The 72,089-nt window shown below is 38.8% G+C and overlaps 1 protein-coding gene across 2 annotated transcripts; it reads right to left on the reverse strand.

Annotated features, from left to right (window-relative positions):
* Positions 1-23,873: 23,873 nt before the first annotated feature.
* On the reverse strand, positions 23,874-45,620 carry SLC5A7 (solute carrier family 5 member 7). 2 transcript variants are annotated; one of them, XM_057422356.1, is made up of 9 exons: positions 45,184-45,620; positions 44,008-44,230; positions 39,398-39,511; positions 36,554-36,709; positions 32,682-32,830; positions 28,935-29,078; positions 26,890-27,043; positions 25,780-25,997; positions 23,874-25,024 (listed from the first exon to the last, which is right to left on the reverse strand). In XM_057422356.1, the coding sequence occupies exons 2-9, from the start codon at positions 44,183-44,185 to the stop codon at positions 24,401-24,403; spliced, it is 1,737 nt and encodes a 578-aa protein (XP_057278339.1). In that variant the 5' UTR covers positions 44,186-44,230; positions 45,184-45,620; the 3' UTR covers positions 23,874-24,400. The 2 variants fall into 2 exon arrangements, with proteins under 2 accessions (XP_057278339.1, XP_057278340.1); XM_057422357.1 differs by lacking the exon at positions 45,184-45,620 and adding an exon at positions 45,068-45,173.
* Between the last annotated feature and the right edge of the window lie 26,469 nt (positions 45,621-72,089).

The following is a 72,089-nucleotide window of genomic DNA, read 5'->3' on the forward strand; positions in this document are numbered from 1 at the left end:
CTATGAACAGAATGTGAAGAAATTCCATATTTCTATAACTAGTGATAATATTAATGTCAGCAGTGACATTTTGGAGCTAAATACAGAGAGTATTTTAAAGGAGATGAAATTTTTAGCTGGGGACAAGAAGTATTGAATTTGAGGGAAAGCCAGAGAGTTAAATATTGGTAACTTGGAAAATAATGCTGGGACCTGGAGAAATATGATGATTGTCTGCAAACATTTGAATGTATCAGGATTAAGGATTAGTATTATTTTTAATGCATTATATAATTGTATATATAATAATAAGTTAATATATATTATTTCTATATATTTTATGTTATATATTATACTTATATAATATAAAATATAGATATTTATAAATATATATAATTAATAATAAGTTTAATCTTCAGATAAGCTTACATGACAGACAAATTACTAGTAGGAAATGGGGTAAATCATTAAATATGAAAAATACCCTTTTAAGATGAATGCAAGAAATCTTTAGACGTCTTTATTTTCAAGCAACATTCCCAGCTGGATATCTCAGATATGTTTCATACTAAGGAGGAAGAATAGCCTTATGAATATTTGTGAGTCACATATTTGTTTATGAAATAATTTCACTATTATGACTGCATAGCAACCTGAATGATTAACTTGAGAAATATATGATTCTCGACATTATGTTGTCATATGTTGATGTCACATATTGGATTAGACTATTTATTACAAGGCAATGTTCTACATAGTTATCAATAAAAGAGGGTGTAAACCTTTGTGTGAAACAAATGGAAACCAGATTGCAAAAGCTAAAGGTAAAATGCTTTTATGCATTTTTTTCCTTGTGAGTTGTAACTGTTTTGTAAAGTAATTTGGGAGCTTTGTGTTACAGCATGATAAATGGCATTATTGCATTGGCTGGATGGATACTATCAAATTAGTGTATCTAATATCTTCTGCTCAATCTGGCAGAGCTATGGGATGCATGCAAACCCCATTTCAGTAAAGGTGGCTCATATGATAGGCCTTTGGAAAAGCATTTAATTTTTAAGCACTGACAAGTTAATCCTAGTATTCTGAGAAGCACACATGCTAAGAGGAACTGTGAAATAACTCCTTGTTTTGAAGTGAAGGATACAAGCAGGCTACTTAATGATTCAGGGTTTTAGAAGGGGGATAACAAGATGACATGAAAGCCTGATAGTTGGCACCTTGTTATATTAAGGAGTCTGGAAAAGAATTATTAACATATGGCTTTTATAAACTATCCGCTTTTCCTTTCATTCCTTCATACTCTTATACGTATTCAAGAGTGGACCCAGCAAAAGGAAATCAGTCCAAGGAGCAACAAATCAAAGATTACTTTGACTCTTGCTGTGCCCTATTTAATACATTTAAAAGCAGCATCTGAAGCACTGCTGTACCTGCTTAGATCTGTATTCCTTTTGCTCAGCCATGTGTGTCCATGGCAATGGCACTGCCCATTAGTTCTGTAAATGAATTTAGTGTGATGAACTGCAGATAGCACATGTCAGGGTGGTAGTAACCATAATCCATTAAACCAAGTGCACTTGTTCCAGTGTAAGTATTCCCACTGGCTTGTCGCAGTTGAATCATTCTATACTCTTAAATATGTTTGCTATACTTTAAACACTCAGTTTTACCATAGTGTTCTCTTTGTAAACATTGATTTTTCACTTTAGCTTTTCCATTCTCTAGGGGTTTTACTCTAAGCTGATGATTCTGAGGAGGTTGCACTGCATCCATGTGATGAATAATGTCCAACAGAATGAACCAGAAAGAGAATAACATCTGGAGTTCCAGCCTTTAGGAGATGAGCTTTTGTGAGTTCAGATCAACACTCATAAGAACAGCCTCACCCTCAACTGGATTTGAAAGAAACCCAAGGGACTAGATATAAGGAAGAAATTTTTGACTATGAAGGTGTTGAAACACTGGAACAGATTGCTCAGAAAGGTGGTGGATGCCACATCCCTGGAAACATTCAAGATCAGGTTGGATAGGGCTCTGAGCAACCTGACCTAATCGAACATGTGACTGCTTATTGTGTGTGGGGTTGGACTAGATGACCTTTAAAGGTGCCTTCTAACCCAAGCTATTCTATCATTTTGTATTTCTATGACCTGACTGGTATGGCTACATCTCACACCTCAGTATTGCAGAGAGACACTTGGAGATGTTGTGAAATTTATTTTTTCCAACTAGTCATATTGTCCTTGCCTTCTTCCTATCCACAGTCTTCCTTCTTGGGTAACAGCCCTTGCTTTAGCTCTGGGGATAACAGAAGGAGATTAAATTTAGAGGTAGCTGAAAGCAACCTTGCCCCAGCAAAAGATTTCATTAGCTTAGGCAGTGAACTGTGCAGCTACATCTAGATTGCTTCTGTTACTGTACCCATTTTTTTAGGCTATCTGAACTATTTCTACATAACATTGCATTGTGCAAAATAGGCTTATTTAAAGCAACAGGTGTTGGTGAAGCTTCGTTAGAGCTCTGAATGCATGAAGATGATCTCATTTTCCCAACAATACAGTACAAATGAAGAGCTATTGCCAGACCTATGTCTCGACTTCCCCTTGGGAGTGAAGCCAATGGGTTGGAAGGCAGATGAATACAAAAATTTTGCTGAAGAATATAATACTGTTTGAGACAGACTAAGACGTTCTAATGGTCTCTTAACTTGTGACTACCTGACAAACAGAAATCCAACCATTGAAATGCAAGTAAAAGAGAGAGCAACAATTCTATACCTCATTTTTCTCAGGTATCTCATCAAGGGGTGCCTTTCTCAGAGCTAATTCTATTAGTCCCTGGGAGCTGAGGCAAAACATGTTCCTGCTCTAATGACACTGCTGTTCTTTGGAAACCTGTTGTGGTCAGTGCAACATCCATCACTTTTTCTGGTTGTCTAGGATGAATTATTGGGATGCTTCTCTTCTCTGGAGATTCTGCATGATCTCACACTCACCCTAAGACACCCAGGGCAGCATTTAGATCATAACAGTACAGAAGTTATGTTGGTGTCTCTCACTTTGAAAAAGCTCTGGCTCACCCCTCTTTCCCCTTCACAGTGGAAAAAAACCAGTTTTTCTAAGCTGCTCTCTTCATGCATGCAGAGCCTCTCTGGAGCTCTGTACCACAGAGACCCAAACGTTGGATCCCTCTCTTCCCCTCAGCTGTCTTATCTTCTGCAGGACAGGTAATATGGACAACAGACTCATGTCTTTTGAAGAGCACTATATAATTCTAAAACAGACTTGGGCCTATTTAATTGCAAAAATTATACATAAGCACTCAGAGAGAAATTTGTCAGCTTCTGCTGACAGGCCCTGTACTGTGACTAAATACTGTCCATTGTTCGGTTTGACATGCCTAACAGAAACCAGAGCAGCCCCTCAGTATCACTAGGCTCAAGCCACACCTGCAAATTTGCAGGAAAATACTTGCAAGTGGGCAGAGTTCCAGATATCTAGAAGGATATTTAATCCAGAAGCGAGGTTTTATATACTTCCATGTGAAATGCACAGATAAACTGTTAAACCAACTAGTGAACACTCAGTAGAATGCATTAGATCTTTTTTTACTTTTTTTTTTGGTAGAAAACAGATTTTGTATTGGTAACTCTGGATTCCAGCTGCTGGGCAGCTGTGTCCCACTATTCTGGAGAACAACATGCCAGTGCTCTGCTGCTTACTACACCGCCTGATTAGTTGGAAAACTATGGGGTAGTCTGTTATGAAGTGAAACTCATGACTATGATGGTCAAGGAGCCATGTCTGGCAGGGGGACAAGCCAGACAAATGCAATTAATGCTCATTTATTCTTTAGTTTGCTGAGAGAGGTATTGCTAAGACCTGAAAGACTAAGACTTACTGGAGATACTTGGCACTTTCTGTAAGATAGTTCAGTAAAGAGAAACAATTTAAAGAAGACGGAAGGCCTGGCACACCACCAGCTGGCTCTCCAAATCCTTTGGGCAGCTGTCAAATGGCCACAGGTTCTTACAGAAACCAAATTCCCCCGCCTTTAAAGGACATATTGTTTAAGGATGTGCTGTTTGGGTCAAAGCCAACAAGCAGATCCTTTTTCTCACCACAACTGAGTGGTAACTATGCACTCAAATACCTCTCAGGGTTCTGGGTCCTCAGCTGTCTGAAATGGGACTAGGAAAAGAGTATGTCATGGGAACCACCTATTGAGCAATTTGCCTCTCTGTCTGTAGAAACAGTGCATGGTGGAGTGGAAGAAGGCTGTGTGCCTGCCTTGCTCATAGATATGCAGCAGTTGATAAGGGCAAAAGCAGCAGCGCACAGATGTTTGAAAGCATTCCCAAGCCCATCAGGTGAAACACAGCCAAAGGGAGCAGAAGATTAAATAATAAGTATAATATGCTTTAATGGCTTATTCAACTAGTATTTCTACATAGGAAAACATAAAACAAAACCATAAATTCAAGATACAACCTTTTATGGTGAATACTATTTACAGGGGGGGGAAAATGAATAAGAGGGATGAACACAGTGAAATAATGCTATCCAGATGCTGTCTCCCTAGGCACAGCAATGAGCTCAGTGCTGGATTTTTGTTGAAAATACACATACATACTTTCATCCCAAGGGAACCTCTAACCCAATGAAAATACAGATTATTGCTTCTCTCCCAATTTCTAGTGCTTTGAGCAGTAAAGATTGCTAATAAAGCCTTTGGCTCTTTCAGTCTGACCTTGGCATTGAGAGCCAGTAAAATTTTAGGTGCTAGCTTTTGCATTTTTATTTCAAGCAGGCAAGTCATCAACTTTACTGTCTCCCATACAGTTTACGGCTGAAGTAGTTTTTGCTGTCAGGGAAAGAAAACATCCAGACCACGCAGCATAAGATCAGAACTCCTTTACTTAATTGAGTAGCACAGAGAAGAACTGAAGTGATTCACTGCAACAGAACACTGTAAATGTATCAGGATGTAATTTCCCATCTCCCCAGATCAGAGAGGTATCTAAAGTGTTACAGATCCAGTTTATCTCTGCTGTCCCTTGTTCTAGCTCTTGCATTAGACAAGCAGACAGCACCTAACTCTTCACTTGGACATAATCACAAATTAATACAAAGTCTTACTTCTGGTTTGATCTTCCAGCACCTGGGAATGTGAAAGCTCGCTATACAGTAGCGACCTGTGGGACTCCTTATTCAAAGCCAGCTTTAGTAAACTCCATCATTTATGTTTTAGGTCTGCTGCTCAGACCTCCTCTTTCTGTGGTATTGCTCAAAGCTGCTCAGCATTCTTCTGCAACATGAAGATACCCCAAGAACCTGGCCTCCGTGCCTAAAATGACATCTCTCCAAAAGAAGAGCATGATGGGAAAGGGTAAATCCATAGTTTTATTCCTGTTTCCATGGTGACCACTAGTAGTGGTTGAGGTACTGCTTGCTCCACCTGATGAGATTTTACTCTTCCTGGTGACTTCACTAGTAGAGAACAAACAGGAACATATTAAGCCACCCTGAGCAGACCCATTTGAGTTTTAGGGGTATCTCATTTGAGTTTTTTATTCTTTTTTTCCTTTCCTTTCCTTTCCTTTCCTTTCCTTTCCTTTCCTTTCCTTTCCTTTCCTTTCCTTTCCTTTCCTTTCCTTTCCTTTCCTTTCCTTTCCTTTCCTTTCCTTTCCTTTCCTTTCCTTTCCTTTCCTTTCCTTTCCTTTCCTTTCCTTTCCTTTCCTTTCCTTTCCTTTCCTTTCCTTTCCTTTCCTTCCCTTTCCTTTCCTTCCCTTTCCTTTCCTTCCCTTTCCTTTCCTTTTTTCTTTTCCTTTTCTTCCCATCAGTGTTTCTTAAGGTTTAGGGTCTTTTTTCCAGGCTAAAATATATATAGATACATATATATACATGTACAAACATATGCACATACACACACACATGCAGAGCACTTAAAGGCAGATGCGTTTCTGGCAGCAGTGAGCAGCAGACCAATGAATATTGATATGAAAGAGGCAAAGAGATCCTTTCCGTGTTGGAATCTGTCTACACCACAATTAGGGGTGTAGGGACTTTCTGAAGTGGAGGCTACATTCAGATTTCGTTTTTCTTATTTTCCCTTCATGTCCTCCTTAGGAATAGTGAATTTCCACCTTACCATCAGACTGATCAGGCAACGTTTAAGCTATACACACTGATGACTTACTCTGGTAAGTAACACTGTCATTCATCTGCTTCAGTGTTTGCCCCAGGTCCATTTTAGAAACTAATTTGAGATATGCTGTCTTCAACAGTTAATTAAATCTGAGAGGCCATGCAATTTGCCCAGCAATATTTTAGGAAGGTCTGTTAGCACTGGTCGTTGAGGGAATAGGCATCTTTATAGTACATAAAGCAGAGATGAAGTCAGAAGTAATCCAAGGTCCCTGGTGTGCTACAACACAGTTTATTGGATCAGCAAACAGATATCAATAACTCATTCTGCAAAAGATAGCTGGGTAATGATCACATTTTTTTCAAAATTGAGAGGGGGATGTGTACCTTTGCCTGAGTAACAGAACTGTTTTCTCTGTACCAGAAACACAAAACAGGGGGGGAAGCAAGGCAACTGTAAGGTTCATTTCATGGACTCACTTTGAGAAACTGGGTTTTCTCTCCCACTACAGTCCTGCTGATTTCTTTATTTCAATGGTCATTGTCATATCCTTCCAAAGAAATGCAGAAGATGAGAGAGGGAAAATAATGCTTTCTTTTCAGAGTTACCTGCTGCTTATGCTTCTTGCACAACTTCCTACTGAAATTAGATGAAACTCGCAGATTGATGGAGACTGTCAGTAGCAGCAGAGGTCTCTGTGCTGGGAGGATGTGCTTTTTTGACAGCTGTGATTCCCCCTTCTTCGCAACCAGGACTTCTGTCTTTAAAGGGTCACTTTGCCAAATTGTTGAGAAAGATCTTCAGATGTAACCTTGTCCAGAACTTTCAAAACTGGTAAAAGAGTGGGTTTCTCTTCTTGTGTGTGGACAATCTTCATTATAACAATGAGCTGATGCATGAGATACTTTCAAATCAAACACCTTTAGTAAAAGAAATCTAAGCTAATTTTGAACTCTCAGACACACTTTTTCCCTAACACTTGTGAGACATGGATGTCATTTGTACATGCCATACTTGGGGAAAAAGTCTTCACTAGCACTCTTCCACTATGATTTTAGAAAAATGATTTAAAAAAAAACCTTGAATAAAAATTGCCACTTTAAATCGGATACTCACTGGTAAACAAATTAAATAAATCAAAATAAATGCAAAAATGAAATGAAACCTTTCTGTTTGGTAGGAATAAAAAATACCCTACAAATATTTTTGCACATACGAACAGGGAAAGTGTTGTATTTGATTGATACAAAAGAAAACACATCACCAGTTTGCAGCATGCAGAAAGCTGAACCATTATAGCTGAACCACTTGAGAGAATCTCACATATTCAGCATAGTGGCTCAGCAAGATATGTTGCTAGTCCTACCTTGAAAGACAGCTCTATGAAGCCAAGAGTTGCTTAATCTCCTTTCTCAGAAGTCCATCACATTACAAGGTTTCAAGAAGGTCTTTCATGCTGTTCTTCAGCCAGCATCAGTGTACTTGGCATCTATATAGTGGGATTTTTGTCTCTGGGCATAGACAAGAGAGAAGGAGAACATAAGCTCCCCTGTAGCTTTCTAGACCTAATTTGTGAAAATATGAAGATGTAAGAAAGTACATTTTCAAATCAAATATCCAGGTTTGACACTTGGCTATTCCTGTGTCCCAGCCCTGATAACACAGCAGGAATATTAATGTTTCCTTAGACTATGAATTGCTGTGCCTGATTTTAGAGACCTGGACTTGGATGCTTTCTCTGGGGACGCTATCTATGTATTTGCACCTTATGTGCTGTGAAATATATTATTTAAGCAGTTTATGTAGGAAGTGCTATTATTAAGGAATATAGTCTTTCATCAGAATTTTAATATTCAACAAAATAGATAACATGTACGCATCCTTGTTAGTCCTATTCCACCACCAGGAAAGCAAAACAGATATTCATATTTAGGAAAAAGCTGACCCTGAATATTCACTTGAATGTCCAAGTATGAACACTGATAGCTCTGTATCCACAGTGCTCTTCTGTATTTCCCTTTTATCTTTATTGATATTGGTGTTAAATGGGTGGTTTGGGGATACTGATACTACAGAACTGATTCATTACAGTGACTTCGTACCTCAGGCAGCAGCAGCTTGAATTTAAGGCTGCTCTCCCTTCCTCCGAAGCAAAATGCATACGTGAAATCAGATCAATGTCCACCTCTCCCATTTACGATAATTCATTTAGTTACATTAATAAGAGCTATCTATTTGATTTGTCAAATTGCATTACAGAGACTGCAGGAGCTGACAGGAATTATCTTGTCTCCTGCCCTAGTGCCTGGCTGCCAAATCAGGGGAGTGGAGGTTAACATCAGTTTTGCCATGGCTCATTTACTCCTGCTGTGCTGGTTTATTCCATTTAGCTCTAAGTAGGATGAAGGGGGATAAACTGCATCCAATTTGCTCTGTACTTGGTATAGTCTTCAGCCCTGTAATGACTTAAGAGCTACAGGTACAAGCAGCAGAGCCACAGTGAGCTCCTTCAGGTCACGAACTCAGTCCGAATAACTACTTCTAAGTTGTATGCTGGACTTCTGCCTAGTTTATGTGAAAACAGCTCTCACGGTTGTTAGTCAGTGATAGGTCTCCAGCTGGAGCACATGATTGAAATGGTCATAAAATGAGTTTGAAAGCTAAAAAAGTAGGAAACACTGGTGTGAAAAAAATAAGAATACATCTACATGCAATGTTGCTGGCAATTTAAGAAGTCACAGAGAAATCAGCTGGAGGAACAGAGACAGCAGCACTACTGTAAAACAACACTTTTGTTCTCTTGGTACTTTTTCTCTCTGACATGCATGTTTGTGCCCACAGTGGTATTCACGTGCCCGTTTGGTAGATTGCCCACTCCCATGTTTTGTTTTGGGTTTTTATCTCTCTTTTTTTTTTTTTATTAATCTGACTTGGTTCTCTTTGTAGACAGAGCAAACTTAGAAATTATGCCATACAAGCCACAGCAGTATTGTGAAAATTACAGTATGTTTTAGCTCTCTGCAAGACACTTGACCATACCTGTGGACTGTAGCCTAGGCATTTCTACAGTGTCACTGCATCACCTAGCATAAAACTGGGGAGCCAGGGACTATCTGCTTGCTTCTATGTGCCTGCAGTGCCTGTGAGATGCTGACTGTATGGAGATCTAGCAAGGGGATGAGACACCTGCTTTTTTGGCTGATGGCAGACCCCAAGGAAGGTAGGTATCAAGCAGCGAGGCTGAGCAATGGTGAGATGCCGAGCTGAGGCTTTACTGTGATAAAAGACCAGCAGACAGCAGGACAATGCATACCATGAAATAAAAGGAAAAGGATTCTGATCTCTGAATACTGAGCTGTGGGTCTGTTCTCTATCTATAGATAAGGGATGCTGAAGAAAAAAAAGAGCCAGGCATATACTTAGGCTACAGTTTCATAGACATATTCTGTTCAGTTCATGTTTCCTTAAGGCATAGCAGCTTGGGCAAACACAACCCCCCTTTCTTGCCCTGGCCTAAAGGCTACAGCTGGGATTTTGCATTGAAGCCCCACAACCATTACTTGTTTTCTGTAGGAGGCAGTCTTCCCTTTCCGAAGGCCAGTTAATAGATAAAAAAAGATTCCTTCCCCCACATCTCAATTTAAAAATTACTGATGTTTAATGCACCACCCTGAACATCTAATGGAGCAAGTGAATCATCAAGTCTCTGGACTGCTGAGTAGAAACGAAAAAGAAAACAAAACCAACTCACATCATACAGGCTAAACTGACCCTTGGAGGAACTACTGTCCATATTGAAAGACATTTAGCAGGATGCTCACAGAACAAGCTTTTAAACATATCTCATTTGTGAGGATAACTGGATTTGTAAAGAACTTGAAATATTCCAGATTAACAGTTTTTGTCACAAACATATACTGAGTTGATTAACAGAGAGGCACACATGCAGATTTTTAGCATTATGTGTTCAAGGGTTTATAAATACTTCCCAGAAGCCAATTAAAAAACATAAATCTGTGTTTAATATGTTTTTTTTTTCCACAGAAAGAATTAAGGTCCAAGATGATAATATTGTGCATTTATAGAGTTTGAGAGGTAACAAAAAGTCAGTGGTTTAGTGGATGTTGTATTTCTGACCAGGCATGATTAAATTTTACAAACCAAACACTACTCACTTCCTTAGCTGCTGCAGAAACATCCAAGGTTTCTAAAAGTCATATTTGCAGCTGAAGACTAAGTGGGATAAACAACTGCAAAAGAAGCAGAAAACCTACTTTGTTTGAAGAGTTTGCATTCTCAACTTTTACAGGAATGACTAGAAAACAAAATGTTGCTTTAGGTTAATATAACCCCTGCCTTGCTCAGTCTTGCCTTGGTGCATTTTGCATTGTGTGATATCAAACATATGATGAGCTTAGCTGGATGCTAAGCCTGAACAGAAACATAACCGGGTGATTCCTCTGCCATTCACGTTGTCTGTCCCCAGGCAGGTATTCCGGTTTTAGAAGAGATGAGCTCATTAAGATTTCTGCTTCTTAAAAGCCCCTCAGGGAGACATTTGTCTGTTTCCCCTTCTGTATTTAAAGTCTGTAGCTGCAAAAATGCGTTGCGATGTCCCCATTCAGCTATCAGCATAGTATCAATATCTTGGATATATAACACACATATCTCCCCATGGGTCGTTAATGTTGGTTAATGAATCATCTTTGGAAAACAAACAAATAATTACAGATCTTCTAACAATAAAACCACTTATGGTTGCATGGCAGTTTATTTGCTTTAACAAAATTGCTCTTTTAGTTGTTTATTGGTAAAATTTGTTTGCAAGCCAAGGTCTTGCTGAGTCTACTGCTTGCATGTGCAGATCACCCATGAACAGCAGTTGTAAGGAGTGTTGGAGAGTGGTTTAGAAAAATGGATCCATGAGAATAAAATAACCAAAATCAGAAACCATCCTGGAAAATGCCTTCAACACAAGCATTTGGCAATAAACTTTGCAGGAGAAAAAAAAAAAAAAAAGCTTTAGGTCTCAATAGAAGCTCTGGACACAATTCTGCTATCGTTTTAAAATAGTGCACAAAACATATAAATGCCAAGCATATTTGTCTCATGGTATTGCACTTTGATAATTAAACTACTTGATTAGTGCAGTCTCCTGTGTCAAGATGATATTTTCAGGTGGAGAATATATATTTTCCTAAGAAATGTAAACAGAAAACTAACTTGAGAAAAACCCCAACTTTATACAAGAAGCATTCCAATCTCCCTATTATTAATAGCACAGTATATGTTCAGGACTTTCAGTATTAAGGAATTTGAAAGCAGAAAAAAGGGATGTGAAAGCATCCTACCATGGACTTGGAACAGAACAGCTATTTAAAATGAGCAATAAATCCAGGCTTGTAGAGAGCAAGATGCAGATACACGAACCTGCAAGAAAGAAGGTTGTAAGTGTGTAACTTTCCCCTGGCTGTGAGTGAAGCACTTAGCTAGCATTAAAATGGCCATCTCAAAGTTTTAGGCATTTTACCTTTGCTCTCTACAGTACTGGCCCGTGGGAAGGTACCTCTAGTAATATCCATTGATGGGGAAACATAAGATGCAGTATTTACATGAACAGAAGACAAAGGCCTCAAGTATGTGTGACAAATAATAACTTTTTTATGCAACATGACAACCCACATCTAAAACTCAATTCCTGATGCCACAGGTTCTCAGTACTATGATTTGCAGTTCTGGAAGTGCCCTTCAGAGCATCTCCTTCGTCAATCTTTCTAACAGTTTGCTTTTGCAGCTCTGCCTAAGGTGAGCTGATGAATTCATTTCATCCCATTTTGCATGATAAATAGGTTTTTTGAAACAAAGCTGTACTGTTCATATTGCACTCTCTCCAATTTCAGCGACTCAGAAGCCTTTTTTCAGATCTGTGAAGAATCTCTGTAAGAGCTGTCTAAATGGCAGAGTATATAAAGTAGGATGGACCTATAAATTGCTTTATTTCTTCTGTGTAGTGATGTCAGGCATTGTCTCAACAACTTGCAGGGTCTTGCTAGTGCCTTAAGAAAATCAGATTTTAAATATCCGTCCAACTTGAGCTAACAATCCATTTGTGTTGCCTGCTGAGAAATAGACTTGCTTGTGTGTAAGTGGTGTAGCAGGCCGCTGACTGTTTCCCATTGGACTCTGGGTGCTTCATTCTGCTGCTTACCCCTGTTTTCCAGCTCAGGGGGCTGAGTACCTGTAGAACCACTTGTCTGACTATTAAAGACTGAGGCATTGAAGAAGGCATTGAGTACCTCATCCTTTTACTCATCCTTTGTCACTATGTTTCCCCCACATCCAGTAAAGGATGGAGATTCTCCTTAGCCTTCCTTTTGTTGATAATGTATTTAGAGAAACATTTTTGATTGTCTTTTATGACAGCAACCTGATTAAGCTCTAGTTGGGTTTTGTCCCTTCTAATTTTCTGCCTGCATAACCTCATGACATCCTCGTAGTCCTCCTGAGTGGCCTGCCCCTTCTTATGAAGGTCATAAACTTTCCTTCTTCCCTGAGTTCCAGCCAAAGCTCTCTGTTCAGCCAGGCCAGTCTTCCCCACCGGCTCATCTTTCTGCACATGGGGACAGTGACAGCCTGCTGCTGTGCCTTTGAGATTTCCTTCTTGGAGAATGTCCAGCCATCCTGGACTCCTTTGCCCTTCAGGACTGCTTCTCAAGGGACATTGCCAATCAGTCTCCTAAACAGGCCAATGTCTGCCTTCTGAAGTTTTGCTGACTCTCTCCTTTCTTCAGTGTCAATTTCAAGTGCCCCTGATTTGCTCAGAATTATTTTGGAATTGTTTTACAGAAACAAAATTAACTTAGACCTGCCTGAGATGTTAGGGTTTGTCAGAGCTCATTAATATTAATATGGTCAGGCAAAAGCACTACAGAAACTAAACTAACCCTCCTCAAATGCTTTTATGAACTGTGGGTGGTGGCAGTGTGTAATTTGCCAATCAGTTCATGTAATTGCCAACTGGGACCAATCTGCATCAGGATGTTTTATTTATTGGAAGCAAGACCTTCAGCATCTAATATTTTTCATTTTCCCCTGCACTGACCTTGCATTGCAGATTTTGACTGCGACAAGTTCAGAATTGATGTTGGTGATTTGCACTTCATTCTCCCTCTTGATTTCACTTTGATATCTATACAAAATGATTGACTTACTTGCAAAGCATTTCTTCTTCAGTTGGGTCTTGGAGAGTGAAGACAAATAATCACTCTCTGGTATGTTTTGAACTAAGTTTTTGTTGTAACAGCTTTTCTCTGAAGAGAATATCTGTGTATCATCCATATTATTTTGGAGGAAAAGAATTGCAGTAATGTAACAAAATATTTTAATTGTGTGTATATTTACACACAATATGCTTACTATGGAATTCCTGATAGTTGTTGGGAAGGTATTGCTGATATTTCACTTACACTTATTGCTCTTTGGATAATTTAAAAAATTCTGCAAGACATGGAACTACGGCATGAGAAGTCTATGAATTTGTGAAGTTCTTGAAGTTTATGAATTTTTGTTCTGTTATTATGAGCCAATATATTTCAAATATTCTATGTTTCAAGTCTTTTAAAAATACCTTAAAATATATGTGGGTTCACAATGTTCTAATTAAGTTCTTTATCTATGTATCTACAAGCTTATGTGTAAGTATGCCATTTACCACTGCATTGTTCTCAGAACTGTTTCAGTGTTCTAGACAGCCATCCATGTGCAAAACTCAAGCCAAGGTCTACAAAGAGAAGACGTTCAGTCTTAGCCAGTTGGGTAACTAATCTGGGAACCATGTGAAAAATGCTATTGTATTTGGGGGTTGAGTTTTGTTTTGTTTTCCTGTTTGGTTAATTACATGCATATGAAAAACCCTATTAACATTAAAGTTATGCACTACAAAAGGCAAGGAAAGGTTGTTTTCTAACACTGGATTAGTATTAACTTATGGTACTGGCAGCATATGTTTGACAGGCTGACTAGGACTTGTGTTGTTACTTCAAGGTTTCTTTAATAATTGGTTTCAAAGAGACATCTCAGTATTTGCAATTCTTTATTTTGAAAGTGCCAGCAATGGAACTCAAATATCTACCAGATCAGGTGTACACAGTAAACCCCTGAGTCTCAGATAATGAAAACACAGATAAATTATAAAAGCAATAGCACAGACCTTAAAAACAACCTGGAGAAACTAACAACTACAAAGTTCATTACCTGCTAATCCCACAGGTTTCACATTTCATTAAAGAAGGGATCATTTCAGGAATTGAGCCAGAGCACTGAATTTGTAAGCTTCTAAGATGTTTCTAATTTCCCTGTCAAACACAGGAATGCTGGAAAAAGGAAGCTCATGTGAAATGAAATGCCTCTCTAAGCAATAATATTATCATAACAAATTAACAATTGCCAATTTAGTGGCCAACATGGTGCGAAATACAGCGTTTGGAAGAAAGTGTCTTTGCACAGCAACATGACAGCTTTATGAATCCTCTACTACAGGAAATACTTCTGCACGTTGAATTGTAAACACCACATTGCATTCACAAGCTTATATAAAACCTGCCAGACATTACTCAGAACAAGCAAGAGCCAAAGAACAGCCAGCTTTCAAATTAATATTGCTATTAGTATTGTAATAGGGAAATGGCGGTCAAAGCAGAAGGTTACGGATATATCTATTACTTCTATTATTATTTATATTACAGCAGTATGTAGGTATTCCATACAAATTTAGATATCCTTAGGCACATTGCAGACACACAGGAAGAGATGTTGTCTTAGAGAGCTTAGATCAAAACAAGATAGATAAGATGAAGAAAAGCAAAGAGAGATGCATTGACATACTTATGGCCAGGCAACAAGTGGGTGATTGGAGGACAAAGGAGGTCTATTCCACTTGCTTTCCACCACCTTCACTTGCTCCTGCTCTGGCTGCTTGCCCAGCTGTCCTGAACCAGAACAATATTATCAAAGCTCCATTTTGTATAAGTGCCCAAGGTAGTCTAAGACACCCAATAGACAATTTTTGACTGATCTGCCACCTGTCCTGTCCCCTGGTGCAGGAAACAATGATATCCCTTTCCTTGTTCCGCTGTTCTTGTTAGGTCTATAAGACAGGGTAATTAAGAGGCCTAAGTTGGCATTTATTATTGTATTTTTAAAAGCAGAAATATAAGCTGAACCTCAGAAGTTGTGTGCTTAGCTTGCCTGTAAGAATGCTTGCCATTGTCTTGCTGTTTTATCCCTTATACCTTTGCATATGTTCTCTTTGTTGGGTGCATGTGAATAACTCTCCAGAACAGGGTCTATGTGTCCCTACATATTTGTGCTAGCTCTTCAGCACAATGAAACTGCAGCCATTTGGCCTTTGCAATAACTGTAAAAAACAACACAAAATCATAAGGAGAAATTATATAAGGACAATGAGACAAAAACATTAGAACAATTGCCTGGGGCCAGTCTTAGCTATAGCAGAACAAATAAATACACATGATACAAACCTTTTCATTATGACCTGTCCTTAGTGACAGCTTAGGAGGCCAAATATGGACAGAAAAGGTGTGAAGACTTGAAAGAAGTTGTATGCTTTCAAGGCCTGCAGCAGCCTGCTATAATGCATCTTCTTATGCAATCCACATGATACCACCAATGTGAGCGCTCTTCCTTGTCACAGAACCTCTGTTTCAGCTGCATATATATAACCTGGTGGACCTGTATTTAGAAAAGCAACTTCTTGATGCCTTAATGACTGTAAATTACAAGTACTCTGCTACCTATCTAGAAGTTTAGTACTCATCCATACAAAATATTTATATGTAAGCCACTGCTGGCTACTGCATAGGTGAGATAGGATGCAGGCCAAACAAATGTAATGTATCCATTCCCATCTTTATTTGTAGGAAGTGCCTTGATTTAGAAATGAAAGTTAGCTCATTATTAATGGTTATCATTACCCTTGCTCAAGGTCTCCACATATACATATAGTTCAGTAAGGCACAATACTTTTTGTTTGGTCTTGGTATAGGCATTCATTACCCTACAATGTTCTGCGTGACTGAAAACCATCCCAGACCATGCATTTCAAATGGGTTGGTAAATTAAATGTTTTGCACTGATAGTATCTGTCACAATGGCTTATTGTGTGATTAACAAGAATCTATTATTAATGTGACTTTTATTTTTGAATATTCAATTACAGTTTGTATCTCTTTAACTGCATACCCAGTATTTGTTTCCAGGACTACTCTGGCATACAGTGACAGCAGACAGGACCATTAGCTTTCATTACTAAACTGAGTAATGGAAACATTCAGTATTGTCCCGGTATTGCTATTCAGTGTCATATTGCCAAATGCCTGTTTTTTCCTGACACTTTTGCTCATAACTGCAGATAGTGTAATTGCTATGAGACCTCTGCATATTTTTGTGTGCTTATTTATAAATGAAAATGCTGTGACATAAATCTGTTTATTAACAGTTTCTCTAGTCTCATTAGAAACCTTTTCAGTATTCCTTAGGTTGGAAAACAACATAAATCTGCAGGAGATTTTGAGAGGGAAATGGGTGAGAGATGCAACTGTAAATGCTTTGCGAGGTTAAGGAGAACGGAATGACATAAGAAATCCCTCAGACAAAGCCTTTCTTTCTGAACATAGGAGCTACGAGACTTCTCTCATTTTTGGTTTTGCCTTGCTAATGGTGCATGTATTTTTCTCACAGTGTATCTGAATAGAAACAGCTTATGAATGAAAATTAGTTATAAAAAGGCAGTGCAAATATCCCAAGTTTTGAGGCAAGCATTCATGCAAGATGAGTTAAACATACATTGTAGTCAGTTCATTGGGCATAGGGCTGAATTGTTTGCATAGCCCAGATTCTCTCAAGTTTTTATTTCTGCTTTGAAATAGCTTAGGCAGATTTAGTATTCAAGGAACTAATGTTCAACTCTTTTTAAAAATGAGGTCTCCTTAAAATGGTAGCATTGAAATCCTGTGAGAGGTCCTGTTCAGGAATGAGTGCTCCAATTTTCCTTTTAGGAAAATAAGCTCCTTATGAAAACATATCTTATTTATTTTCTTATTCAACTATTATGCTGCTAAAAAGACATTTCCATTATGTTATAAGCAATTTTGATCAAGTGAAATCCTTGAGGACATCAGAGGGAAAAATAATTGATTTTTGACTGATGGAAAATATAAAGTTATTTTTCAAACTGAAAACTGGGTAACTGTTGGACAATATGGACTTGCTTACTACGTGGAGAGCTGCTATAGTGAGTCCATAAATATCAGACACTGTGCAAATATCATACTAATTTATGCAGTAGAGGAATACCAATCAGCCTTTGGCAGTAACCACTACAAAATCTCTGGGTGATTAGATTTTTAACTCGTAGGGTTCAAATTTTTCTTCCTTTCCCTCCTGAGGAAAGTGTTTCTACAACTTTTGTCTCTACATGGACAGCTGATGCTGCTCGACAGTGTGTTTCACATGTGTGATACCAGGAAGGTATCATCATGGTCTCATGGCTACAATTCAGAGGCTCTATAAGACGGCTTTCCAGATATTTGCATTTTTATTGGCAGTCGTCTGACAATACTTGGAGAGAAAAAAATGTCTCCTATCTGAATTAGGACCCACAGTTATTTTTCTGTCTTGTTGCCAAGCCAGAACCTGATGTTCTCTGTAGCTTTATGCAGGTGGAATAATTCATTTTAATAGCCTACCATAAAACTTTAGGAATAGAAGCTGTCCTTTGTAGGTTGGCTGTCTTATCTAGTTACTGAAATTTATCACTAATCTGCAATTAGTATGTGGTTTTGAGAAAATAATTAAAGTGTACATTTAACAATATCCCACAGAACTGATAATTCATATAAAAACCATCATCTCATTACTTTCCTGATGGGCACAAAACAAGAATGAAGCAAAACTTGCTAGTTTGTTGCTTTGCTGGAACATAATATTTTCTCACAGTCACATAGAATAATAAAGTTTACACAGCTCTCTGGTATGCTAGCCCTGAATAATTATATTACCTCTAGTACTTAGTTCACTTCTCTGTTATATTTCTATCACCTCATCTTTGTGTGTAAGAAACAAACTGTAGAGGCTAGAAATCTTTTTTATTGCTAACTACTTGTATTCTTCTTACATGTTGAGCACCTATGCTTGCACTTTGTGTGATGACAACAGTAGCTGTTGATCACTACTGAAGTGGGAAAACTACACTGTGGGGGAAGGCAAAATAAAGTACTTTGGATTTCAGAGGTGTTGGTATATGTGAGAGAAAAAAGGGAAACCTTAAAATTTGTTAAAAGGATGGCTTGTGGAACTGCTCAGTATAGCATGCAATTGAACCCAGCAGAATTTCACTGCTTTTTCTGAGATTCTTTGGGATGATATGATATTTTAAAGGTGTTTCTCTCCTATTATTGACAGACTGTTGTTTTGTAGGCTATATGCAAGCTCATATGCAGACAACCCACTGTGGTGCTGAGGACAGACTTAATCAGTATGCTTGACCATAGACCAAAACAATAGAAGTGCCAAAGGAGGGAGAGGCAAAGGCAAGATCTAGAGGATGGTGGGCACCTTTTCATTTGTCTCACCATGGCAATGATCCTACCCATCCTCAAAGAAGGACAAGCTTTTCACAGACATGGCTCTGCAGCCAGGTTATTCACATAGCTAACATAAAGTGGGCATCTCTGTCATCAGTATATCATCAATGAAAGATAATCTGTGGTTTATGTAATCACAAGGTAACTGGAGCTGCCCCATTGCTTGGATGGCATGCCCTCAGTGACCCATCAGTTTGGGAGCATCTTTCCCTTTGAGTCCTTCTGAAAATTATTTCCAATGCTTTGATGGATGTGAACTGCTGAGTAACACAAAGCACAGCAATCTACTCTCTGCTATTGATATGTTGACAATAATTATATTCCATTAGTAAATTGGCAGGATATATTCAATTCCTTTTGCTTGCAGTGAAATTCATTAGTAGCTTGGCAAAAAAACGGCCTTGTCATTTCCAAATTTCATAAAAGAATTCTAGCGCGTGAGTCATAATCACAGAAAACTCTCACTTGGAAGAGTTAACAAGTGGCTAAGAATTTATTACTGTCATTTTACATTAAAGGATACCACTTAAACTTACTTCAAGTGTGCTTAGGCTTCTAGGATGATGCGCTTTAGGATAAGGAGCAACATGAGGTGTTGGACTACAACACACCCTACAACATGTTCTTTTATTCACAGGATCTGTTTTAGCACAATTTTTGCTTTTTGTCAACAATATTCGAACTATTTCAGAAATTCAATCATGTGATGAGGAATTTACTTTTAATTCCCATTCCAAATCTCACCTTACAGTTTTTCCTACATCAGTTAAATATAGCCAACCTCATGAAATCTTTAATCCACGGAAGTATTTTCTTTTTATCCCCTACTACCCTATTCTCCAACATAGTCTTATGCCTGACTACAACCTCATTTACATTGGTTTCCTCCTGATATTTATTAACACCAATTATGGAGATAGTATGTGTCTCTCCCAGTCACAACACATGCCTTGCAGCCTAGATTGATGTTTTCCTTTATCTGTTTTTGTAGTCTTGGTCATAGAAGGTCAGTGCCGCAGACAGTCAGGTGCAAACGCTCCTCTGAGAACTGAGTTCCTTTGAACGCTTTCTTCAGTTTAAATGTCCTGAAGTCCACGTCCTATCACTAATCCCTCAGCTGTGGGCTTGCTGTGATCATATTTATGGCTTTAACTTCCTTCATAAAGGACAACAGAAATGAGGGGCCATATCTCACCAGTGTTTAAGTATCTTTTTTTTTTTTTTTTAGGGTGGTGAGGCACTAACACAGGTTCCCCAGAGAAGCTGTGGCTGCCCCATCCCTGGCAGTGTTCAAGGCCAGGTTGGACGGGGCCTTGAGCAACCTAGTCTAATGGAAGGTGTCCCTGCCCATGGCAGGGGGTTGGAACTAGATGAGCTTTAAGGTCGCTTCCCACACAAACCATTCTGTGATCAAACTCCCAAATCCCAAGAGAGATCTAAGTGTTACTGCCTCAAGGAAATGTCTATGCTATCTGATATTATTTGAAATCCCAGCTTGTGTTTCACTCCATGAGTGAGCACCTCAGTGAGTGCGCTAGAAAACAAGCCAGTGTGTCTTGTTTTCCCCTTAATGTCAGCGGAAAGTATTGTCCAGGTCTGTAGCCATGGTGTCCCCACTGATCCCCTGAGTGAAGACCAGCTCCCTCTCTGCTAAGGCCATCTCATCTCTGTGGGGCTATGCCTGCAACACAAAACTTTAGGTGATGCTGAGTGGTAATAAAATAAACATCTTTATTTTTAATAGATGGACAAAACAGACCCAAAACTAGACAGTTGTTTTTTTGGTTGGTTTTTCTTTTTCTGAATTGTATGGGCACTACTGAATACAATACAAATGAAGTTAAACCATATATATCTCTATTATGTTTCCTATCTGTTTTGTTAGGTATAATCTTAATATAACATTTCTGACACAGACAAAAATATACTTTTGTATTTTTTTTTTTTTAACAACAGCACAAATACTGCCCTGATTAATAGCAGACTTACAATAACTTACTGCACATGGAACTTGATCAAATACGCTTGAAGGGCAGAAGGAAAAATGAATAACAGGTTTTTTTTTCCTATGATACTTACATTTGAAATTCTAAATTGTTGTACTATATGAAAATAAAAGACTAAATATGACTTTTACTTCATTTGATCCACTTAATGTTTACATTCATTTCAGGTTCACAAAAGTATGTTTTATTTATAATACATATAGCATCCCTTTTGGACAAATATAATGAAATCTTAACTTTTTTTGACATCTCAGCTATGTTCTTAAGCTTGATTTTATGAACACATCTCATGCAAAGGAGTTAAAAAACCCTGTCAAATAAGTGCTATTCACAAATGTTAAAATACAAAAGTAAAATGTATGATCATGACATGAATATTTTATCTAGAAATTGTAGGCTCAGAAACAATAACCTCAGTGTCTGAAGTGTTTACTTCACTGACTATAGATCCAATTTATGGCACAGTACTACTGTCTACAAATTGCACAAGTGGAGAAGGAGCATCTGATGATTCCCATGACAATAAAGTCTATTTGAAGAATTACATCCTGTTGGCATTTTTACTTCTGTGTCCTTTTTTTGCCTTTCTTTTTCCCCAGCTATCAATCATAGATATGGCCTTTAGTTACATGAACAGCTTTGTATAAATTTAATGGAAGTATAGGTGAACTAAGGCAATTCTAAATAGACTTTGCACTGGGCTGTTCAGTTTGGCTTTTGGAGTCAACTTCTCCACTACATAACCACAGCAGGCATTGCTGGATCTCATGCAAAGACACACACAAAGGTGGTATGTGGAAAGCAGAGTTTATGGTCATACAATGAACAGTATTCAGTGTCACTCCTCTCCTTTGCATGATAAAGCTTCTTTCATGGTGTGCTAAGTGCAAAAGTACTATAACCTTTCCACCTTCTCAGTCAAGAATGTAAAACTTTGTTGCAACCATTTTAAGTCAAAGAATGCATAGATCTATCTAAATAGGAATAGTTTCTAAAATCACAGGAATTTCACAAAAATATATGTTAGGATAAACAGTATAAAATATTCTGATAATGTTGAAAGCATCTGTCTTGGAATTTTTGGATTAAACCATTTTCTACTTTTGAGAATTTGAAAAGCCTTTACATTTTTATGGTAACAAGGGAATAAAATATAAAGGGAAAGTTTTTTATTTTTCAGTCAGATTTTCTTAAATGATTCCAGATGAATCTCCTTCTCCTTTCCTTCTCCTCCCACTAATGGACATTTTGCAATAAATAACACCAAAATGCTGCTGTATTCAAGGTATATGGCCACTATGCAGCATCTCATAGTGAAAATCTGGGAATTCCTTGACAAAACTGAGGTAAGGGAAAATTTTTTAGGAAGACCTTCAGGTGGCTGTAAAATGGGATCCTCTAACAATTAGGAACTGCAGCATAAGGCATGGGCTTTGTAAGGAAGCAAAACCATGGCTTGATATTTTCTCATAAGAAGGGATTCAGGCTAGTGGATTTCGGTCAGAAATGGATAATAATTCAGCAGTGGTTCTGTTTTCCCCTCTTTTTCTTCCAGATAATCTCTTTCCTCTTCTCTTTTCCATAGTTCATAGGTTAAAGAGTAGTGCTGGGCTCGTATCCAGTTTGTGAGATCCTCAGCACCCTGAATTTCATCAGTGGCTTGTTCAGTCACCCAGCAGGAATTTTTCCTTTCTTAGCTCTATTGTCTCTTGTGGGTTTTAGTGCAGATCCTGATTTTGATTCCCTCCATTCAGAAGACACTCAGTATTTGTTAGCACAGTAGTATGATTCCATTCACAATCATATTCAGAACTGAGATGCAGTGTTATTTTAAAATGTAATGTATGGAGAAAAAAAAAAGTAAAAACCTCTAAAATTAATTTCCTCTATGTATAAAATATATATATGCTGTTGAAACTCCACAAAAGGAGCAAAAACATATCTAAGGATTCAACCTTGTGAATGTTTATGTTTACATTGAATGCACAAGTTGATGGCTTCTTCCTTTAGCAGCAAAACCTATTCTTACATCTCCTATCCTCCAGTGTAATTCCTCATGCTGTGAACATTAAAGAAAAATATTCACTAGTGATCAGCAACAGGAAGATACGTGGATTTCAGCTGAACATTTTGTGTCATGAGTAGATATTAGAAAGAATTATTGGGGCATAACTCTTAATTGTTCAGAAATCTAGCTATTGGATCACCTGCTGTGAAAGGCACATACCGATGGGTACAGACACAATCATCTTGGCCTTGGGCAAATGGAAACAACATTGTATGTTTCCTGCTGGCCAGGGCAAAGTTGGAAGAGGTTTCACCTCCCTGCTTTGCTGTTTCTGGCCAGTGATGCCATTCATGAGTAAAGTCTCATCTGTGCCTGGCCTCTGCTGGTGCTCTGCAGAGTCACTATGAGGGCCCAGGAAGATGACTGTAAATGAAGGAGTTCAGCATTTAGTGGAAGACATCACTGTGCCTTTCACTATGCTTGTGGGTTTGTCGTTCAGTTCCCCTCCAAGATACTACTGCTTTTGGAGATGGACACTTACAGACATGGAAATCTGTCCAGCAAGCCTGTTTTTCACATGGGAAATCAAATTTTTTGAGAAAATGTGATTTTCCATGGAAGATCTACACTTTCTAGAGCAATCTCAGCAGGACCAACCCAAAAGGTTTTTTAATGTCTTTAAGAATACTTACTTTTGTTAAATTAAACTTAGGAATTTTCCCCATGTAAACCCCAATTACCCTCATTTTCAAGCCTTCTTGACTCTACTTGCTTTCCAATATTTGTTCCATTGCTGCAGTTTCTTGGTGTCAGACTGCTTTGCTCAGTGTTCATTTTTGATAAGTCAACATAAGGCTTCTTTTCTCAACACTGAAAAGTTCTATTTAGCTTATATGAGTTCAGTTATTTTTTCACAACTGAGTTTCAGTTCTCATTATTGCTTTAAAAATTTTGTTATCTTCCATTGGTGACAGCCACTAAGCACAGGAAGAAAAGAACACCTACAGTAACATACTTTGCTTAATGTTGGCTTGCATTAAGTATAAGATAAGATTTGTATTATATGGATTTCTTCATAAGGAAAAAAATGACCAGACGAAAACCCCAGGGAGGTTATTGATCTGTCTTTGCTCAAGCAGCTAGTACTTTAGTAATAAATCACTTATAACTCTGACAATATATTTTCACTTAATGCCAAAAAATATTGTGACTGATAGTATTTCAGAGTGACTGTATTATAATCTCTTCACACTATGTCCTAGCTATATAACTTGCCCTTTTTCTGCTACATATATTTTCAATTGTAAATTTTTTTTATTTTTTTTATTTTTTTTAATTACACAGTATATAATTCTGGGTGGAAAGAATGGGTCTGAGTATATCTTTTGGTAAAAACTCTATGCTCTAATCCAACATGTTAGATGATAGCAGAAAAAGGTTCCTCCCATGGGATGGTCCTGCTCCTAGAAACAACTTAAAGAATTGTGCAGTGGCATTTTAGTACCAGTTCTTGCTTTTCTTCTGATAAAGTGTCTCTTACTATTATTTGTAGAATATCCTGATTTGTGTTATTTTGCCTGGGTCTACCAGCTTTGTTAATTGTCTTCAGCATTGGACAGCTCTGGACTCGAATCAACGTAATTGAAGGCTTCCTTGTTTGTGAAAGTTGAGCTCAAAGTTAGACTGTGTCGTGGATTCACAGGTGCAAGTTCGTTTAATACAATATTGTCACTTTTTACAAGAGTCGCTTTGTCCATGTGTTCTCTACTGTACCTGGCAACAACAGCATCAAGGAAGTCCAGCTTCGGCGGCAAAGTCCCACTCTCAAATAAGTATTTGGCTAAATAGGACACTATAATGTTAGTAAAGAAGGAGGTAAGCATAGCAAGCGTTTTGAATGGGAATCGCTGAATATAGATATTATTTTCATCTGGATAGCAACCAGGGTAGTAGATCAAGGGCTGAAGGTAGAGGTATGGTTCTCCTCCAGTTATTCTGAGAACAAGGCCAAATAAGTATCCTGCAATGGCACCATAGGTATTGGTTCCTTTAATAAACAACACACACAGGAGCTGAGGGAATATGATGATATAGACAAGGTCAGAGCTGAGGTACCACAGGCCATACACGGAGGAAGCTAGCAGTGCCATTGCTGTTGCTGAGGCTCCAAAAAGAAAAACAGTGATTCTCATGACCCACACAAGTTCCCTGTCTGAAGCCTGCAAAAAAAGGGCAGTGTTAGTTGTTTTTTCAGGGCAATGTATGTATACCTACATTTATACACACAGTCAATGTAGATAATGCATTGTGAAAGGAAATTTTGCATGACATTCAAAAACATTTGCAAATGAATCTCTGTCTCTATCACTATCACCCTACCTCCATCTCAAGTGCAAAATAAAAAAAAAACACAAGGGTTATGGTTGTTATTATCAAAGTCATTAATCTTTGAGTATTAATCTTTGAGCATAAGGACACATTTAATAATGTGTCAAAGAAAAAACCCAACAGCATATTGCTAAAAATAACTTAGCAAATATAAGCACAATATGGCTCATCTATAAAATCTGCATCAGAATTTCTTCTCTATTTCCTAAGAAAAACTCAAACTCACTAGCCCATTCTGTTGTCAGATGATTTCCTGATAACACAATAATTCAGAAAGTTGTCTCATATTGTTATAGATTTAAGAAAAACTTATGGTTGCAGCAATAATTAGAAGTTGTTTGGATAAACTGCAGTGCCATGAGAATTCTTGAGAGCTGCCTTCCCTCAGCTAGCTTTTTCATCCCTGTCATCACTTACAGCCATAGGTATTTTTATGACTTTTAGTATATTCAATACACTATTAGGAATGAAATGTTATACTTTTTCTAGTCATAGGCAGGAATGTGAAAGGAGTGTTTTATTATGAAATTAGTTAAGGTCTCACTTAAAATTTTCTCTAACAGTAAAAATGAAAATATTATCTCACATTTTGCCGAAAGGAAAGCTGGTAAATATTCCGAGCAAACATGGAACTTGCTGATAAAATTGAAGAGTCAGCTGATGACATCACGGCAGCAGACACCGCACCGAGGCCAAAGAATGAGATATAGACTGGGCAAAGGTACTGGAGCACGATCGGTAAAATCATATCTGCTTCTTTTTTAGTCATGGGGTCAGGGACACCATACTCAGTCTCATTCCAAGCTGCAATATGGACACCGGTATGTTTATTTGTCACATCAGTAGTCATCAGCTACAGCATCTCTTGACTTCATGTGTAATGAGATATTCATGTTGCCACATTTTCATTCACATTCAACAATTAAACTGTTACTAGGGCCAGACTGACGACATTTCAGAGAGGCAGTGTCCCACTGGTTTCTGCTAGGCAGATTTCATTCTGCTCAGCATTTTTCCTTATCTCTAAGCTAAGTCTGACCACAGCCTGTGGTTATCCAGTGGGAAGTTTAATGTTTGCATTACTCATAAATGTTGTTTTCTTCAATAAAGCAAGTCTGGGAACCGTGTTTGTATGTGATGTGTTAAGCTATTCTCTTGGATTACAGACTCAGAACTCAAAGCCATGTGTGGAACATTTCTAAGACTTTAGCTGTGTGGTCGCTCTGCTAGGGATCACCCTCACTATGACAAAGACCTTGACAAGCATGTTTTGGTCACAATAAGAAAATCCTGCTAAATCATACAATCATTTAGAATCATTTAGGTTGGAAAAGACCTTTAAGATCATAGAGTCCAAATGTTAACCTAACATTGCCAAGACCCACTAAACCACATCCCTAAACACCACATCTACAAAAGTATATGTACCAGAATCTAACTCAAATAATAAATATAAATATTACATCTCCAAGTACATAGTGTGCAAAATGAGTTAATCTCAGCCACTAGAGTAGGAGCAATTCTCCCTAGGAGGAATATTCTGTAATGTTATTTTTCACTCCTGTTGAAGAAGTCTTGAGTTGATTAATGATGTCACCTGGCTAGATTACATCTAACACAAGCTTTGTAGAATTTTCACACATTTATTGTACTATTCTTTTTATATTTACTCTACTGTTCATTTTTAAACATTTACCTGTAGATGCTCCAATTGCACCGATGAGTATTGCAGGAAGAGCCATCACAATACAGCCAAAAGCAGCCAGAAATGATAAAACTTGAGCATACGTGGCAGAAGATGAGGAGAGAACTCGCTGGAAATAAGCTTGCCATGGGATTCCTCCTAAGGTCTGCAAATAGAATGGGCAGCATCCCATCATAGGGGATTAAATCTGGATTTTTTTATATTGCCACATAAAATGTAGCAGTATTACTTGAATGCTGAGTGACATGTTGCCACTCTTTCATTTATTTACTGAATATCAGTCAGTAATAGCTGTAACTTTCATTCTCACAAGTAATGTCAAACCTTTGTAAATCCACTTCAATCCCATTATTTTAGAAAAGTTATTCCTTTGTACAGTTAGCAACAACACTTCGCACTTATACAGTCTCTGCAATCCCCAAGTATTTTAAGATGTATAAGTACTTGACACAGCCTTATGAAAGGTTATAAAATAAACTGTCATATTCATATGTGAATAATTTGGCATCCAGTACCCTATCAGTGTGAAAATGAGATTAGTCTCCAATAGGATTTGAAAGCAGTATTTTATCTTCCTTTATGAGTATGTGTGGCCTTCTAAACACATTCTGTATACATTAAACTCAAGAATCTGAAAAATAATGCCCTACTGTCTTAAGCAAATATACCAATAGAAATTAAAGATGAAGTAGTAAAAGAAAGTTTCCTTTCATGGTGGCAACCCTTCTCCTTTTATTGGGAACATAATAGTGAAGATCCTGATTACTTAAAATTATGTCTGCAAAATACGACACAAAAGAGTATTATCAAAGCTTGGAAAACCAAGTGCTAACAATTCTGTATTGAGAGTAGGATTTGAATACCGTCCGCTAAGTAAATAAGTGCCTATTACTTAACAGCATGGAAAGGAAAGAAACCAAATTGCTCGCTAAATGTGCACGGCACAGTTCTTCACACTAAATGAGGCAGGAGGCATTTGGACCAAATAGTGTGTATGCAGGTGTTTCATATATTTTTCATGCACACAGAGGGACCAAATGAATGTTTCACAGACAACCCTGATTTTGCTTGCTATTTATGACTGTTTTCCTTTGCAGTTATAATAATGTTCCTTTAACAAAGCTTTCCAAGCATGTGTAAATTTCCTGAGCTATAATGAAACAAACATGATGAAAAGAGAACGTGTCACAATTTGGCAACATCAGAGCTTTCCTTTAGTCATCAGCAGAGATTAAACCTTCAGGTTTACCAGACAAAATACAGCTGCTTGAGCTAACGTCATACTTTGGCTCTCTGAAAATCTCTCTCTAAAAAATTTGAGCTGGGGAAAAAAAAAAAATATTTGAATAGCCAATTACCAGAAAACTCTGAAGATTTTTGGTTGAGAGTATTTTAAAAAAAACCCACCATAACCCAACCCAGAGAAAGGATTATCAAAGAACAACATGATAATAAAAATAGTGGAGAGTTGATCAAGAACAGTGAGAATAGAAAATGTTAGTGTGTGTTGCTAGATCTTCTAATGGAAAGTACTTAATAACCACTGATCCCATGTGTAATACATAGGTATTAAATAACGAAAGCCCTCAGTTCAGTCTGGCATGTGTGCACGTTTGAATTCATCCATATGTCCATCTCTGCAAATCTTTTCTACATCACCTATACCTAAGGCAAGTTTAATCATTTGTATAACGTATTTATTGACTTCTGCAATATATAAATTCCTCTGCCAACAATGACATCAGTGAAGTGTTAGCTGCGCACTTTTAATTAATTTTAGTATAAGTCAACTCTGTCAGCCTGATGATATTTAAATTGCATTCTTGGCAATGCTGACTTTGACAGCTGTGCTACAATATTTTACTGGTATTTCATTGAAATCATTCAAATTTGCAGAAATATTGAACAGGAGTCAAGAGGGTAAAAGTTTTCAGTTTGCTGGAAACTCTTAACTAGACTCTATTATTTTTCAGCTGTCAGAGTAACACAGTGTAAGTGCTTAAATGCTTCATTCCTTCATACAAGCCCTTACTTACCAGTAAAAGGAAATTGTCCAGCCATGTGTAAATGTCAAGTGAGTTGATAGATCCAAGCCAAGGTGCTTGATGCACATGGTGCACAGCTGTGAGCCCAATGTCTGTCACTGCAGGATGGGACATTGCAAAGGGTACGCTGATCCACTGTAACCAAAGAGAAACACTTTGTTCAGGTCTAAAGGAAGCATTATAAAACTGTAAAATTTTAATATTAGCATTGGTCTGGTGCTGTTGGTGAATCCCATCTCTCTTACTCCAGAACACTCAGTGTTACAGGACTTTTCTGACTTGAGGGTAATTTCAGTCTGGGCTCTTGATGATTTTTTGTCTCTTTGCTTTTGATGTAAGCCAGAACATCAGTGAAGAAACCCTTCACAGAGACAGTTTCTGCCAGGTTTGTTTCCTTCCCCAACTGACTGTGCATTTACTTGCCAACTCATTTTTCAGTGGTGTAACTTTGTATGAGGAGAACCTCAGCAGCTCCTACTGAGATGAAAACCAGGCTTCGTGCTATATGGCACAGACCATCACAAGCACAGCATCCTTAAAGATCCAATGATATCCAAAACCATACAGATAACCACAATGCAACTCACCACATTTAAGTGTATGGGATAACAGAAGCAAGGAGGGGAGAAATCAGATATCTTTCTCTACTTTATTGCAATAATTGCAATAATGTGTGAAGAATATTATGCAGCACTGCATGTAATTGAGGTTGTTTCTTTAATTTATCATATACCATTGTATTCTGTTCTCAGTTATATGTTAAACTTTGCCAATTTAAGCCCTTGGGCAGAAAGATTTCCTTCTCACTCTCTGCTTGGGCTTTTCTGGGAAAGATGACCAAAATTTTTCAACTGTCTCCAGGATATTTTGAGGGGAAAAATGAGCATATTGTCAAAATTAATAGATAATACTGTTGAGAAAATCATAGGGAACAAGGGTGTCAGATGTATTTTTTTATTCTTGTTTTTGAGTCTCAAATCTCAAACATGTCCAAGTGATAAGCTTCTGAAGAGCTCTAGTTTGCCTATACTCACCTGAGATGTTCAGTAGGGTAAATTTGTAAAGGTCCACCTGTGGCCATCCTGCCACAGCCCAGGATTTAGTAGGTATTGTATTGCAAATGCATTATGAGCTTTTGTAAATGATGTGTAAGTGTGTTTTGTAAGTGTTTTGCAGAGCTGTTCCCAGGCTGAAAGTCAAAACCACAGCATAGTACCAGCTGCTGAGAAGGAGAAAAATGGCTGCTATTGCTGAACCCAGGGCAGTAAGCCATTCCAGTTCCTGAGAGTAACCGAGCTTTTTGTGGTCTCAAGGACTACCTCTACATTAGTAAATAAAACAAGTCAAGACAGTTTCTCTGGCTCTGCAGTTCACTGGCATGTCGTGGTTTACATCCATACATCTAGACTCCTTTCACTGCCAAACCGCACAGTGCTTAACTGTTCCTTGGAATTACGTGGGAAAATACTAGTTGGAGTGTGCCAAAACAGGGCCAGGGCTATGTTAACAATTAAGCACTAGTAATGATCCTGTGTTTTCACCCTGGCACTGTTTAACTTGCTTAACATAGACATAGACCAAATTTCTTCACTGAGCCTTTTCTAACTGAAATAGAAAATTTGATGTTTTGAATGGAGGACAAATAAAACCAAGGCTTGTGGAAGTGAAGCAGAAACTGGGACTTTATGTTGGGACTTGAAGCTTAGGGGTAGAAGTAGCAGGAAGCTAGATGGACTTGGACCTCATGGGGTTGGAAACCAGAAAAAATGGTGGCAGAAAATTAAGAATGGGTAATTAATAATACAGCTAAGATGAAGAGTCAGTAAATAGTGGGGATATAGTGCAGGATCAGGGAAAGACTTACTGGACAAGATGAAGAGCTAGGAATTGCAGGTGTGAGAACTGGAGAGTGAGGAGGGAAGGAAAGAGACTGCATGCAATTATAAGGAGAAAACCAGGGAAGTTTGTAGAATGGTTGGGGTAGAAGATATGGAAGTCTAAGGAGGAAGCTGTAGCTGAAATAAGGAGCCAGGGTAGGGAACAGAAGTGACTAAAACAAGCATCTCCTCTTTAGTAAGGAGCAGGAGAGGAACAGACATGAGAGGAATAAGCAGTACAGTGCTGCTACAGTGAGACTATAAACTGCTCCAGAGCCTGGAGGAGGAGCTGTGATGACCTGGGCCTGTGACATTTTGTGCTTTGGTAGTGTCCTGTCTCACTTAAAACTGCCTGACTTAGAGCACTACCATTTAGATGCTATCTGGGGCTTCCATCTCCACTGATGAATATGGTTTCTTCTATATGACGTTATTGCTATTTGTTCAAATGAAAAAATACATAAAGAGCCAAACCTAAATTAAAATGACACAATTAAAGCTATGGATGTATTTAGAAAACTGCTGTGCAACCTTCATTTGCCTTCCCCTCCCTGTGAGGTTCATGCTTCCCTTAATACAGGATCACATATTGCTATTCCCATGGGATCAAAGTCTTCAGCAGCACATGAGTTCTTTTCATTGGAAAAGCATTTTTGTATTTTGATTTATCCTCAAATTTGGGAATTTCTGTAATGCATGCCAACTGTAAAAACTGAATGTTTCACAAACATCAACATGCATGTTAGGGAAGGAGACTACTTTCCCCACTGTGCAGATGAAGGACAAATGTATAAGAGAAGAAGATTTGGAATAACTTCTCACTTGAGGCAGCCAGCTGGAACTTAGATTTACTTTTTCAGGGTATTTAGCATGATTCCCATGCAGTCAGTTAAATGGGGAATGCTTAGCACTTCTGCAAATAATGCCAAAGGCCTCACAGTAGGATGCCACAGAGTGAGGATTCACACAGGGTAGGTTAGTGACCACCTGTGTGAGTACTGGTGAAAGCAGTTTCCCTAGAGCTGCACAAGAAATCCGGTGAAAGAAGAGAAAGAACTCAGGGTCCCCAAGGTGCCATTCAGTTTCTTCATCTTGATCCACCCCATTTATTTCAGCCTGTCTCAGTTCTCTGCACACCTGTGACCATCTATTATTGCCACTAGCAAACATAGTCAGCAGCTGCTTTGATTGCACCCCTGTGATCTGAGCCCTGTTGCATTGATATTTTTAGAGTAGGGCTTGGAGAACAGCAGTAAATAAAATCAATGGCTACCAACTAGTGTATCAGTGATAGCTGATGAGAGGGTATTTATACCACCAAATTCAAACAGCAAGCAATGTGGTGAGACTTCCTATACTGTGGTCTCCAAGCATGGTGGAGGGAAATGAGGGAAAAATCAAGAAGGTGATTTAAAGCAGGTGGCTAAATAAGTTGTGCCAGTAGGTGACAGCTACAGGAAAGAGAAGCCGGAGAGCATCAGTTATGCAGGTCCAATGCCAGTGTTTCTGGACTGCATTACTGACTGCTTCATACCTCTGATGCCTCCTTCCACTGCCTGTGCCACAGTCCTATGGACAGATAAGGAAGGAGACAGCTCCAGTCCTATTCTTGAGTTAGATATGTACTCAGCAGGAAAATTGCAGGAGAGTTTGCTCTATCAGACTAGTTGATAGAATCAGGCCTCTTGGTCAGCATTATTGTTAAAACATGGGCTGTTCTGTGGTGTAAATGAAGACTCTAAAGTCAAAGCTCTGTGAGTGGAGATACTCCTTCTCCATGCCTTCAGTGAAGACACAATTCCAATGTCTCGGCAATCATCATAATCCTGAAGAAAGAAGGAAAAACAAAAGATAAACTTACCAGTCCCAGGAAGATGCAGAAGAGCTGAACTACATCAGTATAGGCCACAGAATAAAGCCCTCCCACAAGTGTGTACATAGTTGCAATCAGGGCAGAAATAATGACTGAAATATTGATGTTAACGTCAATGATCACACTTATAGTGGCACCTGTGGGGAAAAACAAAGCATTATGTGTTAGTGTATGTCCCAGTATGTCTGATGAGAAGGCTCAGTTTTGTTAAGTTGCATATACAGATGCTGGTCTGACACTGCAACAACATGAAGATATTCCCCTCTTTATCTTCTGCACAGCCCTTAAGTACCTTTAAAGGGAGGGAGAAAAGTGTTGGTCTAAGTTTAGCATCTGTCATTTTGCAGGTTCTCATGAAATAGAAGACAGAAGGGTCCCAACAGCCTTCCTTTACATTGTTCAAGCTCTGTAAGGACTACACTTGTTCTACCAGGGAAAAAGCAGCCATGTACAGACAGCTAAACTCTCTGAGTGATTTGCAGACACATGGGTACAAGTGTATCGCTGCAGTAAAAGCTGTGCCTGTGGAAGGTCTGCTGCAATATATTGCACCCTTTTGTACCTCACTGATACTCTGAGCTGGCCCCTTTTGACAAAGGAAGAAATGGTAGAGGAGGCATCAGCTATAGCGGCTCTTCACTGGAGTCTCTCCAGTACGTCCACATCACATGCATTCAGCACTGAATACAGCACACCAAAAGTGTCTCAGCCGTCCTGAGGGCACATAGCTGGATCATGGTCAAATTTATTGCTTTCTAAGACTCCTGGGTCCTTTTCTGCAAACCTGCTTTCCAGCTGATCAGCCTCAGTTTTTGCTTGGACATCATGTTTTATCTCCCCAGGTGCAGGGCTTGGCATTTCCCTTTGCTGAACTTCATGAGGTTCCTGAGGGCCCATTTCTGCAGCTTGTTGAGGTCCTTCTGAATGGTAGTACAACCATCTGGTCTATCAGCAGCTCCTCACAGTTTTTTTCTGCACACTAGCTGAAGGTGCACTTGGTTTCATCAGCCAGGTCATTAATGAAGGCATTACACAACACAGGACTCAGCAATGACCTCTGGGGTGCACAGCTGGTGACTGGCCACCCGGTGGCACCCATGCTGCTGGTCACAGCCCTCTGAGCCCAGAAGGTCAGCAGTTTCAGTCTTTCTCACTGTCCACTTATCTAGTTTGTACTTCATCTGTTTGTCTATGAGGATACTACAGAAGATGTGCAAAAAACCCCTTTTGAAATCCACAACATGCCCTGCTCTCCCTTCATGAACCAAGCTAGTCAGCTCATCATGGAAGATTTCAGGTTGGTCAGAATGAATCCATGCTCATTCCTCCCAGTCTCCATCTTGACCATCTTTTGCTTGGAAAGTAGTTTCCAGGAGTATTTTCTCCATCACCTTCCCAGATACTGAGATAAGGCTGACCAGCCTTTAGTTCCTGGTATCCTCATTATTGAAGATGGGATATTGTTTTCTTCCAGTGTTCAGGAGCATCTGAAGGAGGACAGTCTTCAGATTACTGACAGTGTCCTTGCCATGCTATCAGCCAGATCCCGCAGCATCCACAGGATGCATCCCATGAGGTCCCATGAAACCGTGTCTTTCCAGTCGATTTAAATGTCTCCTAACCTAATCCTCCTCCAGGAAACCTTTCTTGCCCTGGGTTATATTAGGTGATTCCTGAAAGCTGGTCTTACCAGCAATGAATGAAGAAGAGAAGGCACTGAGTATCTCAGCCTTTTTCACATCCTTTACACCAGTTCCCTGTCCCATTAAACAGCAGTTTATGTACTTGTAGAAGTCTTTCTTGTAGCTCTTCATGGCCAGATTCAAATCCAGATGGACTCTGGCCTTTCCAAACCCACCTCTGGGTGATTTGACAGTGTTTCTGCATTCCCTCGAGGTCACCCGCCCCTGTTTCCACTTCTTGAATGCTTTCTTTTTGTGTCTGAGTCTAGTCAGGAGCTCCTTTTTCAGCCATGTATATCCCATGCGTTGTTTTGCTGATTGTCAGGATGACTGTTCTTGAGTTTGGAAAAGGTGATCCCTGAATATCAATCAGCTTTCCTGTATTCCTCTTCTTTCCAGGGCTGTCGCCCATGGGATCAGTCCAAGCAGACTCTTGGAGAGGCTATGACCTACTCTCCTGAAGTCCACTATCGCGTTCCTCATTTTTGCCTCGTTCCTTCTTTTCATAACCCTGTACTTCACCATCTAATGAACATTGTAACCAAGTTTGTCTTTGACCTTTACATCCCTAACTAGTTCTTCCATGTTTGTAACAGGTTCAACAGAGCACCTCCCTTGATTAGCTCCCTGATCATTTGTGTCATGTATTTGTTGTCAATGCACTCAAGAAACCATGCTTGTGCCCTCTGGCACTGCCCTTCCAGCAGCTAGCAGGATGGTTATACATTTCCCTTAGGTGAATTAGCTATCTCAACGGATTGCAGCGTTTAAAAAACATGTTCAAAAAATCCTCTCCTTATAATTAGGATGATTTCAAAGAAACATTTTGCAACAACTTTCAGCCCTTGCAGGTATTGTAGATGGATATTCTTGGCCACATAGGTGGAAGAGTTCTGGTAGCAGAACACAACACGATGTGTCATATATAACAGCTGCTGAGAGCTGCCAGGTTTGTTTTTTTTGGGATTAAATATTCATCAGTGAGGATAGGTGTGCAAATTAGGAGGTATAATATAACTAGATTATTCATGGAGTAGTTAAAAGTCAAAACCTTCAATGACCTTTATAATCATTGACAGTCTTTAACCGTAAGATGTTAATATAAACCTCCTAGAAAGGTATTCACACAATTTGCTTTGAAATATCACAGTTTAGCTTGTCCTCAATCAAAAAGAAAGTATATTCCAAATACTCAGAGTGTTCTTCAAGTTATTCAACTCCTATCACCTCAGCATGTAGCTTGTTCTTAGTCCTTTAAGGGTTTTGTGACAAAACTGTGGTAAACAAGCTCCCCATTGCTTTGCAGTTCATCAGAGCACAGTTGGAGAGTACCTTCAAAGTTTATTTTCTGTTTAAAATAGCTTGTGCTAGAAAACATTACCACATGCATACACACTATAAGAATGATTAGCTGGTAAAAGTCAATTATTGGTGCTTCAACTCAAGGGCTTTCTCAGGTCTTGAAGGGATTGCTAAATTCAGTCCTGAAATATACTTAAACACCCTGGAAAGTGATTTTGTTTTTTTTGTCAGGACTGGATGAGTAGTTGGGTGATTTTCTATTGAGTCATAGTTCAAAGAAACCTCTAAATTCTTTCTTGACTCCCAAGTATTTCCTTCATTTTGTCAAGTAGAAAGCCACTTAGAATTGAATCATACCTCAATTTATTGATCACAGTCTGTTTTACTTCTGTTATTTGTGCTGTGGAAAGTTCCGTATATGCGCATATCATATATGCAAAGGATGTTTTGTTTAGATGCACTGGCGGTAATGTTTCATATCCTTAAGGGAAATCTTGACTGGCTTCTGTGGTCTCAGTGATGTAAAAGAGAAGCTGGGTCAGCCTTGACACAAAAGGGACACTTCAGACATTCACGTTCATGTCATCTTCACAATTAAAGGAAATTTGTTGCTAGAGCTTTTAATGCTTTCTGATAAGGAACAACTTAAAGATACTTGAAAATGAATAATACCTTGTTTGTCTTTCCATTTCCAAAATAATTAATGGGGTACTATTACCAGGTTCAGTTACTAGTTAGCATAGGGCTGAGAGCTGTCGCACTCTGAATCATTTGGCTAGGAAAGCTAACATTTGAAGCCAGGATTTTAATGCATTTCTGATTTTCTTAATCTTTTCCACCTGTGAGAAATTGATATGTGTACTGTTTGTTCCTTACCTAAGGCAGAGAAGATGGCAGCAGCCCAAAACATTTCTCCCATTAAAGCTGGAATAAACAGTAGCCCTCCCATCCTTTTTCCATAAAGCTGCTGAAAGGGGTCTAGCATTGTCACGTAGCCTTTGGATCGCATAGGTTTTGCAAAAAAAAGGCCACCTACAAAGAAAAGTAGCATATGACACCAGCTGTAGTGGAGAAATGCATTAATGGTAAGGGATAAAACATCAATTGTCAGTTAAGGGTACAAAAATATCTGCATTACCATTTTATTTTCTTTTTTCTTTAAGAAATAAATACAGTTAAAATACCTTCTAAGAACTCTTACTCTCTTACTTTACATCTGTCTACAGAGTTACGTAAACACACCTACACCATTAATATCTATGGTCTGATAATGAAAAATAAGTTTGTCTTAGTTTGTCTAGTTCAGTTTACTTAATCTGTCACTATGGATGCTGTCAGATATTTGTCTAATTTTGGATCTACCTAAGGGAATGGCTTTTCTACCTAGAACAGAATTCAGCATGAATTTCACATGGTCCTACTCGAAAAATGAAACTGTCTGGGGTTCCCAGATCAGAAATATGAGTCCACACATGTGTTTAGTGCACACACAACAAATCTGATTCTTTCAGGACAGTTCAGATTTATTATGTGTGCTTAAATCAACCTTACTACACCTGCAGGGTAGGTCAGATACCTTCTAGCCTCTGCAGGTGTTGGGCTCCCTCAACATTTGTCATCCACTTGTTTAACTTAGACGTATTCAGGAATTTTGGTATATCATAATTCTGCTCTGCCTGGCTAGTATATGGGTTGGATATGTGCATAAATGTGCAAAGGCCTCACCTTTCTAATGTACAGTCCTCAGTCCTCAATTTTTTCTTTTTGGTTAAAAAAAAAGACATAGCCCAGGGAAGCTGAAAGAGCCCTTGTACGAAAACCTGTGTAGCTGAGATCTGCACATGACAATACCTACTTCTGTAGGCTTCTACCACAATAAAACTGCTGAAATGCAATGTATAAGATACAGTAAAAAACACTGGAAGAACAGGCAGTTCTAAATAAAATCCACTGTACAGTATCTGGTGACACTTACGTAGGTTCTTCATCACAAGATATGTAACGTATTTACTGTATTGTACAGAATATTTTCCATGTTTCTATGTATTGCCTTATACCACTCATATTTCTTAATTTCATTAAGTTCCCTCAATGGAAGGTGTCTGTTTACCAATCACATTCTATTTATACTGCTTATATTAAATCTGTCCCTAGGCAGATGCAAAAACCCTTGGGCATTTTTTTACTGTTCTTGGGTTGGTCATGGATCCTGTTCCTATTCCACTTGTTATGTCATCATTACAAAAGACAACTAAAAGAACAAAAAATGTTAGTGGTATTATGATCTATTAGGATGTCCAAGCATCTATCAAAGGAAATATGAGATATTCTAACCTTTAAAACTAAATTGCTTTAAAAACTAAGGAAAGTGGTAAGCAGCCCAACATTAAACTAACAGGGAGATTATATCAATCTTAAATCCTTAAGTCTGAAACAGTAATATCTCTTCTAGCCTTGAATTTATAATTTTGATTTTTTTTTTTTTTCAAAGAAGGATAAACAACTCCTCCCCTCAAACCTGCAGGTACAGAACACTCCTACAGAAATGCTTTCCTCTCTGTACTCTACAGAGCAATATATGATGCAGACTTCTCTGCAGAGGCCACTACAGCTTTCCAGGAAAAAAAGGCTGTACATCTAAAACCGTCTGGAAATGAGGGAAGGGGCTAACTCAACCCCTGCTGGGCTATTATTAATTTTTGTCAATTTTACAAAGGCTAAGAGTCAGGAAGATACTTGTGACTATGACCCTAACAACCACTTCATGAAATTGATGGATCCTGACCCTCCTGACCTTATAATGACATCAGCTGATCTCCAGGCAGACATCTACTATTATTGTTTTCCTTACAGGAAACAGAGCTGCTCTCAGGGATGGGAACTGCTACTGGAATTGGAGCTGGCCTCTCTGTGGCACATGCCAGAGAGGAACATCTATGATGAAGGAGGTTTCTGCCTTCAACAACTAGGACATGCCATAGGAAAGCATTTTCAAGGGGAAAAAAGAGTCAGGAGGGAATCTGCATTGTACGGGAAGAAACAGAAGGGGCAAGAAGACCTGATAAGTAACCAAGGGAAACGAAGGGACAGACTAGGTGGGAGGGCCATGAGAAAAGACTCAGTCTGAGAGGTCAAGTATTATTAAAAAGGCTAATACATCAGTCATATTAATGAAAGATGAAAAACATAGGATCTTTTTTGTAACGGCATTCTTTTTAAACAGTTTAATCAGCAGTTGCCTTGGGGACATGATCTGTTCAAATACAGAGAGATGTAGTTGACAATTTTATAGTGTATTCATCATGGCTACAAGGCAATGTTTTCATTCCAAGCTGCTCCACATTTGAGACACAGTAAGAATTTTTTAATTGTTATTATTTCTGAGACTATGTTTCAGGAATTAGAGGCCACAGCATTAAAAAATTATAATGCTGCCTGTATTTTACACTCTCACCCTGCATATAGCAGGATTGTGTCCTCCATAAATCACTGTGGTTGTAATAATCAAGAAGGTCTTGCCAAGGCATTCAGGTGACTTAAGATATCAAATTATTTATAGTGATTTTCTCTTTTTCTTTTTAATAGCCAAACCTATCAGCAGAAGAGATCCAGTTTATCTTAGTCTACATTTATTAGATCCTAGTTGGTTCAATTTAAATGATGGACTTGTCATCAGAACTGTTTAAAATGAGAGATGATTAGCTTTAGTTCTTTGCTTACCTAAAATCAGACTAAGGGAATATCCAATAGGTGCCTGAGCCCAAGCTAGACCATAGCCTGGGACATACACAGCTTCTGCTGTCCCGTTGATATAACCTCCTCCAACCCATGTGGCTGAAAAAGAAGAGGTGGAAAACTCTTTAATGTGCACAAAGCAAGAAATAATCCCATGTTGTAGAATGAAATTCTCATCGCTTGTAATATTGCTAATTTTATTATATGTACTCTACAAGCACCAAACATGGCATTCTTATATAAAAGATAGTCCTAATTCAAAAAACTTAAGCATACAATTTAAGCATACAGAAAAAGAAGTCAGACATACTGAGAGAATCATCCACTTTTTACCCACCCTTGTGTCCATGTTTGCAATTGCCCTGGCCCAGGTGCAAGACCTTACACTTGAATTTCATGAGGTTCACCCAGGCCCACCTCTCTAGCCTGTTAAGGTTCCTCTGAATAGCATCCCTTCCCTCTAGAGTATCAGCCTCACTCCTCATCTCAGTTTCATCTGAAAACATTCTGGGGGTGCACTCAATCCCATGGTCCATGCCCTTGACAAAGATGGTAAATAATACTGGTCCCAGTAAGGTCCCGGGACGGACACTACTCATCACTGATCTCTACCTGGACATTGAGCCATTGACCACTGAGCCTATGCCCACCTGGGATGTGTGTTCCCTGTTGTGTCTCAAGGAGCATAAACTTATGGAATAGGTTGTAAAGACCTGTATGCAATAACAAAGATAAATACTTAAGGAATTGTATTTGTCTCTTTCCCTGGAAAAAGCATGAGCATGACTACTGCATGAACAATACCCACTTCCAGATGGAGAATGTCCCATAGTCTAGGACAGATGTCCAGAGTTGCTGCAGCTGTGGTGAAGAAAGCTTCAAGGTCTGGCATCAGTTTGCCTGGGGTTGCTGCTGAGGTGGTGGATGTTCTCCAAGGGGCTCTTGGACATTATGCCTACCTCCTTTATTTTCTTCTGGAGGGGAAAAAGTCACTTCCCTTCTGTGTGATGTTGCCTAGGGGACATTGCTCTCCCCTGGCTGAGAACAGGAGCAATGCCTTATGGACATTTGTTGCTGGGTAACATAGAATGGATTATTTAGCACTTATTTTCAATTTTATTTCTTGATTTCTTGATTATGGGTTGAAAAATAGCTGCCAATCAATATTTCAGTACACATGACTGCTCTGGACACATCTTCCAAGGACCCCAGAGCTCTTGGAGGTGCTGTATGGCTTTTTCTGAGGGGATGAATGAGTAGTCAGCATGTACATTGGCATCAGTAAATACATTACAAAAGAAATAATGGGATATGATAGGATGGGATTTCAGCCTTAGAAATTAATTTGCTGATCCTCAGTTTGCTAAGCCACAATTTAAAGTTCATTTAATACCTTTTTGAGTAAATTTTTTTTTTCTTTTAGTTTGGTCTAAATCAGACAAAAAGGAATATAAAATTTAATAATCTATAGAAACATTCATGTGGTAATCTGCTTTAATCTTCTCTTTGCCTGCCATCTGAAGGACCAAAACATACAGGAAATACCAACATCCGTTTATAACATGTGCCCTAAAAAATGATCAGACACACACCGAAGATAGGGAGTGCAATTCTGCCCCTAGTTCATATGAAGAATACACGAATTAATTTCAGAGTTCCTTATATACAGGTATATATTAGAAAATCAGATTTTTTTTGGCACTTGTTTGTGAATGATCCCTTTTTATGACCCGTAAAATCATCGAATCAACTTATCAAGATCTGTAAAATGAAAAAACCTGACCTCAGGATTACAGAAAAGAGAATTTTGTAATATTTGTTTTTCCTTGTGGAAGGATACACAGCTCCATCCAACTAAAATGAGAAAAATTACATCAATAGATTGTTACTTTTTTGGTCATGTTTGTAAGCATTTGATTATGTCACCTCAAATATTTTCTTTGGGGTTTAAACTCAGTCACTGAAATAAGAATACACTCATGCTTGTTTCAGATACCACTTCTAAAGAATTTCACCCACAAATTATGGAATGCTAATGTTTAATGATACATTTTAACTATAATTATATAAGAATGATACAGAGATTAAAGGCGCGTCTACTATGGTACTATGTTAGCTCATTTTAATATGAGCTGCTGTGATCCATCCCCAATTAAATCTTCTCATTCTATCTGTTTTGATAATTGCAGACACATGCAGCTTTCAACAGGCGTTATGTTAGGCATTTCAGTCACTAGTTGATACAACAGCTTCTTTAGGATAATTATATATATCCAAATATGCCCATAGCCATTACTCATAGGCAGCGCATTTGTTTTAAGGATTTTCAATGACATTTAGAAAATCAACTACAATTAGTCTCTCATCGTGAGTCCACCCCTGTGAAGCCATGACACTTGTGCTCTGAATTTTAATTTAAATGTATAGGCTGAGTTCTGTCATCCTCCCCACCAAGTAGCCTTAGAAATTAACCCCATTTTTGTAGCCAGTACCCATGGAACATGGTAGCATTTGTCTTGGTCAAGAACGACAGAATTAGGCCTTATCTCATAACCAAAAATACTTCATGTCTATAAGAACAATATCCTTTCTGGAGATCTTGAAGAATCTTTTGTTTTCTTTTATGGAAAAGGCTTTGCTTTTTACTTCGTGTTTGGACAAATAAAACTGAAAAATATAAAGATGATGTCGGACTCGCTATGCATCTCTGAAGGCATGGCTATGAGATGCAAAATTGGCATCTGTCATTTATAAGAAGCAAATATGCCCTTGAATAATGCCACCATTTAGTAAGAATTACTGCAGATTTTGATCAACTTCCTTTCATAATTGTTTTGTTACAGCTTTACAAACTGAGTGCCCCAACCCCCCTCTCTGAGACAAAACTTGGACTAACCCCTGAATCAGTAGCCTGGTGCCCACATATGACTTAGCGTGCCAGGCATGGTTCCCTGAAACCGAATTTACTTGCCATACCAAGCTTTATTTACCCAATTTAAGAAAAGAGTAGGTGAGAAAGTGTGCAAACCCTGATAGTATAAAATCCATGAGTGTTTTAGCTGCTCAAATATCAGCCTGGTATTCCACCACAGGGATGATCTACTACACCGTCTCTACAGCTTGCATGAAATGGAATGAGCATATGTGGGTGTGGATTGTGGTGGCTACAGAAATTGCTTCCAATATAGAAAGCCCCAGTACAAGTCTCATCTCTGCTTCAGCTGTTGCAAAAAATACTCCTGTGAAATAGGATTAAGGACATCAGAATTTGTGTCTTCTTCCACAAACAAAGTCGTTAGTCATAACCATTAGAGCGGGGCATGCCTTGTTCTGGCTCCACTCCCTGATCTAATGATTACAGTTCTGTGGCAAGCAATTTCTCTGCAAAATATTCCAGTTACAATGCTCTTGAAACATTTCATTCAGCAGAAAGCAATCAAACCAGATCTTCCTATCATATTTAATGTTTCAATAGCCAGTGGATATGTGATACAGTAAATTAAAGCAAAGTGTGAAAAGTAGAATGTCTGTCTGTATTCAAACTTCACTTTTATAAACATTCTGTACTCCACATTCAAATATTGTCTATGAATGAGCAACATGCTCCTGAAGGGGACAGAAAATTCTCTTGATTAAAGAACGCAGAATTCTGGACCAAATTTTTTATGTGTCTCTTTCTGATTAGATAATTGTGAAACGAGAACAGGGCAAAACATCAAAACATAAATATAACCTGATAAATCCAATGTGGCAATGAAAGGGCTTTGCCTGAATAGGACTTAAATTAATTTTTAAAAAGTGGGGAAAATAGCCTAAATAAAAATGGTGGGCCAATTCATTCTTCTTACAATGCATTTTTCCCCCCATATCATATGTTAGCTGTTATACTTGAGATTTTGCATCATATTATGAGTATCTTGTTTACCCAGGTTCTGGGTAAACCAGACACCTGGTTCTACTGGGTCTGGGAGCCAAACGGCACTGCTTACAAGATTAGTGAGGAACTCTTCCTTTACCCAGGCTTTTCTTACTGATACTACTACTGACAATAATGTATGATTTTGTCAGCCTGCTGCAGAACAAGTTAAGAGAATCCACAATGTAAGTCTGATGAAATCAGTGGAATTACAAGTTTGGATTTAATCCAGTTTTCTTTTAGAAATTTATTCTTAAGTGATGCTGGACATTCCCCCCATCTTTTTGCGTGTAAACTTTGTTTTACTCAGATTAAACAAAAATGGCTCACCATTTTGGACAGCTTTAACAACAACAGTTCTTTTAAAACTGAATTTCTTATTATCTGCATAAATTCTATACTTTTGCCCCAAACATATATATCTACAGATGAATATAAAAGCAATCAGTAAGAATTTTAATATATTCTTCCTTTCTGATTCTAAAATACCTGTTGTTATTACATAGATGCTACATCGGGCTGTTCACTAAACAATGTTACTTGCAGTTGAAAATAAAGTACATGTATCTTCCCCATTTTGCATTGTTCAACATGCAGATTACACTTCTTCATTCAGATGGTAAACTGACAAGTTATATGCTGGTTAGGGAAAAAAATAGTAAACGTGGTTTTTACATACCAGTCATTGTAAATCCGCCAACTAGCAAGCCAATGTCTCTTCCACCGACTATAATAGCTTCGCTGCGATCTCCTTCGCTGCCAGTGTTCTTGGTTTTCCAAGCAGCCCATATCCCAACCGCCAGTATAGCCAGGTAGAATACAATTATGGCCACCAGCCCCTCTGCATGGAAAGCCATGTTGAAGTCCTGTCTGTTTCTTTGATTGCTATTTCATTCAGACCTCTGGAGAGAATGCAATAAGAAGTCTGCTTTTAACAAACCTGGTAAGATGCTTTTTTTGAATCAGTGTACAAAGAAAAGTCAAAAGGTTACTAAAGAAACTATTCTGGTGATTTTATGAAATGAGTATTTCAGATGCAATTCATACTGAGTTCACATGCCATTGAAAATGCCTGTGGAGCAACAAGCAATAACTGTAACCTGCGATTACAAAGGGAAATGATGTGGCTGAAAGCTACATGATTCTTGGAAATCAGTTTTTGAGCACTGAATTCTTTCAGCATCATCATCAAGTCCCCAGTGTCTGCAAATTCTTCAGGAAAGAAATAGTTTCGTACATGCAATAGGATAGAAGATCCTGGACATGTGGGCTGTTAGAAAAGTCTCTAGCTAGCAGGCAAGCCACAAAATTGTTTTAAGTTATTTAAGAACTATAGATAAGCAATAACTACAGCAGCAAAGCATATCTTTGAGTCTTTCTGTCTGAGTGCTTAATCTTTCCCCCTTCTATAGTCTCCCATATTTAAAAACCTGCTCTTTCTTTTTTTGCAACATTTGACTGTCCATCATTGAAAGTACCAATCAATTGTCGTTCACAATCTGAGAAGTAAATGGAAAGCTCAAAAGCTGTCGAACGGCAGAAATCCTGAGGTATACGATTTACAGCGGGGGAGAACTCCCGGGAGACACAAGCAACCCCCTACCACGCCTTTCCCGGAGCCCCACCAGCTCTCGCCCCGCCGCTCCGCGATCGCTGTCGCACAGCCGCGCCGGGACAGCCCATCCGCGCTCCCGACGGCTCCACGGGAGCCCTGCGCGGACGGAGCCAGCCGGACCTACCGGGGGGCTCCGCACGCCGCGCTCCGCGGAGCCGCCGCGCGTCCCTCCGCGCCCGCGCACCCCCGCCCCTCCGCTGCCCGCCGCCCCGAGCCGTCGGGGAACGCCGCCCGCCGCACCTGCGCTCCGCCGCCGCGCTGCCCCGCAGCCTGCGGGGCACGGCCGCCCATCTCGCGGGGCGGTGTCGGGGCTGAGCCGCGGGGGCTTTGCCCCCGCCCGGGGTTATGGTGAGGGGAGGAGGGTGGGGAGGCGCAAAGGCAGGATCGTCTCTTCCCTCTTCCCGTCACGGTGCACCGGGAGGTGATGCTGCGACGGGGGGATCGCGGATTAAAAAGAGGAAAATCCCTTTATAAAGGAGGAGGGTTGAGTGGGGTGAGAGGACCGTGTCCGTCAGAGCTGGGGGGAGGAAGGGGGATAGACGTCAGAGTGCTGGGGGACGTTGGGGGGAAGTAAGGATGACTCAAGGGAGTGTGATTGTCGTGTCATGGCAGGAAAACAGGGTTAGGAAGTGAAATTGGGGTGGAAAAACAAAAGGAAATGAGGGGGAAGAAAGGAAGGAACAGGATCATGCCAAACCCATGGGAAAGAGGAAGGAAAGACCTGCTCAAAAGAGACGTGCTGGAAACAAGAGCTGGACGAAGTGGGGACAGCAGAGATAGGGAGGGGGAAGGCAAACCCTGGGCTTTCATTGCCCTCCCTGGCACCATTTCTCCACCACCCTTGGGCCTGATACTGAGCATGCTGCAAGTCGAGGCATGCCTGTGAGGGGCTGGTGAGCATCATCTCACCCCACAGCTCCCTTCCAAATCTAGCTGAAGGTGCAGCCGCGTTTTCCAGTAGCTGGTTAGCTGGTGCTTGGGTAGTCTCCCTTTTTTTGCCATACCCCTTATAATCCTCTCCTGCATGCAGAGCTACAGTAATACCAGCTTTTCCGTGATGGCTCTTGCTCTCTGTCTCCAGATGGTGCTGGACAATGAACTTCTAAGTGCTGAGAGTAAGGGTGCGCATGCAAAGAAGACCCACATGTGCTCTTGCACCAGTTGTACAAAGGGCTGAGCTGTAGCAATCACTGTCAGCTTTTCAGAGGCAGGTAACATGGGCCATTGACTCATGCAGGGTAGAAAAGTAGAAATAAAAAGCCCACAGAAGTATGGAATTGAGATTGGTGAAAGAACTAATTTAAAGCAGAAAGCAGAAAATCATTCTAGACTCAAGAGGAAAATTGTGATGTGGGAAGATGTAAAACCAGAGGAGGAAGGTGGCAAATCAGCAAAGCTCAGCCTACTGCAAGGAACAACCCAAGGGCTGGCACTTTCCTGCCTATTTTGCCAACTGCCTGGCCAGTAGAGTGGCTTTGGCTGCCTGCTCACTGAATGCTCAGCGTATCGCACCAAGTGGCATGTTAGCCATTTATTATGCACATTAGATGCAATGAATTATGACTGCATGCTCATAAATTGTGTGCATAATGCTGCTTTCAAGTCTCTGGGCTTGCTTGAAGAAGCCCAAATACTTAAAGGTTAGGAATGTTACTATTTTTGTCAGCCAATCTCATGGGCTGTTAAGTGATGCTAGGGATGCAGTGAGTGCTTTGGGAGTGTGCAGTGAAAACGTATTCCCAGTAAAAGGCAACACAGATACATTTTATACACAGGCAAACATCAAGGCACCCTCTAAACAGAAATCACAACTAAACATAACAGAAATAATAAATAGAAGTCAGAGACCTTGGAAACAATGTTGAGGGTGTCCCAGTTGGGAATAAACAAACAAGTTTCAGCAATTAAGACACCATGGAAAACATTTGGGTGCTAAAATGGATGTTAAATTACATTTACAGGAAATTTAAGTTACATTTTAGTCTGTTTTTCTCCAGCTTAATACAGAAAAAGAAGTAATGGCAACACAAAGTATGGAAAATTCTGGGAAAAAGTGTTAGCCAAAGTCTAACTTTTATTAGCCAAAAGCAAATAGAAATATGCTAACCAATGACAAATAAAAAAAAATAATATTTTCTTATATTAAATATTAACTTCTGTCTTCACAGAGGATTATAACAAATTCACATTGTCCTGTTGGGCCTAATTAACTCCTGTTGATGGCACTAGAGTGGGGGAACTATGTATTTATTTTTTGTTTATTTCTAGAAATTAATGTTAAATTAATTATATCTTAATGAAATTCATTAAAATGAATCCTGAAAATTTATTAATTTTGATCTTTTGTAGCCTCTTTTGACATATTTTATCTCTTTGATACTCAGGAATGGTTTTCAACCTTCCACCCAGTGAATGAACTGTTCTGGCTAAGTTTTACCTTGCACATGTATCCAGTCCTGTAGTTACTTATCCACAAATAAGTTACATCATACATACTCTTATAAGGTGTTCATTAAGCTACAGGTTCTTTGAGCTGATATGGTTTTGGGTTTTGAAGCTGCTTTCACCCAGGCGTAGCTGGGAAAGATGGAGACAATTTTAGTGAGGTGGGAGCAATAGCTCCTTTAATAATTCTTTGCTCACCCACAATTAGTATTTCAGGTAGTTTCCTGGTGCTTTCTCTTGGGAAATGATCCTGCTATACTGGATCCCTGTGTACATTCTGCCAGCTGCACCCCAACAGCATCTATCAGCCACAGCCATGCACAACGCTCATTTCTCAGGACGTCTGAGGGTGTGCACAAGTGTGTACAAGTAAATTTCATGGTTCTTGGGAAAAGATGCATCATTGTGCCAGAGATACTAGCTGCAACTGCAAGAGAGATTCCATACTAGATCTGACCACATTTCCAAAGAGAATTCTTCCTTCTATCAAGATGCTTAGAATTGAGGTCATCTTTTCCAGGAAAGAGGAAGTCTATTGGCAGTTTGAGGCTTTTAAAACAATTATGCTTTGAACATATTTTTCTTTTTTTTTGTAAAGAACATAGCTCAAAAACATGCTGTTCAAAAAAGAAGTCTTAGAACCTAAGAAAACTTACTTTTCATGTTTAAGGAAGTTAGTATAGAAGCCTGCATCTACTCACCTTGAAAATGTTCAAGTTTTCCTGCCCTTGATGGTGGTTCGTTGCTGCCCATCACCACGGGCTGGCTGCCTCTGCCCCTTGTAAAAGTCTTCCTCTGAACAATGACAGTAGCAGAGTTTATTGATGAACTGTCATGGTTTAAACCCAACCAGACAGCTCGTTCATTCACTCCCAGTGAGTGGTGCCGGGCTGGGAGCAGTCGAGGCCCGCATCCCTACCCTGGGGGCTCTCCCCTTCCCTGCTGCCAAAGGGATGGGGAGGAGAATCAAAAGAATGCAACTCCCACGGGTTGAGACAAGAACAGTCCAACAAACAATGTACAACACAAATCACCACTGCTACCACCAATGACAGCAATGATAAGAGAAAATAACAAGGGAGGAGAACACGATACCACCCGCCGGAAAAGTCCAATCCAGAAGACCCCGTGTCCTTCCAGGTAACTCCCAGTTACCCCCCCAAGCACAACGTGCTGTGGTATGGAATGCCTCTTTGGCTAGCTTGGGTCAGGTGTCCTGTCTCTGCTTCCTCCTGGCTTCCCCTCCTCCCTGGCAGAGCATGAGCCTCACAAAGTCCTTGGTCAGGGTAAACATTACTGAGCAACAACTGAAAACATCGGTCTTATCAGCACTGTTCCCAGGCTGAAAGTCAAAACACAACTCTGCATCAGCTACCAAGAGGGAGAAAAATTGACTGCTACTGCTAAACCCAGGACATAAGCCCATAGAGGAGCAGTCCAAAGTTGACATGTAGGATGGGTCAACAGAATATCCTTTACTACTCTTTCATTTTAGGTTAAGTTAGATGAATCAGTACGAAGCATTAAAGAGTAATGTTATGAGTTTACTATGAGGGTGCTGAGACACTGGAACAGGTTGCTCAGAGAACTTGGGGTACCCTGGTAAATAATGTTTTGCAGGTAACCCTGCATCCTTACTCCTGCCTGCTGCAAGCTTCCAAGGGGTCATCCTGCACTGGCTATTCAGTTCTCAACAACCTTACTTTACAGGCTTAATGAAACACTGATGAAGAGCCAGGTTTTACTTTAATTAATCACACTGCAAACCTGGAACAATTCAAATTAAGTTACTGAATGCACTTGATATTTACTTCACTGACAGAAACTGGCCTCAAGTCACCTTTCTTTTCCTTTTTTTTTAATGGCTATTTTTAAAATGAAATTAATGTTTGTGACAGTCTCATACTCTGAATAATTTTGTGGAGAGTTTGTGCAGGGAAGGTCTCTACTTAAATTGTTTCAGAAAAACACAGTTTTTCATCCAAAATTAGATGACAAGATGGCTTAACGTGAGCTTTTATTTTTTGAACCAGTCCTTGCTATGAGCTATATCTGGTACTCTTTCCTCCTTAATTTCTTCACACAGATATTGAGGAATGTTTTATGGAAACAATAGAAATTAGCTTTCACTCACAGAATCTGTATTTTTTGGAAGAAAAGATGGTACAATATGTCCAAATATTTGTTGAGTCTACAGAGAGTTTTTTTTAAACTCCCTCTTGGTAACAGAAAAGATTTTTCTTTTTTAAGTCTATGCCCATCACTGAGACTTCACTTAGAAAAAGGGTTGAGCTGATCAAACATTTGTTTAGGGCCAGTAAAGCTAAACTGACACCCAGTTTCTTTTTCTTAATGCTTGCTGCTCGTTGGTAGTTCAGACTGAACAGTAGGAAATGTGATGGAGAGAAGTCTCAACCCCAATGAACGTCTATGTTAATGACTGTAGTTCATAGTGTTCAAGAAGCCACAAGTTTAAGTCATGATATGCAACATCTAATGAATAAATATAAACCTGGTTAAATATACCTTTGAGGTAAAATTCTATTTTCTGATAGAGTTTTATGTTTAAAATTTGCATGGTGTAATTATGCATTTAATAAGATTGGATTACAGAGTTAAAAAAACGCTAGCTTCCATTAAAGAAAACAAACCAAAACAAGCAAACAAAGAAAAAAAACCCAAAACAAAACAGGAATTCGATGAGCAATCCCTTAATAAGAAAACTTTTAGTACAGCTTAGTTTAAGGCGTGTATTAAAGGCTTTTCTGAGACATGCTACAGGGAGGTTTATGGTAGAATTATTCCAAATAAAGGCCTCTCAATCAGTTTGTGTTTTTTGGGACAGTATCCATCTTAGATTCTTTCTGCAGTTTCTTTGTTAACCATGGAGTCCCCAAAGAAATTTTCCATCCATTTGTTCAACAGCTCAGAAAAACCACCTGAATGAGAACTGTTTTGGAAGATACATTTGTTAACAGTCCCCAGTTACCTTGCAGGAAGATACAGGAACAGCTGCAGTTCTGAGCCTTCAGGGTTCCAGACAGTGTAGATCACTGATGTGACTCTTTTGATAGTAAAGTGGATAAAATGTCAAAGAAGCAGCTCTTCTATTTTTTTTTTTTTTCTTACTGTGGCAATTACTATGTGACATACTGTTAAGTACTGTGTGCCATAGTTTGTCAGTCTATATTGTAATCCCCCCCAGAACTAAACAGTAAAGAATGATAACACTGTAAAGTTTAGCATTTAAAAACATAAGCAGAGTTAAGAGTGTGTGAGAAATGTAGTTCTTTTGTCAACATATGTAGTTCTTTTGTCAGCGTACTTTTTCTGATAGTTTTTAGCTGCATGATCACTTACTACTTTTTCGTGGAGAATCCTGTCTCTTTCAATAAGAGTAAATCTTCACTATTTCTATTAATCTTCCTCATTAATAATGTGGCCTTACACAATATCCTTTATTCAGACTTCACAATGAAAGGTGAATTTTCTCCACAAGGAAAGGTGAATTTTCTGGTTATTTTCTCCAGGTGTTTCAGCAGTGCAGACTATTGGTGCTTCACAAATACAATTTTATCTTCAAAGCACACTAAGGGAATAGCTAACACTTTTGTACAGATTTATAAATTTAAAATATAGCTCCAGTCAATTTCTGTTGCTGCTTTATTCAATGTTTACACAAATCTCAGAGGAAACTAATATTGTTTTTGCTGAAACGCTGAAGAAAATAAAATCAATATTCAATCTAAGTCAGACATCTGGCATGAAAAATTTCATCTGGTAGCCTGATGGCTGGCAGAGTTGTACGCAATTAAAAGTAAGAGTTTCATTGTGAGAAATTTCAGGCAACCTGAACTGAACCAGCTTTTCAGCACGTGTTGCAAGAAAGCTGTCATAAAAAAATTGAAATTAAGGGATTGAAAGAGAAAATAGAATGTGTTCAGTTTTTTCATTCTCTGACACGAACTGTATTGCATTACTTCTGTTTTACTTTAGTGTAAATAAGAGTGAATCTGAAGATACATGCTGCTTTATGGTGAACTGTTATATTTGAACTATATTGAACGTATGATTAAAATGAAGCAAGTAAGGAGGTTGTCTATTATACTTATTATTTAACAGTGATATTTCCAGTTGTTCCCAGAAGCCAGTCACATCAAAGCTCTGTTACCATAAGTGATGCACAAACATACTGTAAATTGAAGACCCTGACACAGACACTACATATTTTCCTTTAGGCTTTTCTGTATTGTTGATCAGCATCAGTGAACAACATGAAGAGTAAGCAAAATAAAATCACTATAATAAAATAAAGCTATAATGCAAGCTAGGGATTCTTAATATAAGACCTAATGCAAAATAACTAATTGGCAAGCTATTTGGAAGTAATTCTTCTGATTTTTGAAAGAGATGGTGAGTTAGGATCAAGGAAGAGGAATAGACAAGCCAAGGATCCACCTTTCTTTGGCGTTCCTTGAGCTAAATGAAATGAAGCTGATTGAAATGCTTATTGGATTTCTGGGGAAATCTGCCCCTGAGCAATAAATCTGTCTGAATGGAGACCCACCATTTATCAAGTTTACAGCAAAAAGCCTTTGAACTGGTGGACTGTTGGCATAGGAACATCCTCAGCTAAGCTAGCATTTCTGCCATTTATCATATGTGTTGTTTGACAACAGAGTGTGTCAGTGACATACCCAAGAAGGCAACGACCATACCTACGCGGGCATTATGATCTTGAACTCAAGACAGTAGAGGAAACAGAAATCCAAATATAACCCAAAACTGAAAAGGGGATCATGGTGACTGGAGTGTGCATTAGTACATAAACTCTGAATAATCTTGAAAGATACAGCAAGGCCATGAGAGGCCCAAAGAAGCTTAAGCAAGCAAGATAAGAAGAAGCTGGAATTCACTGAGTTAATGAGAACTGTGGACTGTTGGCAAGCTTTCGAGGTTGAGTTCTCACACCTGTGCTTAACCAATTATATGTTAGTCACTAAGGGTCTTCAAGACATGTATCCAATCATAATATGCCAAATCACTGTAAGTGAATATAAGAAATGGTATATAAGGAGTTAAGGCTTTGTAATAAATTTGGCAATCACTTGATCACATTGATTGTCTCTGCGTTGTCCATGACTCCCGCGTCAACACTGTGCCAGAGCTTTACCCCAGGAAATAAACCTACAAAGTCACGAGTGAACTGATGCAGAAGTGGGCCTCAGATCAGTTTGCAAACCCTGGAGACAATTAACTGCCATATCACAGCAAAAAGAGCCTGGAGCAGAGAGAGCAAAGAAGGGAGAGCAGTTTTGGAGCTATTATTGATTATATGAATATTCTTAACCCACGCTGAAGATGGCTGACAGACATAAGTTTGACTTTGAACTGAAAGGGCTACAAGAAAAAGCAAAGACTAGCAGATGAGTTTAAGCCACTCTCAGTGTAAACTTGTTGCTTACACTCTGCTACTTTGCCCTGCAGTGCCAGTCACAAGAGCTTTATGTTAATCTGTCTAAATTCAAATTGCCTGCAATTTATTAGCCAATTTCCTGTTGCTGTCTTGGAAAAAAAAGTAGGAATTGAGAAAGTATTTCAAGAACGTTAAGTTTTCAAAATTTTAAGGAAGGGGTAGTTTAGGAAGGAATTTTTCTATGCTTCAATAGGACTTCAGTCTTTAGAAGAAATCTCTCAGAAGTTCTAGTAAAGCCTCTGATGACCGGTTCTTTCTCATCATGAACTTCACAGGAGCAATATAACCTTTATAGATCCATGGATATCACCTTCTACTAACATATCAGAAAGCAAACTGAATTAAATTAAAAAAAAACTATAATAAAAATTTGAGCACTAAATGAAACTCCATAGAAATTGTATTTAATTAGCTATGATCTGAAGATACTGTATAAATTTTATTTTAGGTGCTACTATTATTAATAGGTATGATGCTCATGTTCTTACTGTAAGCATGTTCAAATAAGCCCTGTTATAATTTTTGGTGAATAATTTTGACCACGTAGGAAGTTGCAAAAATTTGAAGAAAATTACATTGAGATTTAACCATGGCAATTTCCTTGGAAACATTTACTGAGGGCTATGTGAAAAACTGTCCTTCCAGGCAGCACTTCCAGTAACGGATCCTAAACACTATGAAATAATTTTCTCTGTTGCACTAGGAAGACTGATATATCAAAAGCTGGTGTTTGGACTCAATTTCTCTTCATTTATGTCCATATATTTTGACAAAAGGGCTAATGATTTCTTGAGGAAAAACCTGCAAATATTGACTAGATTCTGTGAGGATTTTAGGATTAGATAAATTTATTTATTTATTTATTTATTTTATTCATTTATTTATTTTTAATTGCTGTAGCTTTTGAGCAATATAGCTGAAATATCCATACAGTATAAGTCAGATGACCCTAACTGGGTAATGATTTCATCTGTTGCTATGTTCATGGTCTGTAATAATGAAAAAATTGAAACTAGTGTCAGGTGATTCTAAAATATTGAGAAAGAAAAAAGCACTTATCTGTTTTAAATTAGTTTTTAATGGAACCTGTGCTAGAACATTTTACAGATCACCTGTACAATAGTTACAGAAATCTAATTAAAGTCTATACCTGTTTAGTTTGTAAAAGTCATGTAAAATCTGATTTAAGCTAGCACTCTTTCACAATCAAAATGAGGTAAAGTAAGTGAGGGATATGCAGATGGTCAGTCATTGACAGGCAGTAACCCATTAAACCATGGTATCTCCATGCTTGCTTACAATTCTAAAACTTTTAGAGTATATATGAGACCTGTTTTCTGCAGCAATTTGAAATTTATTCAGTCTTTAAAGTTACTCAGTAACTCTTCAAACATCCATATTGGTTCACTTGCTTCAACACTCCATTCCTTCAGGAAGATTTACGTATGTACTTACTTACTGATGTCTTAAAAAAGAGCACAGAAGACAAAGTACATGGGTGAACAGAGGAGAACCAAAATGGTAATCCTTACTTATGCTAAAGAAAAAAAAGCAGTGTCAGCTTCTTAGTGGCCAACGAGCTGTATCCAGCCATCAGGGGACAATTCAGAGCTATTTTCTGGATTCTGTGATCTAATTTATAGATTAACTATGAAAATTGTAATTTGATCTTTTCAAATTAAGTCATCTGTCTAAATGAAAGTGCAAAATGTATCATTTCACTACTGTTAAGCCAGAGAACTTAAAATAGTATTTGCAGCCAAAATGAAAACAAACAGTAAAATGATTCTGATTTTACCCTCTTTAAAGTCATTATTCTTATCAACCTCAGATGATAGGAAATGACTTTATAAGCACATCTACCACACATTGTGGTTTGTAACTACTGTGGGAAAATAATATCATGGTAGATATATTCTTGGACGAATGTGAAGGAATTTTTGGGGGGGGCAGAGGTTAGTAATAATCTTAGAGTATATAGGAGTTTATAAAGACGCAGTTAAGCTTCAAGCTGTATAGTAGCTAAATCTCATTAAAACTTCCTGAATTTACGTAAAACTGTGAAATTGGAAAACTTGCACATTTAGTGACAAGGTTCACAAAGCCAATACTTCTGGACTGAAATACTGTCCAGTTTCACCAGGACAGTCCTTTTTAGTCACAAGTCACTACTTTATGACTGCTGAGTGACCTCAAACTTCAAAGGAGAAGTATGTTGTTTTGTGTTGCTTTTTATTTGTTTAGTAATGCACATCCATAGACGTTGTCTAACACAGAGCCAGGACACTTGGTCAAAACTGACTGGATTATTTCTTCTTGGTTTAGAACAATTTTGTTGAAACTGATTGTATTAAAAAAGCACCCCTAACTTCAGGAAAAAAGTCTTCCTTTTGCAATCATACAGTAATTTCAGAGGATTTGGAGCAGAATGGGAAGACAACTGGATTAACACAATAACATAGGCATTTTTTAAGGTACAATGTCAAAATATTTATCTCAGTTCAAAGGCTTCAAAGGCCAGGGCATTGTGCGGGCCCTTCTACACAGATGCATTTAACACAAAACATAGTTCTTTCTTTTGTTTTTATCACTTTGTCATTTGTTTCAGTTATTGCTGCTTACATACAAATATCTTGCTTACCATATCTGTAATGAAATCTACTTTGAACAAATAATATTTCTCTGTTTTGATGTCTATTGCCACTGTCTGATTACTGGGCTCTGCCTTCATTAATTCAGGTCCTCCTATGGTTAACTGATTGCTAATCAGGTTAATCCTGTAGATTTCAGTGGTTCCGCTAACAGGTTTACAAACTTCTTTAAATCAGAACTTCAGTGCCTATAGGTATCTTGAAACTGGTAAGTCAAAACTAAAATATACTTTCAGTGAAAAGTTCTTGACTGTGAACAAAAACAGCTTAGCTCATCTTTCATGTAAGAATGCTTTCCTCAAAACCCACACTTTTTCACATTTGTATTTCTCTGGCCTAAGTGTTTGTAGTTAAGTGCAGTCGAGAAGCATTTGGCACACAAAGTCATTTTGACAAAATTCTGAGTAATGTCTCTTGTAGCTTCTATGTATCAGTAAGTTCATAATGCCAATTCAAGGGGACTGCCTCCGTGCCTGGCAAAATTACTGACTTCAGTGGAACTGGGATAAGGACATAAAAAAAATGAATAAGAGATATGGAGTCCCAAAATGCCACAGATTTATTATGGGAGTATTGGTCTGCAAAGCAGAGTGTAAATGACAGGAAATATTCCAAGCCGTGAGACAGAGATGCTTGATAAAGAGCATTTGATCATATAAGAAGGATTTTGAAAGATTTGGTGACTGGAATGGCCAGCGTTGGCCTATAAGTTATGTCTACATCTACTTATCTTGTTCAGCTCTTGGTACTGTTTGCACTCTGGGTTCTTTGTGTGCCAAGCCCCCCCCCCCCCCCCCCCAGTTGCTGTTAGTTGCTAATCTTGATTTACTCAAGGAAAGGAGTGGGTGACCTATTAAGATCTGTGGTTCCTGCAGACTTGGGTCACAGCAGATTAGGAAAGAAGGAAGCTTGCATACTGTGCTAAACTAGTATGAAGAAGGAAGCTTACATACTGTGGATCTGTAAGAAGCTTGAGCATCTGGTTTAAAATATGTAATTTTTACTAAAGCAGTGGTGCAACTGACACTGTCAAAACAACTTTCTTTGGCAGTTTTGATTAATTCATTTTTTAATTAAGATAATTACTTCCATTGCTTTATTTATGAAAAATATAAATAACTGAGCTCACATTTGTGAGCTCATCCTTAAGGTATTAGTCCTTTGACACATTTGAGAAGCAAACGCAAATAGCATGAAGCTGGTATTTTTCTCTAATTTGCTGTTCACTGAACTAGAAGCTGGGAACAACTGATATTAAAAATTGAAGTGAACCTGGTGACAATTCCACAGGTGCATTTCACTTAGGGAATTTGCTAAAACTGTGCTTTGGAGCATGACTTTGGAAAGGGCTCATAAATTAGCTGAGGTGAAAAATTAAAAAATAAGAAAAAAAAAGAAGCTAGGCTCCATTACCCAGTGCTCTAGCAGATTTATTGGGAAGTCACCATTTCAGCTAGTGTTTTTATAACCTAAACAAATTGCAAGTAAACATCATATTTGTACGTGACTTTTCATGAAAGCAATGTTTCAAAGTGATTCATTATTGATTACATACTCTGTGGTATACAGGCTATCCATCCTGCAGCTGTTTGAGGTAATGAGAACAAGAAAAAGACCTTGTGTGTTTTAGCAGAAGATAGCAAGCCTGAAATAACTTTCAAACAATATAAAATAAGGCTTTTACGTACAAAACTCATGAAATCTAACTCAACAAATGAGATGAAACTTAGTAGCCCTTCCCACTTGCTTCCTGACTCTGATTTTGTGCTTCAATATATGTTCTTTATGGTTACATACTGGGTTAAAATGTATTTGCATGTAAGTATTTAAAGTACAATCTCTGCCTCCCTCTTTAAGAGTAATCAAAAATATCAGCATATGGAAGAAAACCTAAAGGCACATACTCGTCATTGTTTATAAGTTTTCCTGATTTTGTTAACCTCTTTTTGTAATTTGCAGATGGGTTTTGCGCAGTAATTACAAGACATATATATTGGCATGAGGGATTATGCTAATTTTTACACTACCATATTAATTATTAAACACCATGGTAATTATTAATTCTTATATTTATAATATAATAATTAATATAGGTGAATTGAATTAATGTATACATTTTAAACCTCATAGTTCCACTGACTTTCAGTAGAACTATTATTTTTACTTATTTTTCCCTGCCTGTTGCAATTTATAGAAGCAGGAACCTGGCAGGGGTTCGAGGTGATCAGCACCATGGACAGAAACCATGGTGGCAGGCGGCGCTCAGCAGCCCCGAGGCACCTACCCATCCAAAGGTCAAAAGCCTCCCAAAGGACTGATTGCCTGAAGCAAATCTCAGCCTGCAGCAAAGGCTATCACTGACATCCTAGATCAGCCTGTCACCCAGATAGCCCATGTGTTGGGAGCAAGGGAGGAAAGATTAGTGGCGTACAAAGGTCTCACGAGATCTATGACCTCAGGAATATACACTGCAATGAAAAATGAAGTAAATCATGCATTACCAGCTAAATAAACCACCTTGAACCTTGACGCTGGTAACTCCTTGAAATAAGGACTGTGTTTTACTTTGTTTTTTAGACATTGTCTTGCCTACTGCAGATACCCTTGAAATATGATGAGGAGCCATGTTTGGAAATAATGGTCCAAGCATGTCATACTAGCTATGCCCCCCTACAGGTTAGGTAACAACCATTACATTATTATGAACTAGATAGCTACTAGGTGACTGAACTGCAATGTTTCCTCAGCAACATCAGAGAACATTAGTCAAATTAACAGACTATTTCGCTCTCTTCCTCCCTTTCCATGGAGAAGAACAACACTGGACAGTCTCATATGGAGGTGGGCTAGCCTCCCACACAACAGAAATGTCAAAGTATATATGGTAGGTGACTCTGTATTTATTGAAACAAAACAAAACCCAACATCCAAACCCAAATCCTGTCAATGGCATTAATTTCTCATTATTCAAATCCAATACTGATGTGGGAAATAATTACATTTTCCATTAGGTGAAAGCCTGTATCAAAACTTGGTACTGTGATAGCAGTAGATAGTGACAGTGGTTCCTCTGTGACAATTGTAACAACAACAACAACAAAAAGCCTTCTTACCTGACATCAGAAATCAACATCGTAGACATCTTCATGTGATGTAGTCACTCCAGAATCCCTTTAAGGTCAGTGAGGTGTGTGTTCACCTGAAGTGAAACACACAGGTCACCTGGATCTTTGAAGACACGTCCTCAGGACAAGACAACCTGCACTCAGATTCTTTCCCATGGTTAAAAAGGTAACTGCTTCAGGAGTAGAGTCATCAACTACAGCTGCCTGGTTCTATCCAGACCCCTCGAACACTCACAATAACCAGTATGCAAGCAACTGGGCAAGCATCCAAAAGTGCCAATGTCTTTGGAAGGATTAAGTATCTAGGGGTGGGGAGGCTGCTGGGATGCCCCTCACAACCCCACACTTGTCTGGAGGATGTGCCATCAGATGATAGATAGTATCTGACTTGTTCAAATACTTCCACTCACACTGAAATACAACCTAATGGCAACTGAACTTCCTCTTCGTGCATTTTATACTCAGATATAAGCCTCTGACAGAGTATCATACATGAGGCCAAAACTAATTTAGTTTCACATTCTCCTCAGTGTTCTGGATGCTAATTTTACTTCTCCAGTTTATTTGATTTTTCAACATCACTCCCACTAAAAATTTCAACCAAAACAAGTGAAGAGACACTGAAAGCTGAAAAATACGTTTCAATTCAAATATTTTTCTTTGAAAAAAATAAGATGAGAAGATAGAGATGAAATTTACATTATAGGATAGATGTGATTAGAGGAAAGGTATTTTATATTCCCTCTTTCGTATTGAAGTTCTGCTTGGAATGCAACCCTTTTTCCTATTAGTCCACTGCAAATCAAATGCAGAAAAAAATAATGCAGCATTGTCCTCTTGAGTCTGCAGACAGCCCTGCTTCTGGAAATAGGAAGGCTGCCTTAAAATCATCCAATGAAGTGAATGAATGAGAAAGACTAGAGGTGAAGGCTGAAAATATGCTACCTGATTTTAGGTGTCTGATAGAGCTACTTGAGCCAAAAGTTGTTTTCCCTAAGCTACGCATGCAATCAAGGAAGAGAGTTGGTTTCCTCTAGAGATGGGCTAGAGCATCTACTGAGATCTCTCTGTCTCCTGTACTTTCCTGGGAAATTTTACATGATTAAGTTCTTTCTTGAGACACTTCCATTCACTGACAGAAGCTGTATGGTATGTACTACTTTTCATCCCCCTCTTCATCCAAACTAGTGCTTATCCCATAGTTTAAAACTGTTGTTTAAACTCCTTATACACCAGGAAAGGAGGCCACGCTATTGCCACAGCTTTCAAATATTCTTCTTGCAAGAGGGCATTTTCTCTTGTGCAGTCATCAGCTTTTATGATGCCATCAGATTTTGGTTGAACACCTGCTACCAAAACCTGGCTATGTAAACCCAATGCAAACAAATTTATTTGTGCATAAAGGATTTAATAGGATTGAATTGTGTTGCCATGAGCAGGTTTTGCCATGTTTCCCATACTTAGGAATATTCTTACGGTGCCAGAGTGCTAGAAATTTTACTAATGTTTATGGTATGCTTAAAGCTGGAAATCTGATAACCCAAAGTACAAGAAACACCAAGTTTCACCAATGGAAAAAAAGCACACTGTTCCACTTCTTCTATTCATAAGCCTTGCATTTAATACTGGAAAAGTATTATTTCTTTATCATAAGGAAGTTGCTGTGGCATTTCCAGTCTGTTGCCCAGAGCACAGAATTTAGAGGCACGTGGGTACATCAAGGATCATGGAGCAGGTTTAATATCCTCCTGGTCCTTCCCTTCCCTTCCCTTCCCTTCCCTTCCCTTCCCTTCCCTTCCCTTCCCTTCCCTTCCCTTCCCTTCCCTTCCCTTCCCTTCCCTTCCCTTCCCTTCCCTTCCCTTCCCTTCCCTTCCCTTCCCTTCCCTTCCCTTCCCTTCCCTTCCCTTCCCTTCCCTTCCTCCTTATGTGATTCTCGTCCTAACAATATTATTTCCTCTCATTGCAGAGTAGGGCATATGTGTGCTGTAATAACAGCAGATCAAGAAAAAGCAATGGTCACATTTTGGTTCCCTGCTTCCACATTGCTTCAGGGAAAATTGCTTGTGACAATCTTATGTCTAGACTGCATCCCATCCCATTCTTCAATAGCCAGCCTATTCTGAGGGGCCATTCCCCTTCCTGCTCTGTTTCTCACTCTGTTTGTAGTTCACTTGCAAAAAGGGAAGAGTTGCAGAGCACAGAAATATTCTTATTTTATGTATCAGGGCTTGCAAAACTGGAAGCTGATTTATGAAGTAAAATGGTTTCATACTACCCTATATACCAGTGAGCCATGTAAGTGACAGATGAATTAAAAAAGCACCAGCTGTTAATTTATGTTTTTCCGAAGTATTACACAGAGCATAAAGTACTGTTCAGTTATCATTTACAATTTAGTGTCATAGATAATTTACAGCCTAGCAACTTACCACTCAGAACTGAATACTTATCGTGTGTTTAAGCCTGTGGAACTCATGTTTCATGTGTCAGACTGTGAACATGCAAGCTGCCTTGGATCAGGCAGATGGACAGGTGTATACAACGTGGAATACAATGAAGGGAAGAAATCCCTTCTCAGATAGACATGCTTCCACTTTAGCTATGGCTTTGCTTCTCTGACTTATCAGGCTAGACAAAAAGCTGAAATAACAAGCCTGGATAGCTGGTGTTAGGTATGTGCCAATCTCTCACACATTCTCCTGGTCAGTAGGAGGAATAATAAGCAATCACTGGCCCCAGTCCCCAGCCTAAGGTATGTGGAGGTGGTACCAAACTGTAAGTGTTCCCTGAGTAGGCATGTGGTCTGGGCTACAATCTAGCAGAGACTCAGTAGCAGAGTTCAAGAAAGCCCTCACTGCAGTCTAATGCACACAATTTTGGTTATTCAAGAATAAGGTGGCAATGCTATTGTAAATAATACTTATTTTGAAAAAGGTCAAAGTGAGAGTAGAATTATTTCATAGCTTTTTGTCATTTTCAGTGCATTTTAATGGTAACTGTAATAAAAATACAGTTTAATCTTTATATTTTTTTCCAAAGAGAAATATAATCTCAACGTTTCCAGATAGAAATAAAGCTAAATTGTGGTAATGAATCAACGAAGTATGATCCATTAGGAACAATGAAATGCATGTAACCATGAACACAATGATTTTTGGAAAGACTGAGAAAAATCACTGACAGCAAGGAAATACTTCATATGGACCTGACACTGACTTTCCAGTTTTCTGTCTCTCCCCCACTACCTTTTCCCCTTTTCATCTCTTTTGAAAGAGCTACATAGGAGGGGTAGCTCATTGTTAAATGATCTGAGAAAACAGGCAGAAAAGAGAAAAGGGCAAGATAATTTCCCTTGTATAGATGAGCAGACAGAAGAACAATAACAAGGCAATCAGTTGAGCAAACAGGGGCTGTGGCAGTAACACAAATTGTTATGTACACACAATTCTCAAAATCTGAGATGCAAATAAATTTGTAGGGGAGATATTAATAAAGAGATAATTCTTATCAAATAAGTTTGCTTACAGAAGGACTTTTATCCATGCCTATAAAACCCTAAAATATTAAAAAAAAAACAAACCAGCAATCCTATTACTTTATGCAAGATTTGGAATCTGAGCAGAGACTTTTTTCCTCATTCAATTACAGTTTTAGATTAGATCTTTCACTGCTCTGAATTACCATGCTTCCACGGCATTCAGAGGACTTTGTTGATGTTCATTACCTGAAGTTTGGGTTCTTTGTACTTAGTTTAGTGATTGTGAAGATATCAAAATATTTGAAGCCCTATGTCTGTTCAAGATACGAACACAGCCTGGGAAATGTAAACTTTCCTGCAGCACACAAAGACATCAGGAGCAAGCAGACAGCAGCAGAAGCGAGCATATAAAGACTATGGGGTATTCTTATTTGTAAAGGTATGTTTACAAGAAGGGACTCCAAGAGGCCATTTAGTATGTTTTTCATTCCTATTTAGCCTTTAGCTTCTGAACTTTCAAGAATTTCTCTTAACATGAAAATCTTGAACTGTGTTTAAGTACTTCTTAGACCTGTTTTGTTCAGAAGACGTTCAATGCTTGTATCTGGTCAAATTTAGCAGCAACTGATCACCTAATTCCTTTAGTGTCACATGAAAACCGTATTGATTGGGAAATCTTAAAAAGTGCTCCTTGGTACTGAATGCCTGGCATCCATAGGTTTAAAAATCAATTTATTCTTTCAAAGTCTGTGTCAATTCAGGAAACCACTTTAGTAGAAACTGAAAACCTGCTGAAGCTAGAAAATGTTAACACTGCATTTAAAATTAAGAACATAGAATCATAAGAAAAAAATGTGGCCAAAACTAAACAAGAAACAACCAAAACATGCCTTTCTGCAAGGTAGGATTAATTATACCTAGATCACCTCTGAAAACTATCTGGGCTCTGAAAATGTCTGCCTAAAGACCTTCCAATGATTTGGCAATGTCTACAGGCAATCTATTCCAGGGCTTGGCTCTACTATCAGAATCTGTTCTCTAATGTCTAACCATAATCTTAATTTTTGTTACTTAAGCACAGTGTTGCTCACCAGTGAAGAGGAGGTTCTTCCCTCCTAAGATAACTATTATGTATGGCAATGTGGTCGTTCTTTGCTTTCTTCTCTTTGTTGAGTTCTTTTCTTCCTCAAAATCTTGTGCCTAAAGCAAAATGCAGTATTCGAGGAAGCTTAATATCATCCGACTGAGTCTATCAATCAGGTGGATTGCTTCAATATTTCAGGGGTTGTAATGTTGCTTTAGTATTTGTCAGAATGGTGCTTTTCCTTTTGCAGCTGTATTGCATGTCTATATGACTTGCAGCTGGTTTATAATTTTAATTCTTTTTTTCTCCTTTTTTTTTTTTTTTGGTGTATCCCAGTATATACATCTAAAAATTAAAGACTGGTATATCTATTTTCTCTACTGAATATAGCATCAATTTTGCCATTGTTTTCAGTGGAGCCTAGATTTTATTGCAAGACAGGTGAATAGAGAAGTTAATCATAAGAAAACATTACCTTGAAAGTTGATAAACTTTAAGATCTGTTCTAATTTGAATTCTTTGTTCAGCCATAATATATATTTACTGTGCTTTCCACTAAATGCATAAGAATGCTGGTTTTAGTAGCACATATATACATATACCAATTTATATTTAGTAGCTAGATATTGCTATTCTAAATATACTTTTTAAGCCTAAATTCTCAAAAGAAGTTAAGTAGAAGTAGCCTTGTTTTACTAGAAAATAAAAATAGTGGAAGTAGGATTTAGTGGGCTGAGTGAAAAAGAAGGAATGTGTGTCCTTTAGATTCAATTCTGTGACAAAAACAGTGTTGTGAATCATGGTAGAAGCAGTCCACATGTTGATAACACACATGACAAAACACAAAGAAAGCATCTGGCAAAGATAAGCTTGTTAAAAATGGTCAGTAAAGGTGTGTTGGTAATAGCAATTGCCAACTGTATTAAAACCAGTTCTTTAGCACATAATTTCATAAGCATTTCTTAGTCAGGAAAACTAAACTGATGATGGTTGCAGGAAGGCTTAAGTGACTGTGTGTAACAAAAAAATTGACAAGTTACAATTGTTCAATCATATAGAAATGTGAAAGCATCCCACTTTTAAAATGGACTGTCAAGAAAGCATTTGCTCTAAAGTGGTCAAGATATACTTGGTGATTCCCAAATTCTTTGAGATATCTTATTCTTCACAATGAAATATGCTTCTTTCATTTCAGTGAGGCTGAGAATCAATAGGAACATGCATCATGATATATATCCAAGAATTGATTGTGGCAATCTGTTTAATTCCACTTTAAGAAGGCATTATAAGGAGATGCATTTCACAACAAGTGGAATGACTTCTTGGCACCTATTAACACTTCTCTGTAAACAAGCTTTACAAATGGAAATGGCCTCATAGACATTTAAGGAGGATGCTCATACAACCTTTGTAATAAGTGAAAGAAAGGAAAAGTCCAACACCGCAGTGTTAGAACTTAATATTGTTGCTTAATATTTGACTCAGCTTCCAACCCATTAGTAGGGCTGATATTCAGCTGTTAGCATACAAGATGCCTGCTTACATAGTATGGCATTGCTTGTCATTGTCATGTTTAATCAGCTTATATGACCCACCTCTTCTAGGTAATGCCATGTTTAGGAAGGAGCTAATGAGCACTGTTATAATGTAGATTTTAGAGCAGTTGTGAGAAGAAAGAATCACAGATGCATTGAAAGCTTGTTTTACTTTTAAAAAAAGTCACCTTAGATTTTTGAGCTTTCTAACATTTTCTCTCTTTTCTAAAGGCATTTTATTCTGAACACACTCCCATCAGCAACATGATCAGTCAAGAGCATCTGGGGAAATATATTTGTTGTATTAAAAAAAACATATAAACATTCCCACATTTGCTTTGTGGGATAATGCATAGCAGCTGTATTGTAAAACCTCATGCTTTGCAGAACACAGTCCATCAGAGGAGATGTGTTTTGGTTCATCTAAGAGAGAGATGACTATAAATCACCAGGTGGTGATAGGAATTGTCTGGGAAAGCTCTGCTCAGCAGCAGAGGGTTAGAGGCGCAGAGGAGAGCTCAGTGGGAGGGCACTTTCCTCCCTGCTTGTCACTCCATCATGGCTCTAGCACTGTCACTCCTTCCCTGTGCCCCTTTAATCATATGCTCCTGATTTTGATTTCCTGCTCCCTACTTTCCAGGCAGAGATGTTTTTGCTTCATTTCACCTGCCTTTGCCACAAGCTGAAGAGCTCCCCATCCCTTTCCTACTCTGAGTAGGCTATGGGGTTACTTTATTTACTAACACCCCCTTAGAGAACTGCCTGCCTGTTAATGGGTGTGATCTCCTCAGCAGAGTACCCCTGAAAATCCTTGCTGCTTTTCTGTCAGGCCCATGCAATGCTCAGCATAGGTGAGAATGAGTGCCTTGGGATCATGAAATAATTTTCTAACGGAGGTTAGGACCTCGGAGGTAGTGAGAAGAACAAGGGGTTAGTGTGCGACACTGGATCTGATTGTGTATCTGCTTCATATTAATGGAGGTGGGAAGCTGCCAAGAGAGCTGTGATTAGCTCTCAGCCGGGAAAATGTAGGTACCTTCCAAACTCCACTAGGATAATTCAGCTGCTTTGACAATTAAAAAAAAACTGGAGAATTGAGTGTGTTTTGTAGCCACATCATGATTTCTTTAGTTCTATTTGACATAGAAAGGCAAAGCATGTTTAGAATATAATTTGGTTTTCCCCAGGTAGAAATCATGCCTATCTAATCAGTCAATGGCATCTAGCTTTGCAAAATGTTTCACTTGTTCATGTTTCTTACAAAAGTTTATTTCTGAACAAATACCCTGTGGTCCAGACTATTTTGTCCTCTATTCATGACAAAGAGCAAAATTTTGATCCCAAAATCGTGATGCTATGGTGCTTTTTAAGAGAGACCATTGGGTGTTAGATGCTTTTAGAAATGCCAGTGTCCTGCAATAACAGTTCTGAGTAATAAGAATCATTTGATATTTGCTTTGAGGTACTGAAATTTAGTTAAAACAGAGTGGGGTGATTGTACTGTCGTGATTACTTTAATGTCCATCCATTTTATTTAAAAATATTTCTGGGTTTCAGTCATACTTTGTGGGAATTATACTGAAATTTTACATTTCCATACAATCTCTTAGATAGTTGGATCTGCCACAAATACTTGCCGATAAGGCCCTGCATGGTGCAGCAATGAGGTATTAGAGGCACCGGAAGCAAGGAGATGCAACTGGAGATGCTATCACAGATCCTTTCATCCTGCAGCTAGCTTGTATTTTGAACCTCAAAGGGGATTTCTGTGAGTCTGACAGGCTGGGGTGTGAGAAGGGGGCTTTTGTATGCTATGTGATGGCTATGTGATATGCTATGTTGCAGAATGATGTCTGCAAAGGTCAGCTGTGCAGTGCTGAGCACAGGTCAAGGTGGGATCCTGACTGAGGAACACAATCACTGCTACACCCAGTTGCATCTCAAACTCCTCCAGGAGTAGAAAAAGAAAGAAGCAGTTTAAAAGTACTGTCATTCCAGACCTTTTGGGTGATGAGGGCCACTTGAGACTAGTAAAGATTACAGCCAAGCATGTGGTATCTGCCGGAGTGTGAAAAGCCCAGAATTAGCCAAGGCAATTACTCACCCAGCAGCTCAGGGAAGAGGAGCTGCTCCTGCAGTGTCACACAGCGATGATCTCCAACAGAGCCAGTGGGGAAACAAAACTCTTGTTACCTCTTCTCAGCATGTGGGCTGAGGTTTTCCTTCCCCTGAGTGGGTGTAAGGGGGCATGGATTGGAAACTATTGGAGAACATAGGTGCCTTATGGAACTGAAGCCCAGCTATTCCCAACAGTCCTACATGTTGCTGGGTCTGGGTCCAGCAACCAGAGGGTCTGAACCTGCTTAGGTCTCCACTTCTGGGAGTTAGCTGGAATGGCCGTAACAGGAATGGACACTGTTTTTGAGGCACGTTCCTCTCTAGTACACAGGACAAAATCCTTGGTGGTGAGTCATTAATATGTGTGCAAACATGGCACTGAGAGTAGATCAGCTTCCTCCCAGGTCTGAACAGAAGCTGTCAATATTGCTAGTGTTTCTGCAGTTGCTGCAAATTGGTTGCTGGGTACAAAAGCTTCATACAAACTGCAAACCCAGCTTTTCATTGCCTCCATGAATAATGGTTTTGGATGTCACTAAATATATTCCACAGGTGGAAAGGCAAAAAAGACAGAAGAATATTTACTTTGTCCTGTGACTCCAAACCTTATAACAGAAAACAATTATTTACAGAAATAAACTAGTAAAGAGAAAGGAATAATCTGAGAACATTATTTTGCTCCGACTCACAATTCAAACCTAATGTAGGCAGAAGTTATTAACATATTGGAAAACTATGTAGCTGCTGTGTATAATCTGATGCTCTCAGCCTCAGTTTTCACTGACCTCAGAACAAAACTATATCCACAACCAGCTATTGGGGATGAGCACGTTTCCAGTTCTGGCTAGACTCTCATACATCCTAATCATCATGGACTTTATACACACCACAGATCTTTACAGGAATGGAAACCACATTCAGGAGGGAGTAGATTTACTATTAGCTATTCCACTGCTATTGGTTATTGGCATATCCTGCCTCATTGGTAAACATGGGGTGGCTTTATCTCAGCTTCACTTAGGTATAAGCTGCCTCTCAATTATCTTGTGGTAAACACAAGCAGTTACCACAGTGGAGCTGATGTATTACAAATCAATATCTTTATGCAGTGGTGTCTTATTCCTGTGCTCATAACCAAAATGATGTGCCTGATGTCTGTCATTTGTGGCTTTCATTTTCCCTGGCAAATGACTTCAGCAGAAACCCCGTTACTTTAGTGACATATTTTAAGGATATATTTAGCTTTCATGATCATGGGCTCTGCTTTTCGTTTGTTTACATGGCGCATTTCCCTCTGGAGTTGAGATGATTTATATGTTGGCATAGAAGGGGAGGACTGGACCTGTTCTTTCTGTAGCAGAGCCAGCATTAGAGCAGCTCTGGTGCTGCTACTTGTGCTAGGCTTGTCATGTGAATAAATACAGATGTCCCATTTCTGATGCTGCCAGTTAGAGACCTTTTACAAGACTTGTGGTCATTTGAACTAGATGACAGCTCCCCAGAATTTAATAATTTCAGATGAATGATGACAGAACTCTTGTGTGTCTTGAATATACTTTTTCTTTTTTCATGGAAAACACATCATATCTCATTGAATATTCCAACATGAATACACATTTTTAAACAAAACCTTTGCACTTGAGTAATGTTGGTAACATTGTTTCTTAAGACTCTGTTTTGGAATACAGTGAGAATTTAGGTCCAGCCATTGGTCAGTTAGAAAATATCAGAGATTAGAAGTGAAAAATCTTAACTGTAAAACCCGTCCTCACCAAATGATGAACACGTGGCACTATTATTTCAGATTTAAAAAAAAAGAGTTTGGGAAACAAAAAAAGGTAGATTGCCAGAACAGTATAAAATTAGGTTTGCTGTATGTCCTGTTTATTTTATGAGAAAATATAAATACTTTATTGCAAGGTCTAAACAAGGTAAAAATATTGTAGTAAACCACAGTAATTTGAAGTGATGAAGTAGAAAAAAATCACAGCAAACTAAACATTTAAAGAGAACACAAGAATTTTGATATAAAACTATATAAAGTATACTTCTATATGGTACGTGGTTAAGTGTAGTTATGAAGGCAATTTGAACTTTAATGTCTTAAGATAAAGGTTAGCTCATGAAGAACAGTGAGTAATGAAACAAAAACTCTAGAAGAGCTTAAAACTTGTGCCTCTTATTCTTTACATTGTCTGTTTTTTTGAGGCAACCCAAGAAATGGCAGATCTGTCTTGCAGAAGAAAGTTAAACAGGAAAAAAGGAGTAGGAGCATTAAACAGTGAATCCCTTAGGAGTGATAAGAGTTTCACAGAAAGGAAACTGGGGAGCAGTTGCAAGTGCTTTTGAAGAAAGAGTGATGCTGAACTTGGAAATGTGAAGCTAATCCATCTGGAGAAAAATTAAGCTGACACACGTATGCAATGGGAAGGAAAAACCTCTGGAGCAGTAACACTAAAAGCAAAGAGGATGTACAGATAAGCATATGCAATGCAATATAGCTTAAAAAGAAAAGGCAGGTAGAACACGCACCTGGATTCGGGGGGATGTGAGGACATATACCAGATGCTGGGAAGCAGCAGCTCTTCCCACGTGACGCTGTTGGCTCTAGGCCTCGTTTGTTACACCTGATCAGAATTACTCCAGAGGTAAAAGGGACTGTTTTATATAAAAAGTTTCAAAAAATAGGAAAAAAAAATCATCTAGAGTGAAGAGAGGGCTGGGCAGAGGTACTAATTAGCAATTAATTGATAGGTGAAAACAGCAATGGGAATAATTGACTAGTAATTCATATTAATCAATCAAATAATTTTATAGTGACAAGTGATAATGTGATGTGGTCAATGGGAGAGAAGTGAGTCAATCCCTCTGTGGAACATGGGAAAAAAAGAGTGAGAAAGCAAAGTAATGATAAAGAAAGCATATTAAAAAAACAGTTGTCTGTGCTTAAATAAGAAGTTCTGTGTGAAAGATGTTGAATGCTCAGGCTTTAAAGGCTAAAGCTCTAATCAGTACCTTAGACCTCTTTTGCCAGATATTCCTCGAATCACAATGAGGTTTTTGGGAACCCAATAGGGATGGTAGCAAATGTCCTGGTTTCATAGTATTTCAGAATTTCATTTGTGGTGGAGCAATGAAACACAGGCCACGAAAAACAGATTTATTTCCCTTTTTGGGAAGGTCCTGTGCACCTCCTGGGGACAGGGAGAGATAGTGGCAGCAGAAATGAGGAGTTACGGTAAGGAGGGCACAAGGCAGGCCGGGGCTGCCTTTCTTTTGCTCTGAGTGAGTCTATAGAAGAAAAAGAAGTATGAGGGTTCCACCTGCTGGCCAAACAATTAAACCAACTGCTCCTGGGAAAAGGGAGGGGGAAAGTTTCCATGTGCGATTCTCTGTTTTAACCTGTACGAGGCAGGGAGAGACTAGCAGCCCAGGTCTAGCCGCTTTGGATCCGTACCCATAACCAGTCATAGCTGCATGCAAAGGGGATCTAATTACTGTAATTGCTTCTCTTGCAATTATCTTCTCTTGAGGCTAGTGGATTATTAGCCGAGGTTTCCAGATTTCCTAATCAGCTACAGATCTAAAAGCAATTAGCTCAGATCTATTTGCATGCAAAACCTCCACTATCCTGCCTATTCTACTGCTGGTCTTGGGAAGTCCCTCTCCCTTGTAGCTAATAGGTGCTGAGAGTTGTAGGTCGAGATACTCATTAGCTAATAGGAAGATTTTTTTTCTCTTGTGAGAGCTAACCTGATGCCCCAGCACTGGAAAATGAGACACAGCGGCATTGTTCAGGTGACACAGAAAATAGCAACTTGTCACTTTTAGAAGCTTAAATTTGACACAGATGTAATAAATTACTGCTTTTCTGTCTCCTTTCAAGCATTATCCAAAATACCACTGCGGCTGGTTGAACCTCTTGCAGATCCCGCCTGATCTGACACATGACCTCGACTGTTGACACAGGCTTGAAATCCAAGAAGCACATTTTGCCTCTTTGTGACTTTAATCTCAAATTGTGTCCTTTGTCTTTAGGCATCCTGGGACAGGTGCTGCCTCATACTAGGGATTTGAACCACTCCAACCCCTGCTACAATACTGGCAAAAGCAGTTGCAGGAATTCACTGCCATCCTGGGATTCTCCTGGAAGAAAGAGGAGCTAAGTATATACATCTATAAAATTCTATCTATATATTATGTGAACAAAATACATGTAACATATAGTATTGCAGTTACTTACGTTATTTCCACTGTTTTTCCCCCAGTTTCTTGCCTCCCCTGGGGTATTGAACTGGATGTAAAGTAGAAGATACTTGAAAATGTGGTATAGACTGCTAAGAAGTCATTGATTTTCTTTTTCTCTCTAAAATATACATCCACATAGTACACCCTACAGCAGAGCAAACCAGTAACACCAATTAGCGAGCATGTTTCTAACAAAACTTGTGCATGTCAGGAATACATTCAGGAATTACAAAGCAGAAAACAACAGTGAAAAAAGATCGTGAATGCTCGCAGGTGAATCTTCTGCTTCTATAATGTCATCACGGTACCAAAAGAAAAATCAAGAGAGATCTGTAGAATGCAAAACTGCAGAAGTCAAGGATGCCTGCAGCCATAGTATGTAAACAGTATCTAGTTTTATGGTGGAACTGATTAGAAGCACCACTTGTCCTCAAAAGAGCCAGCTAACAAATTTTAAAATCAATCTGGAGCAGTATAAATGTTCAGTTGTAAAGGCTCACCAAATCTCCAGGCTTAAATGAATTCTTGTTACAGGTTAACCATGATGTAAAGGTATCATTAGTCTTCCCTCAGCACCCTCTTGGGACTCACTTTCTCACCTACTGTATATTAATCACATATTTGATTGGGGAGAGAGATACCACCTTGTGGACCTGGTTAAGTGTTCCCTCTTGATTTCAAATTTATTGTCTTAGAAAAATACTGTGCTTCTGTAGTGCATAAAGATAAAACTAAATGCCCTCTGTGTAGGACTGTTGAAATGAGACTGATGGACATGCTCATTAGAATGAACAACTGGCATTCAGTGCAGGAATCAAAGGTCAGTCCAAAATAGAGATCTGGACCTCACAGCAGCTGGGGAGTTTGGAAGTTGGCTTCTCACTTTCCAGCTCCAGTAAGAACATTCATCAAATGTAGGAAGTCAGATTCTGCTTTTGGATTTGCAGTGAGAAAAGAATATGGATCTGGAGATTATAATGAGTGTT

This window comes from Pezoporus wallicus, unplaced genomic scaffold (assembly GCF_028554395.1).
Source record: "Pezoporus wallicus isolate ANWC-B61680 ecotype Strahan unplaced genomic scaffold, APGP_CSIRO_Pwel_v1 contig_5785, whole genome shotgun sequence".
In the NCBI taxonomy this organism is placed as follows: Eukaryota; Metazoa; Chordata; class Aves; order Psittaciformes; family Psittacidae; genus Pezoporus; species Pezoporus wallicus.

What these genes read in the sequence shown, in the direction of transcription:
- SLC5A7 (XM_057422356.1), bottom strand. Translation starts at nt 44,185, where the DNA reads ATGGCTTTCCATGCAGAGGGGCTGGTGGCCATAATTGTATTCTACCTG. An exon ending in TGGCGGATTTACAATGACTG is followed by an intron (nt 39,512 to 44,007) that starts GTATGTAAAAAC and finishes CTTCTTTTTCAG; the next exon opens with CCACATGGGTTGGAGGAGGT. An exon ending in TGCAATTGGAGCATCTACAG is followed by an intron (nt 25,998 to 26,889) that starts GTAAATGTTTAA and finishes TCCATATTGCAG; the next exon opens with CTTGGAATGAGACTGAGTAT.